General features: G+C 46.5%; 3 protein-coding genes, 1 long non-coding RNA gene and 1 pseudogene across 4 annotated transcripts in view; 1 reads left to right on the top strand and 4 right to left on the bottom strand.

Annotated features, from left to right (window-relative positions):
* Positions 1–11,069: 11,069 nt before the first annotated feature.
* LOC149363667 (uncharacterized) lies at positions 11,070–18,159 on the bottom strand. Its single transcript, XM_089568584.1, has 5 exons — positions 18,155–18,159; positions 15,261–15,606; positions 15,010–15,117; positions 14,691–14,826; positions 11,070–13,984 (listed from the first exon to the last, which is right to left on the bottom strand). Exons 1-5 carry the CDS (start codon positions 18,157–18,159, stop codon positions 13,947–13,949), a joined length of 633 nt encoding a protein of 210 aa, XP_089424710.1. The 3' UTR covers positions 11,070–13,946.
* LOC149363666 (uncharacterized) lies at positions 17,477–19,392 on the bottom strand. The gene has a single exon (XM_089573642.1). The coding sequence runs from the start codon at positions 18,815–18,817 to the stop codon at positions 18,179–18,181; it is 639 nt and encodes a 212-aa protein (XP_089429768.1). The 5' UTR covers positions 18,818–19,392; the 3' UTR covers positions 17,477–18,178.
* Positions 19,393–24,649: 5,257 nt separating this feature from the next.
* LOC149363665 (uncharacterized) lies at positions 24,650–26,284 on the bottom strand (annotated as a pseudogene).
* Positions 26,285–29,041: 2,757 nt separating this feature from the next.
* BCAS2 (BCAS2 pre-mRNA processing factor) lies at positions 29,042–37,807 on the bottom strand. Its single transcript, XM_089573636.1, has 6 exons — positions 37,679–37,807; positions 37,411–37,503; positions 37,253–37,323; positions 36,585–36,797; positions 32,625–32,705; positions 29,042–29,360 (listed from the first exon to the last, which is right to left on the bottom strand). The coding sequence occupies exons 1-6, from the start codon at positions 37,751–37,753 to the stop codon at positions 29,105–29,107; spliced, it is 789 nt and encodes a 262-aa protein (XP_089429762.1). The 5' UTR covers positions 37,754–37,807; the 3' UTR covers positions 29,042–29,104.
* A 15,518-nt stretch (positions 37,808–53,325) lies between these two features.
* Positions 53,326–69,917, top strand: part of LOC149363662 (uncharacterized) — a 123,677-nt gene continuing 107,085 nt past the window's right edge. Inside the window, exon 1 of the long non-coding RNA XR_016288580.1 lies at positions 53,326–53,714. This is a non-coding gene — a long non-coding RNA (uncharacterized LOC149363662). The remainder of the gene's footprint in view (positions 53,715–69,917) is intronic.

Below are 69,917 nucleotides of genomic sequence, written 5' to 3'. Positions count from 1 at the left end.
TTGATATTCATATATCCCAGGGTTTGCTATGAACGTGAACAAACAATACTGTCGAGTTCTTCGGATGCCGGTGGTCGGCACGAAGACTGGCGCAGGCCGCCCGGCTCCAAGGAGTGCGCCCTATTTCATCATGACGCTGCCGCTCTCCGGGCTCGCATTGGTTGCCGCTTCCCGTCGTTGCGTTTGTCGCGAGCGGCTCGCCGTTGACATCTAGCAGGCCGGACGCAGGCGACGAGCTGCAATCGGACGCTGCGACGCTGTTCGCAACGGCGCGCCGCAAACCGAGCGAGTGGCGGTTAGCAGCAAATGCGGCTCGCTGGTGCGTCGACTGCGCTCACGCGGCTGTGCCCCGCTCATCATACGTCACTGTATTTTGGAATGACGTCACTAAAACTTTAATTTGTTTACCCCCTTGTGACGTCAGCGTTGATGGCGCTAGCGATGGGGTCTAGATCGTGAGAGTGAGCATTTAGGTAATCTTTGGAACCGAATTAAAATATTTTTGAAACATTTGTTGCGTCCAACACCTGGCTGTGAGTGCCCTTGCATACATAGGAATCCCATAGCAGGCTTTTTATAGCTTCAAAATTTGGTGTCTCCACCCCTTTAAAGTGGGACAGTCAACATGCGACGCGAGGGACGAACACAAAGATAAAGAATCGGTATAATGACTGCCACTGCAGAAATAGAAGGATCAAGCTTGCGCAGAGCAAGAACTACTGCCAGAAACTCAGCTTGAAAAATAGGGGTGTAATCCGGAAGGCGCAGCGAAAAGGACCAGTCTAAACTCGGACAGTAAATTCCCACCCCTGCCTTTTCGTTGCACTGAGAGGCATCGGTTGCTATTGCAATTTTTGTAGGTAGAGACCTTAAATGATCCTCTAATAGACCATTTAAAATACGGGGTGGTAAAAGTTTCGCGTTTTGAGGAAAAATGTTGTCGAAAACAATGTGGACAGAGGACCCACTGCTTAATGCTTGAAGGATGTTGTAAATCTGCACGTTTAAAGGCTCAAGCAGCCTTTGCACGAACACAACCTGTGGGGTATGAAAACGAGGCCAGTGGACACCAAAAAAGGAGGTCGGCTGGCAACAGAAAATGCTTTGCGAGCGGTGAAAATGGGATTCAAAGATTTTGAGGAAAGTCTGCACAGTTAGAAAGTGAAATCGGGTTAACAGAGGAGGAATGCAGGCCTCAAGGTACAGCACATTGGTAGCCACGAATTTGGGGACGCCAAGGCACATCCGAAGCACCTCCCTCTCCAAAAGGATGAGAGGACGAAGTTTGTATGAAGCCGAGCCTGAAAACAACACAGAGCCTAAAATTGGCCTAACATACAGTACGTAAATCATTAGGAGCGTATCCCTGCGCATGCCGTACCTGTGACTACATAACCTCCGTAACATGCCTGCGGCACGAGTCCCTTTTACAGCAACATGGTCAATGTGAGGCCGCCAGGTGAGTTTGTCATCATAAATGACGCCCAGGTATTTTAGGGATTGAACTTGAGGAATTGGTTGAAATTTGCATGAAAGAGAGAGCACGACAGGATCCTGTAGAGGAAAAACAAGGACGGCACACTTGTTAACATTTAATGAGAGGTGTAAACTGCTCAACCAGAGCTCAAGAGAACTCAAATATGACTGCAACTGATCATAGAGGGAATGTATATCAGGCGCAGCCGCAAAAAATGCTATGTCGTCCGCATAGACGTAAGTGCGAACATGGTGGTGGAGAGGAATGGAGCTCATGAGAATATTGAACAGCACAGGCGAAAGGACAGCTCCCTGCGGAACACCTCTCGTCTGTTTGTACCTCTCGGATTTTACCCCATTATGGACGCAGAAGAATTCCCTGTTATAGAGAAACGCAGATATCCAAGCAACTAGATATTCCGGAAACTGGAGGGACTGTAGCCTGTGTATTAGGATGGAATGCTCTACACTGTCATAAGCTTTAGAGACGTCGAGCGTAACCAAAGCAGCATACAGGCGTTGACGACGAACTAGAAGAATACGACTCTCAAGATCTACATGTGCATGCCATATCGAACATCGCGGCCGGAAGCCGAGTTGACACGGGCTGAGAATAGTTCTGCGGTCCACAAAAGCAGAAACCCGCATAAGTAACACCCTTTCTATTAATTTTACCACGTTTGATGTTAGAGAAATAGGCCTAATATTTTCCAGTTCATAGCCTCCGCCCTGGTTTTTAAGTAAAGGGATCACCTTGGCCAGCTTCCACTCAGAAGGGATCCAAGCGAGTTTGATAGAATAGTTGACCAGGTGTAACAAAGAGTTCGGAGACGCCTCAAATAGAATCTTGAGCATCTTTGAAGTAACACCATCAGGACCGGGAGCAGAAGCTGGTAATCTTTGAACAACTTGAGAAAGCTCCGAAAGAGTGACTTTAGTGAAATAATTATCTGGCGTCCTGTGCGCAAACAACACGGGACGCAAAGGAAATAGAGACGAGAACCGCTTATGCAAGCCCGCGGCAATTGATTCAACCACCTCGATAGCTTCCTTTGGAGACATAACTAATGACTGTAAATCACGAGAAGGCAGGACCTGTTTCCTGGACCGTAAAAGCCAAATAATGCCCGTCGGTTGCCTGACTTTGAAAGAAAATCAAAATGTTCAGAGTCATATTTCTCTTTCGCACGAGAAACTGTGCGTTTAAAGGTGGCTGCTATGAATTTATAATCTTTCCAGTTATTTGGGCATTGGTTATAAAGAAGCTTTTTCCATGCTGCCTTCCTCCGCCTGTAATCCCTCGTACAGTCCGCGTTCCACCAATGATTAGAGGAATTCCCATTTGAGGGCCGCACCAGGAACTCCGACTTTTTCCGGCAATCCTCTAAAGCCAGGCATATGCTTGTTGACTGGTGATCTTCGGCGATGTTAGAAACTGATGCGAGGGCAGAGCGCAACATCGTCTCAAATTTGTCATAATTTACATGCGTCCGCAACGGACGAGCCGCAGGAGTTACACGACATAAGATATCAAAACGAACAGGTATGTGGTCACTTGAGGAGCCGCAATCAACAGTCGACCAATTCATTATGCCAATTCCAGGACTGGTGAATGTAAGATCTAAAACAGATTTAGACTGAGCGCAAAGGAAAGTGGCTGATCCAGAATTTGAACACGTAAGGCTGTTATCAGAAACCCAGTCCCAAAGGCGCTTCCCACATAGATTTGTGCGGTAGCCCCAAGACACATGGTGTGAATTGAAATCGCCAGCCATGAGAATTGGGTTTCCACAGCTAGCGAGAAGCGAATCTAGAGGTCTAGTATCCTGGACTCCATAGGGGAAATAAACATTTACTAAGGAAAATGGGGAGCACCCAGGAAGAAGAAAGTCTAATGCCAAAATCTCACAGTCAGGGGACATTAGCTGAAAAGATACCTTAGCCTTGTGGCAAAGTTTTGAAGAAACTAACGTAAGCAAACCCCCTCCTCGTGACTGGCGATCTAGACGAAATGAACGATAATTTTTAAAGTGAAAATGTTTGTCGGCTGAAAGCCACGTTTCTTGAAGAATAATGATATCCGGATTAACCTGGGAAGAAATACAGTGTAAATCTGTTGAAGCTGTAAGAATAGAGCGACAGTTCCACTGTAAAACTCGCAACGACGCTATGGTTTCGAAAGCAGAGCAGCAGCAACTGCCTGCTCTAAAATGGTGTCCTTCGGCATATTGCCAAGCTGCTTCTTCTGTGATTTGGATTGTGAACGAGAAGAAGATGAAGGAGATATCGGGGACCCGCTACGCTTTAGGACCCGCACGTCAGGCTCCATCATCTCGGAATCAGAGATGACTCCAGCGTCACTGGAAGTACCCGAGGTAAGAACAATGTTGGGTGCAGAAGTTTGTTCCTGGGGCTGAGATGTTGCAGATAGAGAAGAACGTACAAGAGCAGGGGTAATTACATTCGATAGAGAAGCCAAACTGGTCTGCATAGCATTAGTGAGCTGGGAAGCGAGGACGTTGGTGAGGCATTCCGAAACACTTGCTGCAATTTTCTCTACCATTTTTGTCATGGACGCTTCCACAGCAGACGCAATTGCCTGAGTCAGCGATGAGTCTAAAGTCATGCCCTGACGAGCGGTCACCCCTGCATACCCATAGGCCCGTTCTTAATTTCCTGTATAGCTTCTCGGCGCGAACATCGTTTCCGGTCTATAACCTCCAGGATCTGAATTTCCTGCGAACGAGAGGGGCAGTTGGAAGAATTAGCAGCGTGGGCGCCACCGCAAAGGCAGCACTTCTCGTTGTGCTCAGAGCAAGTGCTCGTAGCATGATCTTCTCCACAGTGACAGCAGCGCAAGGTGGATTTACAATAACCGCCGGCGCTATGGCCATAGCGCCAGCAGTTGGAGCACTGCAAAGGCCGACGACAACTGGTCAACCCGAAAAATTAGAGGCCAGGCCTTTATTTCACTGGGGCAAGACGTGCCGGCAAAGGTGGCAATTACCGACTCAGTGGGCACCCGCATGTTGCCAACATCACGGTTACAGCGGTGCACAGCAACAACACCTGCGGCGGACAGCAGATCAAGGGTCTCAACTGGAGACAGCGAAGAGTCGACGCCTCGGACAATGCCCTTCGTGCAAGCCAGATGGGGCGGAATAAAAGAGCTTACCCGGAGAGATGCGAAAGACGAGGTAGCTAGAAGATCTCTGACGCAGGCAAGGTCTGAGGACCTGCAGAGAATACAACCGCGTCCAAACTGGCGGACCTCACTGATGGCTTCATAATGAGAAGTGGCTGACTGGAGCGCAGCCCGAACAATTCCAGGATTAGTCATCTTGATGGCGCCACCATCCTTAGGCACCAGCGCAACCGGGATGCTGCCGACGCCACTGCGCAAAAAAGCCTCCAAGGGCAAGACATCAGGGGAAAGGGATGCCGACCAGGAGGAGCTCCCCTGGCCGGGAGACTGGGTAGACATACCCCGGGCTTACGGCCTCACCGTGTGCTTGATGCCCACAAAACGACAAAGGCAAAGGCTCAGGGAGAAAAACAAAACCTCAACCAACCACCCGAAACTCAACCGATCGTTCCCCAGTGTAATTCATTTCTTCCTCCATGATGGCCCCCTTGTGGCGTCGGTAAGCGTGGACTACTTTACTACCAGTTTCGCGAACACTTTCTTCTTTCTTGTTTCGTATCAGTGCACCAGCGGTTGCTGCACAGAGAGAGAGAGAGACTCTCCCCCAGGTCCCCAGGTGTACCCCACGTGACCTCCTCTGCGGTAACTCTTTCTTCTTTTATTCCTTCCCTTACAACGCGGTTCAGGTGTCCACCGAGATGTTTGACAGATACTGCGCCATTTCCTTTCCTAACAAAGAAAAAAAAAACAATTTCACAACTTTTCATACAGTGTAATTCATTTCTTCCTCCATGATGGCCCCCTTGTGGCGTCGGTAAGCGTGGACTACTTTACTACCAGTTTCGCGAACACTTTCTTCTTTCTTGTTTCGTATCAGTGCACCAGCGGTTGCTGCACAGAGAGAGAGAGAGACTCTTTAATGAAGAGCAGAGAATTTAGCCGGCGCTTAAAAATCGCTAGCATGCTACTCTGCGTAGGGAGGGGAATTTGGGAGATAAAGACAGAAGGAGAGCAGAGTGGAAGAGGTAAAAAAAAACGAAGATAAAATGTGGCCATGAAATGGGTACTAAGGATGCAATGGCGAGAATTGATGTAACCTATGGAGTGATGGAGTGCATAGTCCGTCAAATGGGCTGACGAAGTTCACTGCATGAAGAATGCATGAAGGTGACGTGCAAGTGAGTTTAAAGCTTATCAAGATGTCCAATGTCTTTTAAATATGTGAATAGAAAAGTCATTGCAAGTCTCTGTTGCCTAAGGCAGGCTAAGGGACCTAAAACTTTGTCCATTGTAAGGGGCACTGAGCAGAGCTTCTGCATGCAATGTTCATAGTACGCACGCTCGTTGGCATATGCAGGGCACTCAAGCAAGATATGCTCCACAGTTTCTATCGCGGCACAGTTGTCACAGTGCGGTCTGTCCATTTGTCTAAAACGGTATTGTAAGCCGTTTGTATATGCAGCATTAAGACGAAGTCGATGATAAAGTGTTTCCAGATGTCGAGGAATTCTGGGTGAGAGTCTTGATCTAAGATGTGGGTCGATTGAGTGAAGAAATTGGTACTGATATGTCGGCAAACTCCAAAGCCGATACATTTCTTCGGAAGCAAAACTTTTGGCCACCTGGGACGCATCAGATTTCGTAAAAAAAGTTCTAATGTATCTCCGATGTTGGTGGCCCTTACGGGCCGCTTCATCTGCTTTTTCATTAGCCTGAATGCCACAGTGAGCAGGTACCCACTGAAATGTTATGCAGTGGCCTGCGGCAATAGCTAAATGATGTAGATATCCGATGTCCAGGGAAACTGGCTGGTGATTCGTTTTCTTCAGCAGGTTGGCCAGGATCTGAAGAGATGCTTTCGAATCGGTGAAGATAACCCAACGGTCGGCGGTTCGGCGCAGGATGTAAGAAACAGTCAACAGTTGCTGCACAAAACTTACCATAACGTCCGGGAACGTGTACTACATACATACATGACTACTTTGATTTAAATCGCGTCGGACACCAGCGCGGAAGCCGCGGTTTAGATGCAGTAGCGCGTTCAAAAATTGTTACGGTAGCATGCAGCACAATAAAATGAAGCTAAATGAATGTGAAATTTTATAATGTGCATTTCTGAGACCATGGTCAGCAATGTGAAATTTTGCTTGTCTAATCATGACGCAATGGTCTAATACAAACTGCGATGCAAATTATGGTAAATATACAAGGGTGTCTGGAGGTGGAACAGACATATATATAAAAAGACGTTTATGCTTTCTTTTCGCAAAACCTTGTGGAATCTGGTGCAAAATGTCAGCACACTGCACTTCTGCATTAGTAAGCTTCAGCACAGGAAGAACCTGCCATCCTTATCTTTTTTTACCTTAACATTCATTAGAAAATCGAAACATGGCTACTGCAGCTGGGATTGGACCTACCAGCTCATGCAGACAAGTGCTAAATCCACTGAACCTTTACAGTGGGTGCAGCTCACTTAGAGAAGCAGTGACACATACGATGGCGTACACGTGATGTCGGGGGTTTTGTGATGGTGCACCACACATAGCTTCGATTCCGTCAAGCATCCACACGACTGGTGGGAATAAGCAGATCAGACAAATGAACAGGCTTCTGCTGTGCTCCTGGCCCCACAACAAGGCAACCAGAGTGAGATTAATGGAATTCGTCTATTACACAAGGCTAGTCCTGTTAATAAACAGCAGCTCGAACGTGTTAAAGTGGGAAATGTGCTGGGTCAAGAATGTCAGCTTCCAAGAGGGCTGCTTGAAAAGAAGCAACAAATTTCCCTTGGTTGTTTGCTTTCTGTAAAACACATTTTATGAAGAGGCCTTATTTAAGTGGAAATTAACAGTTTGGTGCAATAAACACGTTTATTTCACAACAGTGGTATTTGAAAGTTTCCTGCAAGTTTGTTCTCTTAAAGCTTACCTAAAAAGCACTCAGCTTATAGCAGACACCCAGAAGCTCCATTTGACGAGTGCAGCAGTCGTCAGAAATTTTTATTCTCCCCATTTATAGCAAAATTAATGCCTTGATTGCTTTAGTTTTCCAGGCTTTTTTCAAAGCCATATTGCATTACATCACAAGCGTAAATATTGAATGTCACAAGGTATAGCAGGTTTTTCAGTGAACATCCAAGTCCTGCTTGTTTACAGCAAGACTTTCACTATTAATAGACATCGAAAGCCAGACTGTACATAGAAATACACTGTTCACACTCACCACTATGCTATGGTTTTCTGTTGCTCACCCAACTTTGAGGGCTTCATCAAGGATGCAGCAGTTGCATTTCGAACAAGGCAAATGCAAGAAAATGGTAGCGAATAGAGGTCAGGATGCACATTAAAGAACATCACTAGGTGACTTAAATTATCCGAAGCGCTGCATTATGGCAAACCTCACATCTGACTGTGGCTTAGGTGCTCGAAGGTTTATTACTGCTTATAATTAAACACTTTTTGATAAATACTCTTAGTTACGCAATTCTGTGTGTGGTCAACTTCCATCGTCTCATCAGCTTGCTCTGCCTTGGAGTTGTGAAGTCAAGATGAGATGGGCTAGGTGCTGCCTGCACTTTCTTGTACAATCACTGAGCAATCATTGTTAAGGCAAAAACTATAGTTGAGTAAGTGCACTTCCATCCCCCCCCCAATATCTCAGGCCAGTAAAATCACCAAAGTGAAATTTGCTCGAAAAAAAAAAAAGAAGCCAGCCATCATACTCACTGAAGTCTTGTGAGCACAGAAACGGACCAACTGCAGCAGAGATCAGTTCAATTATCCATGCTTAGCTATTCTAACCTTCTTAGTTCAAACAGAATTACATGTGTCCTTCAGCTTCAACTGCAAGTGCTCAATGCTGGATATACGGATCCAGATTATCAGGTTTTTACAGTGTGCCAAGCTTTGAACATGCATTCACTGCTTTTGAAAATTGACTTTGTGAGCATATGTGCATGTCTGCTGCCAACAATCTTGACACCTTAGCTATTAAATAGCACTGCCATCACAAGAGTCCTGAGGTAAGTAAAGAAATGAAAAGGCCAAACATGCATCTTTATTCGACAATCTTAGACATTTTAGAATCATTCCAGCTCTAACTATCAATAACCAAAAAACTGGGACTGACCCGATACCGAGAGTAGTGTCATATCGGGTTTAGTGAACACTAGAGAATACTATCCATATTCACTTCGACCATGAATGCTTGCATGGTTCTTAATTAGAAAAACAAATGGAACTTGCCAGCAGACTGTTTTTATTTCACCATAATGCTATAATTTGTCGACACTGATTTTCAGTAGGGGTGTGCGAATATCAAATTTTTCGAATAAGAATCGAATACGAATACTTGATCCCGAATATTGAATCGAATATCGAATAATCAAGGAGAGACGCATTTAACCACTACAAAACATTTATTTGAGCACCCAAGAACATCACAGTTCAACTATCGATGATTAAATGAACACAAAAGGCGTGTGTGGCTGCACAAAAAGTACCAAAGTCTCAAACATTATCCTTAGAAGAGTGGAAATATCAGAGAGGATGACTAGTACACAGCACTGATTAAGGCTAGCTTGCCATCAGCACAAAAGCGCGTTGCTGGGATGAACATAAAAGGTTGTCGTGAAGGAAAACCAGCTGCTCCAAATGGTCAGGCAGAAATAGTTCCCTTCTAGCTGAAACGACTCTTCCAGCCACAGAAAATGCCCTCTCACTTGGCACTGACCTGGCACGTATTGCGAGGTACTTCGTGCACAGCTCTGACTACAGCAGCTTCGCAGGTATACGCACAAAAAAGCTCACCAGCGCAGTCAGCTACGGCATGGCCCTTGGAGGAAGGAAAAATTTTCCTCCATCCATGCGCACTGCTCTGGGTGCCGCCATGTTGTTATATCTCAGTCGATAAAGCTTGCGGACCGAAATGAACGCCGGTGTTCACAATGAATATTCGCGTCGGGTCGAATATTCGAAAGAACACGAATACTTGAATTTCGAATATTCGAAAGAACACGAATACTTGAATTTCGAATCGAATACTAAAAATATAATATTCGAAATATATTCAAAAATTTAGAATATTTGCACACCCCTAATTTTAAGACTTCAACAAAGACATTTTGATAACTTCTTTTTCATACAGTAATCCTCAGTTGCAAGGTGCTTCACACGCGGTTTAAGCAGCACAAGCCGTGGCACAAAGCCATAGAAAACTTGGCGAAGTTATTCGCACTCTTACGCTGTTACCAAGAATGTCACAGCATTTGCTACAGGTGGTTTCAGCAGCAGCCAGTACTATCATGACAAACACATCCAGCAATGCAATGAAGTGCCTCCACAGCCACATGTTTGTGCCCACAGTGAAGAAGTGCATTTACAAAATTCTTCATTTAATTTTGTGTAGGTGAAGCTAGAAACGATGTCAGAAACAACTATTTGCCCTATTACAATGCCAATAATCAAAGAAAGCAACATTCAACATTTATTTGATTTATTATATATGTGCTGCTGACCCTAGTAAGGCTATACCAAGTGTATGAAATAAGAGTGGAATGCACACAACAGGATGCAATGTAGGTAACAAAGATAACACAATAATATAATACACACAATACAACACAAGGCGCAATAAAATCAAATATAAAATGACACGATAAATACAGCACAACTCTCTACATCACACATCATGGGGCATCAATTGTCCATAAATATATACACAATGATAGCAGATTATTCTGGGAATTCAGTTTCCAGTGCTTAACTGCGCATGAAAAAGTGATGTATTACCAAACCCTAGCTCTAAAAGAATACTGGATAATAATGACATATTGCCACATTCCTGGACATTCTCGTGGCGCCGTCTCTTGGCCGAACTGTTTCAACCGCCAGCCTGGCTAGCCTTAGCCATGGTGGCGGGCGGGGCTTCTTCGTCGTCTCTCCTTCGGGTTCCGCTCGGGAGTTCGCTGCTACCTGGCGCTGTTCAGTCAAACGTGACCTGGCTGTCCCGACTGTATAGCCGTGACAATATATTCTCCTTCAACTTTCATAGGCTATAAGACTAGGAAATTAAACTGCAAGTTCCTGGAAAAGTTACGTGAGGAGTTAACTTTGCCAACCGACAGACAGCCAGGCAGAGGTGCTCAAAAGACTGTGCGGTCACCTTGGGCACTACAGCTTCTGCCCCTCACTATGTTGGTCACCATATCCACAACCTAACCTTGCTGCTTGTCCTATTTGTCATCACTATGCAGCACCCATAAATGCTTCCAATATACCTTTACCTAATACCCTGTAAAGTGGCCCTACGGCTTCAACAAATGGTGGTGACTTAGACACATGAAAACATGCCAGAAAATCTGTGTCATAACCACATCAGGTTAGCGCTTGTCCCTACACTGTTCCATGTAAATGTTGGCTAGAGATGTCAGCATTTTTTTTTCGGGGGGGGGGGGGGGGGTTTCTTCTCATATCATCATACATTTTGCTGCAGTTAAAATTTTGTCTTTTCTCCTTGACTAAAGTATAATAAGCCAGTTTATTCATACTCCTTGGTTTCGGTGACTTCCGTCATTTATGTCATAACGAGCACCTCTTTCCATTTCCTTTTCTACTGAATAGGACCCGTAGCTCACTTATATTGCACCTGAATTTGAAAGGCCCAGAAAGACCCAGCTGAATTTATATTTCCTCAATATCAGTTACAAAAACTAGTTTCAAGAACACTGAACACACCAGCGTGGCTGCGTAACTTTAAACAGTTCACTTTCCTTATTCATGATTGTTATAAACAGAGATTTAGGTAAGCGAAAAATGGCAGGTTATCTGCTATGTTGACAGCAGGGAGATGTGCACCTTCAGATAATAAAAACCTAAGCTCACTTAAGCTCTGCTTTAAAGGTATGATGTGATAGCGTTAACGAACAAATGCCAAATGTGAAATAAGTTATTCTCTACTTTAAATGGAGGCTGTTAAAAATACAGCTACCTGTAAGACTTGTGAGACCCAGGTTGCTCTTCCCTAGCAACCTCTCATGACCAATCATTAACTGCCACCTACCACAGTGGGCAGTTCACTCATAATTCCGCGGGCAGGTTGTGATGTCATGAGGTTCCATGACTGATGTGGCAGGTACGCCACCTACTTCTCTGAGGAGTTCCTGCTCACGCTGCCACAGCTGCTGACGCTGGGTTTTCTGCTGAATGGAACCCTTAAAGGGACACTGAGGAGGAATTGAAGTTGGCTTGTATCTACAGAATAGCAGATCCTGATTACAAAAACGCCACTCATACTGACAACAAAGCTCTTGTAATGTAGAAAAGAGCAAGAACCAAAATACAGGTATCGCCGCCACAGGCCAAACTCGCAAGTACGAGCGTGATGACGTCATAGGACAAAACAGTGTTGCTAGAACCAATGGTTCTAGCAACACTAGGACGCGAGAAGCCACGAATCACTGAGGCGCAGCCATGCATGCGCAAATTTCCTTGACGTCGCCAGATGGCGCCACGTACCCGGCAGCTACGCGCGCGCCTGCAGCAATGGGACCAATCACCGCCTGCTCACCGGCAGTAGGCAGGCTCCCGGTATTCCTCTAACGGTTACAAGGTGCAAGGTATGCTAGAGGTGTCTATTTGCGAGAACTTTGTTGACGACTTCGAGAACAACATCCATCGTAACGCTGGCAAAACATTGGTGCAAACGTAAACGAAGCGACGGTAGCGACGGCCGCCATAACCGATAGATGCCTTCAACGTGCGGCCGGCGGTTGCCTTTTTTTCGGCTGCTGCTAGGACGCACTGCAGGCCACTAGTAATCATGGAGTCTGCATTATGTCATGTGCACGTCATGTTTCACGTCACTTAGTCCTGTGTCATCATAAGGGAATCCGAACTTTGACTCAGAGCGGCGGGAAAAGCTTTTTCAACTTCGAATCCAAATTTCTTAGAAATAAATGCATCTTTCGCTGCCGGCCAAGTGGCAACAAAGCCATGAAATGCCGAACTATCGGATGTTGCTTTAAAAAAAATATTAGTAGAGCTCTTTTCACTGTCCCTTTAACACTATTGCTTTAAAACCCAATGGCTTTAATTTTCATCGTCTACACCAACCTGAGAGTTTTTCAAGAGATGACATCACAAAAACCAGGGCAGATGCACTGATGAGTTTTGGCTTCCTTCAAACCAGAATGGCTAGCTTGATCAGGTACCCAAGTGACCATTGGAGCATCCAGTTCATGTAGATATGCTTTCCCCACAGCCAACTTGCTTCACATGGCAGGAGCAGAAGAGACATCAGGTGTACTTTGAGCAGCAACATGAGGTAGGCACGAAGACAAGGCGGCAGCTGCTGTTCTCAGTGTATCCTTTAACAATGCTATCCCTGCAAATATAATGCTCTTTGTCGAGCCAAAAACGTAATGACACAATGGCGCACCCTGTTGAACTGCTCCTTTATGCGAGGTGACATACACCGATCAATAGCGTAAACAAAGATGAACAAACTGCCCACAGTGTGTCAACAGTACCACGTGCTACCATTATTGTTTTGAAAGCTTCTTGGGAACTTGTCCTTGCCTTTAGTAGAGCTGTCTGGACGTCACACCTACTGGCATTATCACAAGCAGCCATAGAGGAACATCTGCGACAGGCACACAGGTTAAACAGCTGTCTTTTTAGCCAGACAACAGCTGAACCCGCATAGGTGTCTAAAACAATGTCTTGGTCAAATGTTTAGGGGAATCCCCAAGGTGGAGTCGATTTGTAATAAGGGAGTAATTACTCATTGGCATCCACCCAAGCGCAGCCATACGGCTACAAAGGAAAGCTATACAGCTTTCTCAGAAACTTCGTAGTTAAAGAAAAATTCGTCCTGGTCCGGGGTTCGAACCCGGAACCACCGCCACACCGGAGCAGTCGCTCTACCAATTGAGCTAACCGGGACGGCAAGCGTATGGTAGGGCGAGAGCGAATTGATCAGTAACTCGAAGTGGGAAGAGTGTTGGTCAAATGTTTAGGGGAATCCCCCAAGGTGGAGTCGATTTGTAATAAGGGAGTAATTACTCATTGGCATCCACCCAAGCGCAGCCATGTCTTCCTTTTGGACAATGTCTTCCTTTTGGACAGCTTACTGTACTTACCAATCATCCAGAGCCCAACATGAGTCATTTGGAGCACACATAAGGGTACAGTCATTACTTCGTCAATGTGCAGGCAAGACATAAGGTGGCACCAAATATAGCTACACTCCTCCTGAATATGAAGGGCATGGGCTTGACAGGTGTTGATGTGAGTTGCACCTCTTGAACAGCAGCTCGCACAGTCTAACTTGTGTCCTTCAGCAAAAGGTTTGCCTGTGCTCCTGAAATATAAAAATGATTAAGAAAGATTACCAGAGCCACACAAAAGACACTGTCAGGCCGGAATGAAATGCGAACAGAGCATGTCAAGAAAACAAAATATTTTACCTGCCTACTTTCAGCTGAAGTGTACAACTAGCCTGATTCATGTGTCTGGGTAAAGGGCCTACTGAAATGCATAATCGAAAATAGGTTGTAAAGGAATATCTCGCTGCAAAGCAGAAATGTATGACATATGCGTGTTCGCGTTTCATTCCGGCCTGACTGTACATGATTAGCAAATGCCATTATGCGGTGTGGTAGTTCATATTGCTAGTGAAGAATAGACTAGACTACAGTGATATTACACACCCACAACCAATTATAACTTTGCTAGTATACGATTTACTTCAGCCTGTGAGTATGCATGTAATGGACTGCAAACTAAAACGTGTGGGCACTTGCATGCATTTATCCCACATCACCCGCCTTAACCATTCGCTCTTCATTCATTCAATTTTTAGGTCATTCTTAAATGGAACCTCCGGGTTCCATTTAAAAATGGTGGAGTATGCTTTGTACAGTAAAGGTGTTCTGCTCGGTGCATTAACCTCACAGCTGTCCACTCTACATCTGTAACAATGTAAACATAAAATAATAAGCATACATAGCAAAAACCCAGCTTGTATCTAATAACGTCATTTTGCTGTTATAACCACCCGAGCTTACCCGCGCTCCGGCCACGAAGAGAGACTTGCACTGATACATCACGCCGGAGGCTAAGAACGGATGTCTGTACTGCAGCCTCACGTGGAACATCAACCTCTGTCTGTGTTCCAAAGCTTTGCACAGCAGTTGTGGGCACCTGTAGGAGGTAACAAAACCTTGTGATATTCCAGTTCCGCTTCATTTTCGTTAAGCACGATTTTTAAACGCAGAATGCACGACTTGGCAGAAGCAACCACCGAATGGCAATGCCTGGTAATGCTCGCGCAGTATACTTTGCATCATGAGAAGTTTGATTAATGACACAGCACCTAGTACATACCATGCACACCTCTACAAGGCTTGCAATAGATATAGCGGCTTCATCTGTTTCGTCAACGTTTTCCTGGACTGAACAGGCGCTGTCTTGTACAGCCGAAGGAGCCACGTCCTACGAGAGCAAACAAAATTCACATCATAAGTTTCACGAATGAGATTGATACACGAGCAGTGGAAAAAAGACCAGCAGCGCCAGTCGGATCCACGCCGTTGGTCTGTTCTTTATAGCCGAAGAAATAGCAGTACAGCACTCACAGGACTGCTGCTTTCTTGCTGCAGAGACAGCTGTGGCTCACTCGTCCCTATTGCCGGCAGTATGGACGGCACGGCATCGCGGGATAACTTGCGACGCTTCCAGGAAATGCCGAACGACTCGGACAAGGATGGATTTGTCACGTAGTCGCCAGGATGAAAGTGGAGCGAGCACACTTGTGCGTACTGAAATATCCTGCCTTTCGCTTTTCGCAGGGGCACAGCACTCAGCCAAGCTGTCCGCCGGGGCTCATCTGCCGGAACTTTGTGATACAATGCCCTAGCAGCAGCAGCACTGCCGTCCCGAGACTCCGCTCGGCTGTTAGGACAGCCCAGGACATCGCATAGTCTTGTAAATTTTTTGCATTAACTGCAGTAGCTGCAGTGTCGACGCGTGTCGCCGCCCGCTTCGGGCTCGGGGACCGCCGTCCCATCGAACAAACTAGCAACCAAGACCAGAGGAGTCAGTGATGCTAAAGGAGTCGATGCCAGCGGTGTCTCAACCTTTGTTGGAGCTGCGGGGCTGAACCGTTTTCGCCGCTGTCTACATCGAGGAGATCGGACTGATCGGATAAGGCAGTAGGTCTGAGTACCACGGCTGTGAGAGGCGCACATTGAGGCTGAATGTAGCAAACAGCGTCGTCAAACTTCACCCGGAAGTCATATTAACTTGAATATCCTATTCTGCTCCGCACAAAAAATACAGAGCACATCAAGGAACGAAAGTACTCGCGCTCGATAAGCTGTACGGCTGCACAACACAGCCTTGATGATGATGATGATCCAAACAACATATGGCGCATACCGTGTAACTGCCGCGGCGGCTCAGTGGTTAAGGCGCTCGTCTACTGAGTCGGAGTACATGGGTTTGAACAGGACCGCAGCGGCTGCGTTTCGATGGAGGCGAAACGCGAAAGGCGCCCGTGTGCTGTGCGATGTCAGTGCGCGTTGAAGATCCCCAGGTGTACCCCAGGTGACTCCTCTGCGGTAACTCTTTCTTCTTTTATCCCTTCCCTTACGGCGCGGTTCAGGTGTCCACCGAGATGTTTGACAGATACTGCGCCATTTCCTTTCCTAACAAAGAAAAAAACCAATTTCACAAATTTTCATACCGTGCAACTCATTTCTTCCTCCATGATGGCCCCCTTGTGGTGTCGGCAAGCGTGGACTACTTTACTTCCAGTTTCGCGAACACTTTGTTCTTTCTTTTTTCGTATCAGTTATCAGTGCACCAGCGGTTGCTACACAAAACTTACCATAACGTCCGGGAACGTGTACTACGTACTACATACATACATGACTAACAACATTATGTACAGCGCGAAAAACTAAGACAGGGGAAGAAACACACAAACAAACAAGCGCTGACTATCAACTGAAATTTTATTAGGAAACTCTAAGGAAACTTAGAAGAATGGACGAGTCGAGGCCCATTGCAGGAGCATGCGCTGTCAGACACGCCAACAGATACGTGCCGTGCAACATGGGCGTTGTGTACAGAATACCCGTATCATGTGGGAAAATTTATTATGGGCAGACTGGAAGGTGCCTCAACGTCCGCCTGAGAGAGCACGAGAGGTCGCTGGGGACGTCTGCCGCTTCTAATCTCGCTCTGCACTGCCGTGACTGCTGCAAGGAAAATGACAGCGTGTGTACCCCTGACTTGGGGCGTGCTGACGTTGTCTTCAGGCACAGGGATCAGAAGTGCCGGGAAATAGTAGAGGCGTATCTGATCGCCACATCGCGCATTCCATGCGTTGCAAAACCTTCGGTGGCGTTACACCAGGTAGAACTGGAATATCTTGATAGTACTCGGAGGTCGTGGGTTCGGATCCCACCGGCGGCATGTGGTTGTTTTTTCTTCTGTTTTTCTAATCAATTAGCTTTAAGCGATAACATATTCACTAATATTCTAAATTGATCAACACCACAAAATAAATAAATTAAAAAAAAAAAAGATCCCCTGTGCCCCTTGGTTTCTGTGGCTGTTGGCTTCTCTCATATTTATAACGAGCCCCTCATTCCCCTTCCCTTGTTTGCTTAATTGATAGTACTGCGGCAGTGCAATGAGGCTAATGCGCACGTGTGGTTTGTTTTGCTGTTTTTGTTGTTTCATGCTTTGTGCGCCTGCGCGTGCTGGGTTGAAGCCTTTATAACCACGAGTTTCCTAATAAAATTTTAGTTGATAGTCAGCGCTTGTTTGTTTGCGTGTTTCTTCCCCTGTCTTAGTTTTTCGCGCTGTACATAATGTTGAACGTTTACCAACTCGCCCAGTTTTCGGTTCTGCATACATGACTACTTTGAATTAAATCGTGTTGGACACCAGCGCGGAAACCGCGGTTTAGATGCAGTAGCGCGTTCAAAAATTGTTACGGTAGCATGCAGCACAATAAAATGAAGCTAAATGAATGAAATTTTATAATGTGCATTTCTGAGACCATGGTCAGCAATGTGAAATTTTACTTGTCTAATCATGAGGCAATGGTCTAATACAAACTGCGATGCAAATTATGGTAAATATACAAGGGCGTCCGCAGAATTTTTTCCAGGGGGGGGGAGGGCACCCGATGTCCGCGGGGATGGGGGAGGCGGTAGGTTTGTAGTTGTTAACTACTAGGGCATAAATAATATCCGCAATTCCAGGGAAGGGGGGGTGGGGGGGCAACCAACCCCCTTGCCCCCCTTCCATGTAATCATACTGATAAGCTCATAGCATGAAAAGACAATGTTTTTAAAAATTTGAAATGCAACAAAAAAATGGCTGTGGCTTAAGCCCGGTAATTGCGAAAGCAATATCCGTAGCTACGCCATGGTTAAGGTGGTAGTGTAGCTGGTGGTGGTGCTTGTGGTTAGACTTGTGGTGATGCATCGGTTACACAGTGCTTCAATCTGGATACGGCATGGTGTTTTAATTAAAGGTGTTACCTGGTTCTTACCGGAGTAAGTGTATCCTGGTGCGACAATTGGCCCCATACGGAACATGTGTAGCCAAACGGGTTATTCGTGAAACGTCTGTGGAATTCCCTCGTGGCTGACTCAAACTCAGACAGTCGTCGTTGATACTCTTCTCGGCGTTCTTGTTCAACATCACCATTAGCTTGCATCAGGCCAGTATCGATCAAAGACTTCTCTCTTTTCTTCATCAGACGTTCTTCTCGCTGTTCAGCAGTTTCTTGTGCACGTCGTTTTCTTCGCTTTTCCTTTTCCCTGGCCCGATATGCGCGTTCCTTATCGAGCCGCTGCTGTCGCTGTTCCGGAGTTTCTTGGGCACGTCTCTGCCGTTTAGTCGCGTTCCGGCGTTCTGCACTGGAGAGAGATACGCTACTCATTGCAGTATCGCTATCCATGGCGTTTAGCGTACTGATAAAGTCAGGACGCTCTTCCATAGCTTCTTCCACAGAGGCTGTAGTACGTTGTCGCCGAGCTGCATACTGGGCACGGCGCTTAGAAAGTCTTTGTTCACGCTCTTCTGCGGTCTCTGTAGCTCGCTGTTGCTTCCTCTTTGCATTCTGCCGAGCGGCTCTCGCGGTAGACGGCATTGCAACGTCTGTATAAACCATATAGTAAGAAACTCTATGGTTGGAAACTCTATGGTATCCACCATAACATCTGTATCTGGCCGCCGACCAGTGTTTCCACCTCTACTGCCAAGTATTCCGCCAAAACAGGGTCAAAATTCGCTAAAAAACCGCAAAAAATTTTAGAAAACCACCAAAATAACCACTAATATGTACCGCGGTGCTGGATGTGAGAATACTTGCGCTATACTTTCTGCATGGTTTACAAATGGAAGGAAATGTAATGATTCAGTGTCACAGCCTTGAGCAAAACACGTGAAGCAAAAACGAAACCAGCACCGTCGGAAGTAACGTCTGCTCGCGCGCGCATTACAAGCAGCCCCGAGGCGAAAATCTGGCAAATTGTAGCATATAGCTGAGGCTGATTGAGAAGAACGGTTTCTTCGAGCATTCATTTGCACTATTTTGAGCGCATCATTCACTGCCAGCGTCCAGGGCAGCTCGCACTACACAGTACTACTGTTTGTGCCGGAGGCCTAGCCAGAACGAGGGGTGAGCGAAAAGAAATCCGAAAGCAAGGGAGGACGCAATGGTCAGAAATTTTCGCGTGGTGTTCTGACACCGAAACCAGACCCCTCCCCCCTTACCCCTAACTCATGGCAATGCCCTGATTCGTGGCTTTCAACGATAGTTGAAAGTTGAGAGTTGAAGAGTTCTCATGCAAGGAAAACTTGCATAAGTAGGCCGTGAGGCAATTCTGCTGTTGTTGAGCGTAGTGCGCAGTAAATTGCTTAAACTTTTGAGCGTGTTTCACTTTCGGCGTTTTCGGCATGATATCCCACACACGCATGCGCACCGGGCAACGAAACTAGGACTTCGGCCAAGCAACAGAGACAACGCAAGTTCTGCATCGAACACATGGCAGCCAGAAGAAAGAGAAGGAGCAAAAACAGAGTGGGAGTCCTAAAAGTGCAAAGTGTTTGAGGATCATTACGCCAGGACAAGACGCGCTTTTACCATGCGGCGAAGCAGCCCAGAAAACCAAAAACCTCTTAGAGACGTCTAGCTAGACGTCTCTGAGAGGTTTTTAGTTTGCTGGGAGGGTACGTGTCTCAAGTAACCGAGGTACCAACTGTAACCAGCCGGAGGGACGACGCTTACAGCAGCATGGTCAGTGCAAGAATGAACCACTGTTTATTGAAGGCACAGCTTTTATAGGCACCAGCAAGAGCGCTGTACCGGAGGGACGCGCTTGCCGGCGTTCTGGGCCAGCCGAGTGGGACGCGCGCCGGCGTTCTGGGCGAGCCGAGCGGGACGCGTGCCGGCGTTCTGGGCAAGCCGAGCGGGACGCGCGCCGGCGTTCTGGGCGAGCCGAGCGGGACGCTGTAACACGACACTACACGAACACGAACACGACACGTGTCCGTTACATCCTCCCTCGGGAAAGAACAAAATGAGACACTTCAATATAACAGTCACAGTTAGGGCACTTGATTAAAATGTTCGTCATAGCGTAGCCTCTGTGGGGGCCGGGAGGTCCGAGTTGATCTTCTCCCGGTGGGCGACGATGGGATGCTCGACGGAGAATTGTATCCACTTGCTGGTCGAGAAGATTCCTCACCGTTTGTAGCAGAGGCCACTCTAGAGGATTGTGCACCTGATTCAGCTGGTGTCGTAGGTTGCTGTGTACGGGGCTGAGAACCCGAACAAGTGTCGTCGTCGCTTTCACTGGTGTACTGCTCCGCCGTCCTAAGCAGATGCCGGCGGTTCCGCCGCAGCATACGTTGATGTTTGGTTTGTACCAAGTAGGATCTTGGAGCGCTTTCAGCAACGACCTTCGCTTTACGCGACCAACCAGCAGCATCCTGAAGTCGCACCGTTGAGCCTCTGTGTAGTGCTGCCAAAGGCTGTCCAGCCCTGGCTTGGTGGCGTTTCCTTACTGTAGTACGAGTCACCCTGCCGAAGTCGGGAAGGTTAGAACGAAGTCGCCTTCGCTGAAGAAGCTCACCCGGAGAATGCCCATCTTCCAGCGGTGTAGAGCGATATGCAAGAAGACCAAGCCAGAAGTCCTCCCGGGCGTCGAGGGTCTTTTTCAGGATCCTCTTCACGATCTGCACTCCTTTTTCCGCCAAGCCGTTCGACTGCGGATAACGGGGGCTCGATGTTATATGATGAAAGTCATATGCTCTGGCAAACGTGGCAAATTCATGGCTCGAGAACTGGGGTCCGTTATCCGTGCATACTTCCACTGGTATACCATACCGGGCGAACATGGCGCTAAGGGCTGCGATCGTGGTTTCCGCAGTTGTGTTGTCGAGCGTGGCGACCTCGGGAAAATTTGAAAATGCATCATACGCAACCACGTACGACTTGCCCGCATAGGAAAAGATATCTACTCCAACCCTGTACCAAGCACATTTTGGAACGGGTCGCATTAGCAAGGGTTCTTCTGGCTGCCTGTACGCGTATTTTCTGCACGTTGCACAGCTTTCCACACGGGCAGTGATGTCGCCATTCAGACCAGGCCAAAAAATAAGTTTCCGAGCCCTCTCCTTACATTTTTGCATCCCAAGGTGGCCCGCATGAATTCTTTCCAACATGGTTCGTCGCATACTTTTCGGTATGACGACTTTAGTGCCTTTCAGCACTACTCCATTAACGACAGAGAGTTCGTGCGAAAATGGCTTGAGTTCACCTGTCACTGGCTGCCCGTCCACCAAGCATGCTATCACAGTCTGGAGGTAGCAGTCCCGTGCAGTTTCCAGCTGTAGCGACCGCAGCGTTTCGGAGGTGACCATGTAGCCCAAGGACTGGACGGCGTGAACCTCAACGTCGTGTGTTGTGCCACCTTTTGCTTCGACCTGATCCTTTGTTGACCGTGACAACATGTCAGCGAGAACGAGATGTTTCCCTGGAATGTACTGCAAGACAAAGTCGTACTTTAGCAAACGCAAAAAGAATCGTTGCACTCGAGGTGGCATGTCAGCAATTTCTTTTCGTGCTATCGCTACCAGCGGTTTGTGGTCCGTTTCGATAAGCACGTTTCTACCGTACACGAACTCGTGAAACCTTTCGCAGCCAAAACATATCCCAAGTGCTTCTTTCTCAATTTGGGCATAATTCTTCTCGGCTTGCGTTAAAACACGAGATGCGTATGCTACGGGCCTCCACTCACCACTGTAGTCTTGCAGTAATGCTGCACCAACGCCGTCTTTTGATGCGTCACAGGTAATCTTGGTTTTTCGCTGCGGATCAAAGATTGCGAGAAGGGGGGCGGTGGTCAGGATTTGTGTTAGTTTTTTCCACTCCTGCGCATGGTTTTCCGTCCATTGAAATTCTGAGCGCGTTTTGATAAGCTCACGTAGAAGCGTTGTTCGCTCGGACAGTCGTGGGACAAATTTACCAAAGTAATTAAGTACACCCAGCATTCGCTGAACGTCACTCTTGGACGTTGGTGTTGGTATATTCACCAAGTTTTTGATCAGCTTGGGGTCAGGCGATATGCCCGTTCGGCCTATGATATCGCCAAGGAATCTGACTTCTTTCACCCTAAACTTGCACTTCTGGATGTTGAAAGTCAAGCCGGCTTTCTCGGCGGCTTTTAGCGCTGCTATCAACCGCTCATCGTGTTCTTGTCTACTGGAACCCCATACTAAAATATCGTCAATATATACCAGTACGCCGGGTAGGCCATCAAAGACTTGGCTCATACTCTGTTGAAATACCTCTGGTGCGGAAGAAATGCCAAAGGGCAGCCGGAGAAAACGGTATCTCCCGAACGGCGAAGAAAAAGTGCATATCCTCGAAGTCCGCTCATCAAGCGGTATCTGATGATAGCCCGAATTCGCATCAAGGCAGCTGAAGTACTGGGCATTTGTTAAACGGGCTTCCAAATCTTCTCGCCTAGGAAGCGGGAAATGCTGCCTCTTTATGTACTTGTTTATAGCCCTGGGATCCATACACACCCTTAGCGTGCCATCTTTCTTCTTTGCCAAAACTAGGGGGCTGACCCAGTCGGTAGGTTCGTTCACCCTCACAATGATGCCAGCACGTACCATTCGGTCAAGTTCTTTTTTAAGGGGTTCTTCTAGCGCCACCGGAACTCGTCGCGCTGGTTGCACTACTGGTATCGCTTCAGGTGACAAGACCATACTGTACGCCTGCTGCAAACACCCGAGGCCCTGGAATATGTGCCCGAAATTTTTCAGAAGGTCATCAGTTGCGGTCTTGTCTACGGCACATACCCTACGCTGGACTAGCCCCAGAGCTTCACTCGCTTCTAGCCCAAGTATGGCTTGACGCCCATTTTTCACCACAAAGAACTTCACTGTGGCAGAAGTGTTCCCAAGACGGACTTCAAGCGTACACGTTCCAAAACACGTTATGATGCCTCCGTTATACGCCCGCAGGATCGAATTAGTCGGCTTCAGTTCTTCTGCTCCCCGCAGTTTTTGGTAAATCGACATAGGAAACAAGCTTGCTTGCGATCCGGTGTCCACTTTAAAACGGATCGCACAGTTACGAACTTGAGCCTTGACCATCCAATCCCTCTCGCGCTTTGCCGTGGTGACTTCTAGGATGTCAAAGTCCGCGTCTTGCTGTTCTCGCACTTCACTGACCCCGGCTGACGCGCAGCAATTTGCGAAATGGTTCAGCTTGTGACACAAACGACACTTCTTTCCAAAAGCTGGGCATTGCTTAGGTTTGTGCCAGCGGTTGCACTTACGACAACGAAACTGTTTTTTTGCTTCTTTCCCCTCTTTCGAGGGAGCCGCGCGCCTCGAAATCGCGTCGACACTGTCGTCCCCTCTGTGCCAAACTTCATTCCGCTGTGCTAGCGTCTCTGCTGCTCTGCACATTTCCTCTGCTTTTTTCAACGTCAGCTGGTTGTCCCGCAGCATCTTCTCACGTAGTCGAGGATTACACGTGCCAAATACAATCTGGTCCCTTATCATCGATTCTTGCAGCGTGCCAAAGTTGCACTGTGCCGCTTGCTTTTTCAAGTCACGAACAAATTTTTCAAAAGGTTCTCCCTCCGCTTGCTTTCTTGAACGGAATACGTATCTTTCATGCACTTCATTGCTAACTTCGGCACAATAAGCATCAAACTTGCTCACCAAGGTGCTGTAGTTCGTCTTGTCTTCATTGTCGCCAAACTGGAAGTTGTTGAAGACGTCCAAAGCGTCGTCGCCAGCGATGCTCAACAGGAGTGCCGCCTTGGATGCATCCGATCTGGGCTGGTCCTTAGTCTCCGTCGCCTGCAGAAATAACTCGAATTTCTGCTTAAAACGCTTCCAATTTTCTGTTACGTTACCAGTCAGCCGCAATGGCTCTGGTGTCTTCAGCAGGTCCATAGCACGCCGGACGCAGGGTCGATTTCCATAGGCCTCAAAGGGCCACTTCTGACACCATGTAACCAGCCGGAGGGACGACGCTTACAGCAGCATGGTCAGTGCAAGAATGAACCACTGTTTATTGAAGGCACAGCTTTTATAGGCACCAGCAAGAGCGCTGTACCGGAGGGACGCGCTTGCCGGCGTTCTGGGCCAGCCGAGTGGGACGCGCGCCGGCGTTCTGGGCGAGCCGAGCGGGACGCGTGCCGGCGTTCTGGGCAAGCCGAGCGGGACGCGCGCCGGCGTTCTGGGCGAGCCGAGCGGGACGCTGTAACACGACACTACACGAACACGAACACGACACGTGTCCGTTACACCAACCAGCGTCGGGGCCAGGCGAAAATCGTAACTGGTCAAAGTGGTTTAAGGAACAATTTCCCAGTTGATTCCAGTTGGCTCCCAGCTGAATTCCATTTGCATCCAAGTGGTATCCATCTGGAATCAACTGGGAAATTGTTCCTTAAACCACTTTGACCAATTACGATTGCAAACCTTTATTATATACACTGACATATTTCGGAGATCGCGGCTGGGTCCGTAGTCCAGAACTCTACTGTCTCCGGCAGCCTTCTCTACAGCTGTGATCTATCGCCGCACGCATCGCAGGACCTACGCGCGGAGCAATGCATGGGATCATTTGACAGCCTAGAGCAGCCTCGTGCAAATGGCTGCCGCTGTTTGAAATCACTCCTACATAACCGGCAGGCATCTTTTATACCTAGACTTACGACAGAAGTTTATATTTTGTTCAGATCCTCTAAAAATACACTGAAAAAACCTGTAATCCACCAAAACAATGAGACCCGCCAAATAAAGATTTAGAATCCGCTGAAAAATCCGCCAACCGCTAAATGCAAATTTTTCCCGCTGAGGACGCCGAAAAATCGCTAAATTTAGCAGGAAATCCGCTAAAACGGCAACACTGCCGCCGGCGCGCTGCGCGCCCGGTTTTGCGGCACATGTTGCGGCAGATGGCATTATAGAGTTTCTTACTAATACTTAGTACACTATAGTATTGCTTTCGCAATAAAAATTGGCAGAGGCTTAGCTTGGTTAAGCCTAGTGGATTGCAAAAGCAAGTCGCTAACGTTTGCTCATCCCACTCTGGGTAAGCCCTCCTCAAAGTAGCTACATAAGTTCGCTTACCGCGGTGTAAGTTTGTCCTTATGCCCCAACCGTTCACACACAGCCAAAGGGATTGTTTGTAAAGCGTTTGTGAAATTCACGAGTTGCGGGCTCACACTCCTTGACTCTTCTCGCGCATGCTCTTCACGTCGTTGAAGTGCAATGTCCCCCTCCGGTTGAACCACACCAGCCTTGGCAAGAGATTTCTCTCGTCGCTTCTTCAATCGTTGAGCTTTCGCTTCGGGTGATTCTTCCGCTTGGCGCTTTCTCCTCGACTCGTTATATGCTTCGCTTTCCTAGCAGCATCTCGCTCTCTTTCCTTGGCAAGGCGTTGCTCTCTCTGTTCAGGCGTTTCTTCAGCACGTCATTGTCTTCTGTTCAAGTTGTAGAGTTCCATACTGCTCATCGAACGTGTAGATGCAGTTTCGTCGCCATTTAAAGCATCCATAAGGCTTGCTGTCGAACGATCAGGTGTCGCCAGTCTCGTCAGCATTGAGAGCATCCATGATACTTGACGCTGAACTTGTAGATGCACCCAGATCAAGAGATGTTGAACGCATTCGCCTGTCTGCATAATATGCACGCCGTTTAGCTAAACGTTGTTCTCGCTCTTCATCCGTTTCTTCCGCACGCCGCCGCTTCTTAGCTGCAGCACATCGTTGCAGCTTCCCGTTATACACATCATCCGACATATCGTGGAGGATTCGCTGGGACGACTGCGACGAGCCGCTGTTGTGACTGAGAGAAGGATGAAAAGGAAATTGCATGGGTCTGCCAACTGGCTCAAGCCGAGCCACCACCGCTGCCACGTGCAGGTAGAGGAAAGTATCAGAAGAAAGAGAAAAAGGGAAGAAAAGACGCGCGTCGCAGCAACAAACGCATCCGCCGAAGCGGACGCTGAGCCGAGTTGGGGGGCCGCTTTTCAACAGCTGGTATGACGTCACACATATACTCCGTTTCATACATAGCAGTCAACGCTGCCTAAGGTACGAAAGTAGTTCGCTGCAAAAAACAAGCGAAATGTATCCGTCCGCCTCGCGTCGTGGCCGAGTGGTACGAAGCGCGCGCCTGTCTGTTCATTTTATAGGGGTCAAGGTTTGACTCCCGGTTTGGCTGGTTTTTTTGTTTATTTTTTCATTTTTCTTAAAAGATTCATTAGGTAGAAACTCGAAACTGTCAAACTCTAATACCCACTTTGAAAAACACAGCGCTGTTTACTTGTTTCGAAGGAAAAAGGCAGTGTAGTGTACGGCATACATACGATGTAACTTGAGTCGGATGGCGTTGAGTGCAAAGCTGTCATATTTAACACTGCGAGAGCTAGATATTGTCACCTTGCTAGGTCGTTTTTGCGGTGATCTTATTCCAGTAGAGAGACCTTCTTTCTTGAACCTCGCAACTGTCCGAGGGCTCACCCCGGTCATCTCGCCCACAGTTTCGAGAACTTCACGCGCAGTCTTCTCCGGGAAGTGCTTCCTTACGCTAGAGTATACGTTGACAATCACCTTCTTGCAGTCTTTCGAAATTTTCGGAGACTTCGGCTTGGAGAATAGGCAAGCAGATGTTTTTGAAGCTGCAGTGGGCGAAGAAAATAAGCGAGTAGGAGATAGCGATCCATTTTCGCAGACTCAAAAACCGAAAGACGAAAGCACATGACATCACCGGCTGGCCTAGGGGCGAAAACCTGATACAGGAGGAGCCAAAAAAAAGCCAGAAAACTAAGGCACTCTGTTTTGAAGAACATAAAAGAAAAAGCAATCTTTTTGGAAAATAAAACACTTTCATTATTATACTACAATATTGACCAACATTTACTTTAATTTTTAAGTTCATTACTCTTTTCACTTTCGACGCACTACATTAGAATGCGGATGAGGAGCGAAAACAGGCGCCGCAGCCTTTGCTGCGTTGACTGCTATGTATGAAACGGAGTATACGAGGGGGTACCCAAAAGAAACCGGACTTATTTTTGTTTGAACTTATTTGTTCACATTTTAAGCACAGACCTTTAATATCCTTCAAAGCACTCTCCACTTACAATAATACGTTTGTCGAATCTTTCATTCCATTTTTCAAAACATTGTTTAAATTCAACTTTTGTGATGCTTGACAGTCCCTACGTCGTTTTTTTCTTCACCCCAGCAACATCAGCGAAACGCTTTTCATTCACCTGTCTTTTCATTCTTCTAAACAAAGAAAGTACCACGTGGCAAGGTCGGGTGAGTATGAGGGTTGAGGAACAGAGGTCATGCCATTTTTGGTCCGAATTTGTCGTAGAGACAGGGCTGTGTGAGTAGGGGCATTGCCATGGTGGAAAAACCAGTCACCCGTCTGCCACAAATCAGGCCGCTTCCACCGAACACTGTTGCCCAATCTTTTCAAAACATCCAAGCAGAAAGCCTGGTTAACTGTCTGACCCTGCGGAACAAATTCTGAATGGACGACTCCTCTCACGTCGAAAAAACAAATCAGCATTGTTTCGAGGTTTGGTTTCACCTGACGAGCTTTCTTGAGGCGAGGTGAATTTGAAGTTTTCGATTGGCATGACTGTTGCTTTGTTCAGGATTTAATTCAGGAACACTTAAGTTGTCCCCATAGCATCGTCCTTGAACGTCTTTCTGAATATTTCAAGAGTTTCCGTTCCACTTTTTCCGAGAAAAAAATCAGAATTTCACCGGCGCACGCTGTTCACGAACATCAGCCATTGCAAAAACGACGCTCACACAAAACAGTCGTCACTCTAAAACTCTGCCTAAACTAATCTGACCTCCTTCAGCGACGGCACTCGCCTTACTGACTCTGAAATGTTCGTTCTATGCGCTCCTAGCGGCAAAACGCGGTACCACAGAAGCTTTGCCGATTCAAAAAATTATTCCGGTTTCTTTTGGGTACCCCCTCGTAGGTCACGCTAAAGGTCAATGGTGGATTCTCCGGGACGACGGCCAAGAGCGGAAACCTCGAGCAGTATTGCTTTCGCAATAAAAACTTGCTTGGATAAAGCACCTCAAAACTGTAGTGCAACCGCCGACCAATGCTTCTAATACTTCGAGCTATAAAAATCCTTTCCTGTCTGATAAAAGAAAGGAGCTGCTCCATGGAAGTGTTACAAAGGTAATTTTTTCTCCACATCTTTACTGGAAAATGCCAGGAAGTACAAAGACAACTATTAACATAATGTTCGTCTGAATGATACAGATATGAAGCAAGCCTTAATGAGCCCCTCATTTTTCTTCCCTTGTCTTCTGAATGACAGACATTTAAACAGTAAATACAGTATTATAGTTCACAAGGAAATTTTACACTACAAAGATTCAGTGAAGATAACAGCAAAACTTCAAATACTACGACAGTTGATGTTTTGGGTTGGTTTTTGAGGTCTTCATTGTCAAAACTAAAACCAGACTATTCGACATCCTCCAAAGGCACACAGCCACCTCTATCAATAAGAAATAATTATCTCAAAGGCAAAAAAAAAAAAGAAATGACAAAACAAAGGTTCTTTGCGAGACCATCTGGATATCAAATATTTCCATGCTCAGAAAAGTTGTGCATTGCATTCTTCAGCTCTACACCAAAATTCACTGCTACATAGATAACAAAAAGATTATTTCAACTCTGAATGTTTACTTCTTGGACGATATAACTAACATCGTAACAAGTCGGAAAGTGCATTGGTAGCTTTGAAATGGCATGCCAGGAAAACTAAATCGTCCATTAAAAGTTGGCGACATAAACAGGGCACACTCGATGACACATTGTGAAGAGATGTGTTTATTACAGAGTCTGATGCCAGGGAAGCAATAAAATCAATTCAGTCAACATCTGCTACATCTTGCTGCGTCTCTCCATTCACTTGCTGTTGGTCAGCATCGTCCATCCGCTCCTCTTCAGGCTGTTCTTTATCCTTACGATCTTGCGTGCGGGCAGCCTCACTCTGTTCTTGTGCCTGCTGGTTCTGAAGTGCTTTCCTCTTCAAGTCGTAGTCGGATTCCAAGACCGCTATCTCTTTCTCCAGCTCCACACAAGCACGTTCGATTTCGAAGTTTTTACTCACCAAACTGACCCAGCTGAAAGACACAAAATATTGTGCTTTTGTCATGATTGTACACTGTGCACAGTGGTTTAAATGATGCAGAAAACATGCCGTTGCAGGTACCTTAATGAGACAACTGACATTTTTGAAGACTCATTTAAGGGGGGATGTGGGGATCAGATTGCAAAAATCACGAAAAAAGTTGATTTTTGAAAAGTACACTTTTTGGCATCTCCAACACTGTTTCTATGTTCTACTGAAATATTTTGCCCAAAAATAAACTTTAAGCACTGTGCAAATAAATATGTTTGTTGGCATCTACACATAGACAGTGTGTGCTAGCTTAGAACTTTTCAGGCTTGTTTTCTCGAAACTTTGTTTTGAGCTTAATACCTTGTTCGTGGAAAGCATAGCAAAGCACTGGGTGCATGGATTTTTATCCCGTTTGTTTTGTTGTGATCACTGAAATGTGGCCTATGTCAAGATGGTCTCAGATTTACCATTTAGGCTCGCATATTTTTATTACATGTTAATGAGAGCATGATACATTCTAAACATAGAAGAAGGTGCATATTGTGTCCTTTATAAAAAAGAGCAGAGAAATTTAAAAAAAAACTAAGAGAGTCTTGATTTACACCACACTTCTTAAAATATTAAAAGCGTTTATAGACCTGTAGCCTGTCCTTTTGTCATGCTAGGCTTTCCACAAGCAAGCAACATGGGGACAACATATAAACAATGATAAAAGGGAAACTACTAAAGCTGTCATTGTGAAACTTTATATCTGATTGTTTGATGCTGTTTTAAGACAGTCTGCCAAATTTCATCACTCTAAGTTGAAAAATAGAAAAGTCACCTTAGATCCCCTCATCCCCCCTTAAAACCCCACATTTTGCAGCACACTGCACTCTAAACGGTTTCTCATGTGAAATTTCTAACGACTCCTTTAAAACTGCAGACTTAAAGCTTCTCATGTGTTGAATACCTTGTGTGCAGTAGTAAGTGGGGTTCAACATCACAATGGAGCACATGAGCTTTGAAAGACGCCATAGTGGATGACTCCGAATTTCAACCACCTGGCGTTCTTTAACACGCACCGATACCACCGAGTACATGGGCATCTTGTGCTTTGCCTCCACTGAAACAAGACTATCACGACCAAAACTGAACACGCGTCCTTGGCCTCAGCAGCCGAGTGCCCAAACAGCTGAGCTGCTGCAGCAGGTATCGCTGATGGGTCACAGTTCAAGGATTATTGAAAATGACACTTAAAAGTTGCAGCTCGCAAACTTATGTTCTCTTTTACTATGACCGAAACAATCCAAATATCATTGTTCAGGACAGAAAAGTACACAAAAGTGTTAAAACTTTAATAGGGAGACTGAAGACAAAGTGAAGTTGGCCTGCAACAAAAGATGGTTTGGTTTGGTTTATGGGGTTTAACGTCTCAAAGCGACTAAGGCTATGAGAGACGCCGTAGTGGAGGGCTCCGGAAATTTCGACCACCTGGGGTTCTTTAATGTGCACTGACATCGCACAGTACACGGGCCTCTAGAATTTCTCCTCTAAAGAAATTCAGCCGCCGTGGCCGGGATCGAACCCGCGTCTTTCGGGCCAGCAGCCGAGCACCATAACCACTGAGCCACCGCGGCGGGTCCTGCAACAAAAGACTACAGCACTCTAATCACTAAAAGATGATTTTACCAAAAATGGAGCTTTCATAAGCTAGAAAAGACCAAAAAATGAAATGCAGGTGTCAATATCACCAGCTAATTTTGCAAGTACACTGTGTATGCCGACACTGAATTTTTCACGCAAGTCCCAGATGCTATGCTACACCAACACTCACTTTAAAATGGCACCAATCAGCCCTTCTCAGTGTGGACACCATGATTTCGAATCAACTGGTGAAAGGATATTTAAGCCCATTTTTCTTCGCTATAAATAGGTTTCTTGCTGACAGGCAAATGTTAACGTACCCAGAAAGAGTCAAGAGAATCACGTTTTAATGAGGACTATAATTAGATTAAGTTATTCTCAGTGTCCCTTTAATAGTAAAAGTGTCCGATGCGATGGCTCACTGGTTACGGTGCTCGACTACTGACACGAAAGACACGGGTTTAATCTCGACTGCGGCAGTCGAATTTCGATTGAGGCGAAATTATAGAGGCCCGTGTACTGTGCGATGTCAGTGCACATTAACGAACCTCAGGTGGTCGAAATTTCCGGAGCCCTTCACTACGGCGTCTCTCATAGCCTCAGTTGCTTTGGGATGTTAAACCCTATAAACCAAAACCAAACCAGTAGTAAAAGTCTCCACAGTCTACCCATTAAAACAAGCTAGCATGGCCTATTAACTGCCCACGCACTTACAAAAAAACTTCTCTTGAACACTCCATAGCATATTAGCAGAAAAAAAAAAAAATTAAACAGCCGAGCAAGCATGACAGGACACTCCTGTATTAGATTCAAAATTTATATCGTGCATAATGAGATGCAAAACTTCCCGTGCGATACGCAATAATCTCACAAACTCTTCATATACATTTTTTGCATTATCTGTCACAAAACTTCCTAGGCAATTGTGCCTATGATTGACAAAGCAATAGTCACTGCCACTCACTGCTAACAATCCAGTCAGTGCGCTCGAGCCTGCCCACACCAACTGATGCACCTACCATACAGACTCGAGTAAAGGGCGTACTTTTTAAAAAATTTGGGTGTGAATGTTGATGGTTTGGTTTGGTTTATGGGGTTTAACTTCCCAAAGCGACTAAGGCTATGAGAGACGCCGTAGTGGAGGGCTCCGGATATTTCGACCACCTGGGGTTCTTTAACGTGCACCGACATCGCACAGTACACGGGCCTCTAGAATTTCTCCTCCAAAGAAATTCAGCCGCCGCGGCCGGGATCGAACCCGCGTCTTTCGGGCCAGCAGCCGAGCACCATAACCGCTCAGCCACCGCGGCGGGAGTGAATGTTGAAGGTGTGGCCCATACACCAATTAAAAAAATAATGTATAACTATATATTCTTTTTCTCAACCATCTAGTCCAAAACAGGGGGTGCCGCCCATACATGGGTGCGACCCATAAACGGGTGCGGCCCTGACATGAGATTATATGGTATTTTGCCAACATACATGTGCACACCTGCTATAGCCACAGGCACGCTGACTGGTGAACATTCATGACAGATCGAAACCCTACAATGAGAATATGAACCGGAGAGTTTCGCACCCCTCCCAACTTTCATTTAGGTGATGAGGAACTTCTTTTTCCTCAATCAAAGTTATTTACCTCGCCTCCAGGTGCTTTAGCTTCTCGCCAGCCTCTGTCTGGGTTGTCTTGCGCTGCCAGTTCACTTCCTGAATTTCCTTTCTGAAAGACACACAAGCAAAATGAGGAAAAACATGACACCACACTAACGATGATGGCATTTCCTGAAACAAAAGCAGCCACATCAATGCACGCCAAAGAAAACAGCAATCAAAGATAACAGACTCTATTCTGGTTGGATAATGGAAAGCAAAATTACAAGCACAGAGCTCAGCCCAGGCAACCTGCAGTGAAGTTCGCCCCTGTAACGCGAAACCCTGCGAGAGGACGAAGCATACAGTGTTTCAGGTGCACACACAGTGCTTCCACCATGCTGCTGCCTACACCTATCCCTTTTAGACACCACTCATTGCTTCAATTCAAAATAAGTTACAAAAATATTATATTCAGGCAGGGAGCCAATTCATTAGTTTTGTAACACAGAACAACGACGTTTTTTTTTTAAGGCATGTATAAAATTTCGCACCCAAAGTCACAATGGTTCGAAAGGGTAACATCAAAATATGAGGATTCATGAAGTAAATACCTAAAGGATCATGAAATAATTCAGTTTCAAAGATGCAAATCATGGTAGAAATTCAGAGGAAAAAAAATGGTAATTTTATTGGTAGCAATATTTGTTTGCAAGAGAATGACGGAGGTGAGATGCCACCAAATTAACTGTTTTGAAAAACAATTTTCACAGCATTTGTTAGCTGGCATAAGAAAACATCCTATTCGTAATATAATGAACGCTCAGTTTGCCTGAAACAAACCACAGCTAGGTGTAGCACACTCGCAGAAAAAAACTACAAGTTCTTTCTGTAAACACCCGAGTACACACTTCCTAAACGGGTTTTGCACATGCATGAGCTTTCTACACGCTCTGGCGAAGCCAAACTTGGTGTGCACAAGCAACATCGAGAGCCCCCAGGCAAGGTATGTGCCCCTCAATGTTTAGAATGGTGTAGAGTTCGTTGAGACCCACACGACTGAGAGCAGCAGTTTTCAGAAGCACGGTGGAACAAACAAAGCACCACCTGAACACTGCAGGCTGCTGGTTGATCATTAGCGCTGACCACTGTCAAACTTATTTATTGCGAGTCAAAAGCAATGCCCATTGGCCAACGATACTTGATAAGGCAATGGTGCTAGGCTTTGTGTGATAACAATGGTCGAGTTGCGCCCACATGCCCCCCACTCCCTACGGAACTGCCAGCTACACAGCCCCCATCGGCCAAATCCACCAGGATCACTGAACACACAAGGTAGCTTTTCCAGGGTGTCCCATCCCTGGCCGGCCGGAACAACAAGGAAGCACTCGGTAATGCCATGGTACGATGCTAACCCTGCTTACACCACAGAAAGTTATTCCAGACTTCTCACCCTTCAGCTGGAGAGAAGAAATGACAATTGTAGACAACCAAACCTGCCCCACTCAACATCATGACTGTGCCTACTCCAAGATCCCTGTTGGCCAATCACACCTCGACTGCATGACCCCAGAGGGCACTCGCTCAACGGTGCTCACATTTCAGCACCACTAGATAACCGTCTAATTGACAAGTTGTGAACATCAATAGATGAATGTGGCATTGTTGACCAAATGTTTACGGGAAACCCCCAAGGTGGATGCCAATGAGTAATTACTCCCTTATTACAAATCTACTCCACCTTGGGGGTTTCCCCTAAACATTTGGTCAACACTGTTTCCACTTCGAGTTATTGATCAATTCGCTCTCATCTTAACATAAGCTTGCTGTCCCAGTTAGCTCAATTGGTAGAGCGACTGCACTGGTGAAGCGGTGGTCCCGGGTTCGAACCCCGGACCAGGACTAATTTTTCTTTAACTACGAAGCTTCTCAGAAAGCTGTATAGCTTTCCTTTGTAGCCGTATGGCTGCGCTCGGGTGGATGTGAATGAGTAATTACTCCCTTATTATGAATGTGGCATCCACAGTCATTCAGCTTCAAGAAAGGTGGAACTTCACTACAAAACGAATCTTAGAGACACTGAGGACAAACTGAAGTTGGCTTGTATCAATAGATTACCATGCTCTAATGACAAAAACGACAACTTTCACTGAAAACGGAGTTTTCATAAGCCAGTAAAGAGCAAATAACGACATACAGGTGTGGCTGCCAGTGGATATTTTCACAAGTGAACTGCGGTGACGTCTCGGAGGTCAGTCGACACCGCCGTTCACTTCCAAATGGTGATCATGGAGTTCTTTCCATATTGACAGCAGTTTCAATTGTCGGCCAAGAAATTTTCTCTTCCTGAACATAATTTTCTGCACAATAAGTGAGCCTTTTGCTGTCCAACAAGCACGGACACAGCCACAAAGAATCACACAAGCAATTTTTACCAAAACAAATACTGGATAGAGTAGCTGTGTTCCTCTAAAAAGGATTTAGTTTCTCTTGATCGTGGCTTTATGTTGAGAACCAAAATGTATGAGACATTATTTTCTCTTTGCAGCAAAGCGCCAATGAATCCATTCCTTTCAAACAATAGGAGCCTGCATGCAGTTAATTTGGTGGGTTAAATACTGTTGCTGCTGCCCGCTTTAACTGAAAATTCCCTCGTTCATCGGCAGGCCAATGCGAGTGCTGTTCAGGCATGGATGAGCTAATAGCCAGGAAGTCGTGGTGCTGAGAATGCACCATCTACGGTCATGCAATACAGGCGGGCCTTGCCACAAGGGCCATGTATGTTGGACAGCCAATCCCCTTTAAGGGGAGGAGGCTGTGGTACACCTATGACCATCACTCCTTCGAACCCAGAGCTCTTTGATCATAATGGTTGTGAAACTACTAATTGGGTCCCCGTATTTAAACCTTGCGGTCCGACTGGGCCACATCTCGAAGGAGACCCGACTGTCGCAACAACTGTGAGCAGTAAGCTGTGTGCATATTACAGACTCTGAGGTTATTGATAACTGTGGTGCTAGCTACTGCCCCCAGTCACCCCTGAAGAAGGAACCAAACCGGCTCCGAAACGTTGGGTTTCAAATTAAAGTTTTTGGTTAGAGATGTGTTAGAGTTTATTACAGGCCTATTTCTGCATCAAGAAAAAGGAGGGATGCACTTTTCTGCAGTGTTTTCTTCCTTTTTTAGCACAACTCACTGACAGTGTGATCTTTGAAATTGACTAATTACTAATTAGTGTAGTACCATGCATCTCTGGCTGCGCTCTTGTTGCTGTTTTTAGCAAAGGACACCACACAGCGAGCAAGTGAAGAGATTTGTTTTTGGGCTTGTTTTAGCATCAAGCCCCAGGCAGTTCAGTGTTTGTGCACGTCAGTGGTTGTTAAACTCAAGAATAAGAGCGCTTGCTTGCTCATCCGCATAACAGCCTCTCGCACCACACATTAAAAAAAAATTTTGACAAGTGAACAGCCGATAAGACACGGACCATTCTCCAGCGGTACTTGCCCACTGCCATCAAGATAGCGCTGTATAAGAAAGCGATAAACTGTGGCCGGCGGATAATGAACTGGGCCATGAGCAGTTGCAGGAGTCCGCAAGTGGTGGCACCGCGTGTATTTCACTTTTGCGCGTTTTTACACCCAACTTTCTTACTTATCAGTGATCTGTTTTCAGTGACAATTACATATTTGCTATCACACGACGCTAGCCTATCAATACAGCTAGACTTAATATTCCACTTTAGCGTTCCATTAATCGCGCAAGGGAAGCTTGGCTGAAGAGCGCCATGGCACAACATATTTTCGTCTCCCCAACGTGGGGTCAAACACCCATTTTTGAAGTGTTTCACCCGAGAGAGGATGAGCACCAGGACAGGTAAACGCTTGTAACCAAAGGAAACTGCTGGGTACCTGGCGACACTGGAGATTGAGGTCCCACACCTCCAGCATACGAGCACTACGAAACTCTCTGGTTTCCTTAAAATGTTATCTGCATCAGTAATTATGCTCACCGCAAGTCCTGCAGCTGCCGCTGGAGTTGGTGCAGCATACGAACGAGTGCTGCATTATAGGCTTTCCAAGCCTCTGCGCCGTATCGGGCCATGAGCTCTAGGTTTGCGATACGAGTGGCCTGATGTTCCAACTGCGCTGATGAGTTGTCAACACATTCAGCCCAAGAGGCAACATCCGTTGTTTTGCCAGCAGGAGGCTGTGGAAGCTCGTACCTAATAAATAATGTAAATAGAAAAGAAATGCAAGTTAATAGTACATTCTCGACAGTAGTGTTTTCTGTCTAGTCATTCTCAAGACAGGGCACCATTTCGCTTCAAACACGGCGGTCATTTTTAAATGACAAGTTATCAAGACGACAGAGATCAAAAGTGTTGCCAAATCGCAACGAATAAACCTGACTCCTGATGAAAATATTTGACATTTCAACTGGCTTATGAAACAATTCCTAGTTGATTACAGTTCGAACCAAATGGGAATTCATATGGCCTTGGCTGTAACTAACTGCAAAAAACTGGGAATTGTTCCTTAAACCGGTTGGACAGGGAAAGATTTTCACCAGACCTCAGTTTGGTCTGGTCGTAGTAAGCTAGAAATTAAACGTCACGGTAGCCTTTAGGGTGGGCGTAGAAATTAGGATTAAACAAGATATGCAGACGACGCAACTCACCGCTTCATGCTCATCATTTCCATAGGCAATCTTGACTGAAGGCGTTCGAACTCTGTCTTCATGATTTCCGACTGCAAATAAAAGACATATACACGATCAGTCTTCATACAATGCACAACACCGGTAGGGCAGACCCGAAACAAAGGCGTCATTCTCACCTCGAACTGATGAAGTGAAAGCTGTGGCAAATGTTCCAAGTAGTTCTTAGTTGGTCTGTATCTCCTTGTTTCTTCTTCAACCATAGCCATGACCTGAAACGGAGAAACTTAATTACGTTAATGTCAAACAAAACATCGGCGTCGGCGCCTCGGAGGCAATCCGCAATGACGACGTTATCGGTAAGACACAAGCACAACTCGTAGTGAGCTGAAGTAAAGTTAATGCACAGTGCTGGCTTATTCTTAAAGACAAGGGCTAGTAACTTACGGCTTCACGAATTCCGGGCTCATCATAGCCTTGATCAATGTACGGCAAAGCGTCAACAAGAACTTCGCCAGCCATGTCGCTGTCTGTTTCGCGTGTGTTCTAGAAACTCGACTAGTTTGCGACGTGAAGGATCTCTATGGATTCAGCGAAGCCAAAAACACTCCTTGAGCCGAAACAAAAATATGCTACAAAAACTCTCTTTATTTTAAAATAATAGTCTAACCTACAAGGTTTTTTAATAAAGTTTATTAACAAAATGTTTTAGTTTATTTTCAACACTATGTAAAAAGAACAGATGACTCGTATTTCCTGCCAACGCCGCTTCGAGGCAGCACTAACAAAAAATGGCGGCAAATTTGAACGCTAGCCGTGCAACAATTCGGCGCCGTCTTCAAACACGCTCCCTTCTCAATCCGGCACTGCTTGCCCTCATGTACCCTTGCCAGTACGATCCAAACTGCCATAAATGTGCTGAAAGGGCCACCTACGACCACATTCTGTGGAATTGCGCAGATAATCCGCCTCCGGCGGAGTTGATACAGCTCCCTTCTCCCGAGCGGTGGGTCAGCTCGGACCCCAAGATCCAAGTGCGGGCAATCGAGCGGGCCAACGAGGTCGCCGCTAGCCATAGGCTAGCGGCCATCTAGTACGTGTTTCCGCAACCTGCTCTCGACGCAATAAATGTTTTACAATCCAATCCAAATTGTCCGACCCGGCCTGTACCCGACCATTTCGTCTGGCCAGAGCCCTTCTCTTTCTATGCATTTAGAGAGCCTTTTATGCATTACCTTCTCCATCAGCTTCCACAAGCAGCACATCACACAGGACGCCATGCTTCAGCTGAGACACGACGTCCTAGATAAGGGAGAACAGGCCGGCACAAGAGTGATTCTTGGGCTGGACCTCATGCATGCTTTCGATAACGTGGAACACAGGGCAATACTCGAAGGCCTAAACGACTCCAGCGTAGGAGTCAAATGCTTCAGGTACGCTAAGAACTTTCTCGGACAGGCACTACCATAAAATTCTTATATCTCAAGTCCGAACCTTTTTGCGATGGGGGATAGAGGAACGCCGCAGGTATCTGTCCTCTCCCCCATGTTGTTCAACTGCACTCTGAGGAAACTCTCCCCTCTCCTAAGGCAAATTGAGGGGATCCAACATAGCGTATATGCTGACGATATCACTATTTGGGCGTGCGGGGGCTCGAATGCCGATATTTCGCATGGACTTCAGATAGCGGCGGAGACGGTAGAAGAATACGTTCTTGCCAGAGGACTGTCCTGCTCTCCGCGTATTTCTGAAATGTTCATACTGTCATCGAAGGAACAGAAAAGGAAAGAAAGACGCCTTCCAAGACTCTACCCGCCCGTGGAGGTGCTAGTAGGGGGTAAAAGCGTACCTAGGGTGCAAGTAATCAAAGTTCTAGGCTTCCTTCACCAAGAGAATTGAAAAAACAAAATAGATATAAACAAGTTAGCCCATTATGTGGCTCAGGTAACTGGGATCTTCCGTAGAATCTCACTCAAAGATAAGGGTGTGCGGGAGCACTGCATCTTGCGCCCAACACACGCGTTTATTATTAGCAGGATCGCGTATGCAACCCCGTTCCTGGATCTGAGCCAGAGCGAGGAACAGAAACTAGACACTCTGATTAGAAGGGCATATAAAAAAAGCATTAGGCATTCCCACCAGCGTCTCAACTGAGAAGCTGTTGAAAGCGGGGATACACAATACGTGGCGTGAAATCGCTACAGCGGTGAGGGAGGCGCAACTCTGGATGGCCAGCATAGGGGAGAACCAGAAGAAGCGGTCATACGTGGCAGTGGAAATGGCTCTTCAGGTTCGAAAGAGACTGAAGATCACTCCAATTTCGAAGAATATGCACCCGACGCACAACAAGCAGTGCAGGGAGCCTAGAGTCAAAGTTATAAGCGAAAAACTACGAGGGCCAAACTCTAGTCAAATTGCGTACTGCTACGTGGCCTGCGGCCTAGAAGGGGCGGCGGTAATGGCAGTAATCGATGGGAACAACGAAACGGTGGTCACTGGATCACTCAACACAAGAGACTCGCCCATAGCGGAAGAGGCCGCTCTGGCGTTAGCCTGCAGGAACACCAAAGCAAAATTCATACTTTGCGACATCAAGATAGCAGTAAGAAACTTTAATAAGGGGATTGCATCGAAACAAGCGGTTAAGATTCTTGGACAATCGGTATTGGATAGAGAGATTTCCATCATATGGGTCCCGGCTCACGAGGGGATTCCAGGCAATGGAGCTGCTAACAGTCTCGCCCGAGATATCTACACCAGGGTGGCCGTGGAATCACCCTTACCCGGGTAGAAAGATCCGCTGATCACGTACACGGAAATCACGGCTAAATACAGGGATGACAGACTAGACCTCTCACCTCTATCCAAATCGGTCTCTCACACTTAAGGAGTGCAGAGACTGGAGAAGATTATGAAGATTATTATCTACACGGGGAGGGAGGGGAACCTCCAAAGTTCTGCACCAAATGAGGGACAGCAGCTAATCACGATAATCTCATTTGGAAATTCCCCGATTCTTTCGGGCATATTGATGGAATCACAGAGAAATAAACCTGGGATGCTCTCCTCCGGAGCCGGTATCCAGAGCAGCAAGCTCGAGCAGTCCGTCTGGCACGGGACGCTTTGTGACGCTGCGGGGCTCCATCTCCATTGGAGGACCCCTAGGGCCTGACTCAGGGAGCGGAGGGGCCTCTACATCGACGGCAATAAAGTTATCTTGAACTTAAACTTGATTCTCTCCTCGCGCACATTTATCCTGGTCTATACAACCGGAACTGTAAACACTGGGGCCAACGAGCCAACTACGGTCATATCCTATGGGATAGCAAAATAGAGCCACCTCCGGGTGATCTAGTTACCGCTCCGTCTCTCGAGCGGTGGGAGACCGTGCTGGCTAGCTCTGACCCCAGAAAGCAAGTTCTGGCGATGGACTGGGCTGACAAAGTCGTCGAGGCCTATATGTACTCTCGGCCACTTAACGCGACCTCTTAGCATCAAACTCTTCCCTACGAATAAAATGTGTTACAGTCAATAAATTCTTGGCCGATCTCCCAATTGGAGTATGTGTCATTTTTTGTAAAGCCAACAGCAGCAAGAGTCAGAGAGAAATGATTACACCCCAGCGTGTGGCCGCAAAGTATGACCACATTACTGATCATATATCAGGCGCGGAGGTGTGAAATGAGACTACTGCGTATATGAGAGCAGTGGCGGGGTAGTAGTATTTGAATGTCATTTCCCAGCTTCACTTCTGCATGCGGTTAGTTTTTAGGTTACACTTTTGTCATGAATACGGACGATGGGATAGAGAGGTTCAATAAGACGCAGAAGTATAAAACAAATGCGGTAAGGGCATCAGGAAATCTGCTGTAAATATTTTCCTGTGCCTCTGTGTAACTAGTCAGAGGAACCTCAACCTGATTGTAATGCGGCAATAAGCTTGCTGGTTGCTTTTCTTTGGCTGGCGGGAGCGTTGTAGAAGCGGTGCACCAGAGGTATATTTCACGGTACGTGGGGTTTAGGGTACCGAAGCTGCACATAAGGTGTGAGAAAAGCCATAGTGGAGGCTTCCGGATCAATTTTGGCTTACGCAGGTTGGAAATCATTCAAGTCCCGGTGCTGAGGATACGGGTAAGGTTGCAAAAATGAACCTCTGTCCCCTGCCCAATAGAGTAAAATCGCGTCTGCCCTGTATATACCTATTTATCGCGCAAACCATTTCGAGTGTATTTGCGCCTGCTGACTCGACACCGCCGTTATTCACTGTTGATGCGATAAACTTTCGAGCACTTTTTCAAAAGCTGTCCGACGCCTTGAATACTATATACCATAATGTTTGTCTCTACCGAATCATAACATCAAGCCACAGTGAATGATGGCTAATCATGGCTAAAACTTTGGTGAGCTTGCATGTTCCTGGCATACAAAAAAAAAAAAAAACCGGCGGTACTAGTCACTAGAATAAAGCAGTTTACACTGGGTACATGTCGTCATGATGTAGGAAATATGTCCTCGATTATGCCGACGGATCTGTGACAGGGGTATGATTTCAGGGCGTAATAGCACATAGGCGAACTGTAGGCCGTTAACATCCAAGGCTAGCCCATTTTTTAATTTTTTCGAACCGACATTGTGGTTCGAAATATCGAGCGTCGAAAATACGCTCGTAAAAGCTCGCTGATTTGGCTTTCCTGCATTTCTCATTTACAAAATGGCGTCGCTTCGCGCATGGTATCATCTCCAAAATCCTGTTAACTTCCTACGTGTGTCATAAAATAAACAAACTGCGTCTGTATTTGCGGCATTATAAATTCGAGGGACGCCATTTATGAATGTGCTTTGCGGCAAAGCCAATTTAACTAGCTCTGAAAGACGCATTTCCGCGTTCAATATTTCGAACCACGATCTCGATATTCAGGAACCGTGGACGTCTGGACATGGGGCACCTTATAATCAACGAAAACATAATTTTTTCTCCGTGTGTGTGTGTGTATTTCATTCCTAGGAGTGACATTATCGGCGATTAAAAATTCCCCAGAGGCTGGGTCGAAGCCGTCTTTCGAAGCCGTTTTTGTCAGTTGTTAGTGAGCACTTGTGTTGTTGTCACTCTGTCTCTGTCCCTGTCCCTGTGGTGCCACACCAGTATGATTTCACTGCTACCCGCCAGAGAACAGGCCAGCAGCGTAGCCATTCGCGGCTTTGAAAGGGAACAATTTCAAACCCTCGATCGCTAACAGAGCGAAGCTCGATCCATCACTGCCGTGACAATGAAACGTATCATCAGGCCTTCTGGATAATGGCTGGTTTGTGGCTTATCGGGTTTAACGTCCCAAAGCGACTCCAGGCCATTAAAGACGCCGTAGTGGAGAGCCCAGGGTAATTTCGACCATTGGGGTGCACTGACATCGCACAGTACGCGAGTCTCTAGCATTCGGGTCCATATAAGTGTGACTGCAGTGGCAAAGATCGAGCAAGCAGCCGAGCATGATAACCACTCAGCCACCGCGGCGGCGTTTCTAGATAATGCGTCTGCAGCGGTTATTAACGAAGTCGGTTACGGATGTCAGATGCACTTCGCCTCCCGAAGTGTGAGTTTGGCGGCATGTTGCTGCGCGGTTAAAGAAAATGTAATTCGGAATGGAACTTTTACAGCATATGCTCCTTGCCTCCTCGTCACTGTTCTCGCAAGACGAAGCCGCCGCATCTGTTCTTTCACGACAGACGTTTCCTCGAGCAACGGAACGACTAACTTCGGGACGATATATCAGGTGATGTGCAGGGCAAACATCTTCTAGGTTCACACAGATGTACGCGTAGTCTCCGCACCAACTTCAATCGAGAAAAAAATAAGTGTGATTCGACAGACTGCTCGAGTGGGAAAAAAGCGGATCAAGTGGCACTCTGTGCACGTGGACAGCATTAGAGGACTATAGACATCTAATTTTAATTGCCTGTTTCCTTCTTTCAAAAATAGCAGGCGTCACGGCTGTCGCGGCCGATCGCAGCCGGCAGCCGCCGGAGGCACTGCGTGGACGGGGCTGCAGGCGAACATTTTCGCGAATTAAAGACGTTTGCACGTAGTTTTGGCCTGTTTGTGCAAGCTATTCGTGTTCGAAGGCAAAAAATACAACGAATGGCAGTTCTAACTCAATTTTTTTAGAACTCTTCAGAACCCCTGTAAAGCCGCTGGCGCTATGATTTATCGCCTAGTTTGAGATGTAGGATGACTCCAGATTTAGCTGCGTGTTTGCAGCCTCTCGAAACTGCTTCTACGCTGTTCGAGGTTCTAGTAAGTAATTTTCGCGCGTTATCGCGAAAGTTATTCGTCAGCTTTAACTTGAGCCTGGCCGATGATTCGGTGATTGAGAGCAGCGGTGATTCTGTTCTTCGATGACCGCCGAGCACGTCTGTTGCTATCGCCAACGCCGAGTCGTCCGCTCGTCCATTCTCTATGGCGTTGTCACCAGCACGTGACAAAAGTTACGGTGTGTACTTAATGCCCTTATGTGCTGTGAATGCGAAAGCATTATTTGACCTAAATGCCTTTACACAAAAGGCATTTCACCTAAAGGCATTTGACCTAAAGGCCTTTACCCGGAAGGTATTCTGTGAAGGTCTTCACCATGAAGGCCTTTACCATAACGCTTTACCCTAAGGGCCTTTACCACGAACATCTTCAGCCTAAACACCTTTACCTTAAAGGCATTCATACTAAATGCCATTACCATAAGGCCTTCAAACTAAAGGCCTTTATCACTGTCATTGTCATTAATGATCCTGGTCATTATTTAAAACGTCTTTTGTCATTTCAAAACTACCACTATCATAACCATCACTATCCCTAACTACTCCTGTCTCATCTAACTTTGCTTCATTGCTGATCACCCTTCACTACCTTATGATCTACTGCTTACAGCACTCGAGACCATGGTGACGTCATGAGGTTCTGGTACCACTTTTCTTGGTCAACACCGCTGGCTTTCGTTGCTGATGAGTCATAAAATGCTTTCGCATTAATATACAAACTTAAAATTACGCAACATTTGCAGCATACGGTACGCATATCAACACGTTCGCAGCAGACAGACACCACCTCTTAATTTTAACAACGGATAACTTCGCAACCTAATGAGAAAAGCTTGGAATTTGATAATCCCCGCAAAATTAAACCCCCTACTTACTTGATTATACTTAATACGACGTAGGTATTCTAGCACAATACTTATGGACATTTCGCGCAGGTTATTTATGACGGTTTTATAGACAGTTTAAGCGGCAGCTGGCGCGACGCGGTTTATGCTTTTCCATTCGGCTACAGCTGCCGCGAAACCGGTTTGCCTCCTTTCCATTCGGCTGCACCTGCCGCGAAACCGGTTTGCCTCCTTTCCATGAGGCTGCAACAGTCGCGGTACCCTCCGTTCCACTTGCCTGGAGCTGGCGTAGCCGGGTTTTGTCCTTTCCACGTAGCTGCAGCCAACGTTACTAGATTACGTTGGCTGCAGCTGCCTCGGAACCGCTTTTCCTCCTTCACCAGGGCTCCACCAGGCTTCATAACGGCTTTTTTTCGCTAGTGGTCATAACGGTTTTCTCGCTAGTGACCAAACAAGTGCTAGCGCACAAAAGGAAAGAGGAATTTCCCTCTTTCCATTTTGCCTCCCGCAAGCTGTCATCTGTCACCCTCTCTTCGTCTTCCCGAGATTTCCCTCCCTCCACTTGGCTACCTGCTGACTGCGGCAGGTGGAACATGGAGGCTTCACCAGGACACATAACGGCTTTTAGTGCGTTAGCACCATAGAGCTTCCACCCAGCCGCTTAGCCGTTGTCTTCGAGGTCCCTCTGTGTGCCCACCGGATTGAATGCAACCTGACTTAGGTGGCTCACCTGCCATTTAGGTGCCGCCCCTCATAGGCGGCAGATGGGCCACCAAGGTCACGTGACCGTGTGACGTCTTCACAAACTGCCCATCGGATTGGGAGCAAACTGGTCCACCGTGGCAGGTAAATTAGTGATTTTTCGCGAGAGCCTCCGCGGCAAGAGCAACCTCTCGCGAAAGCAACTGAGGTGTTGAGAGGCGAAAGCCGAGGACACTATGCCGTGACGACTTCCGGTGGATGTGACGTCACACCGTTCCCGTGGTTACACCGATACCCAAATTATATATCTTTCGGGGATCTTGTGTTAATTACTCTTAATTACACATTTTCCCATCTAATTTGACATGAATCCGACGTTTTTCCGACCATTCTGTGACAATTTTCAGTATGCCGTGACGACTTCTGGTGGATGTGACGTCACACCGTTCCCGTGGCTATTTCGACGTCAGCTCTATTTCGACGCAATTTCGACATTTTAGACTGTAATTAATTAACTAATTAATTTGCAGTCATCAAACTTGGCTTCTAGGTTCATTTTTTCCTCCTCTATCTGAAGCAAGCATTGAGTTTCTTCTATCTTGTTTAGTTCCCTAGCTAAACGCGTGGGATACGCTTTGTTAACTGACGGCAGTATGAGTCATTAAAGGCTTTCGCCTTAATAATTTTAACGCGACAGCGTTAAGGCTCCCGTTCTGCTTAACATCCGATGTCGTCGGCGTTGTGAGCGAAATATCACCGGAGAAGCAGCCTAGGTGGGCCACCCAGGTCACGTGACCTTGTGGCGTCATCCCAGCCTGCCCACCGGATTGTGAGCAAACTTACTAGGTAATTTAAAGAATGGTCACTCGAGAAGAGTAACCTGTGTCTCACAAGGCCCACCGGTGGCAGCATCTGCCATCGCAGGGTAGCGGCGCTCCGCTTAACCGCTGCACCACTGCGCCGGGAGTGGTGTGAGGACACGCAGGGATTTATGGGCGTAAAGTCGAGAATGACCAATTCCGCATATGCGGACATTAGAGAGTTTTAGTATTGCGGGCTTTGCGTAATTGCGTGCATAGCGGAATAGCGGGTCCAGACTGCGCATGCGCAGAACGCTAACGGAGAAATAGCGTTAGCGTACGAACGCAATTTTCATAAGTTACCGTTACGGCAGTTGCGGCTTTAGCGTGAAAACATGGCGGCGTCCTTCCAAGCGAGAGCCGCCCGCTTCAGCCGATTCAGCAGTCCTTGCGATTCCGGTCGGCATGTTTACCGGCAACTACTGGTGCAGTTACTTTTCGCTATGACTTACCTTGCTTCGACGATAAAGTATAAGCTGCCATTCAGCCCAGTTTTTGAGCTACGCTCTCGATTCTGGAGCGCGCAAGCCTAATGGGACCTCCAGCTGCACTGCTACCGTCTGCAACTGCCCGAAACGCAGCCGAAACCTAGCACAAACGTCCGGAACGAAACAAAATAGATTTTGAGCGTTTTCGCGGTGTTTTATGGACTTAAATGATGTAAAGCGGGTTTATATTGAATTTTCAATAGTTTTTTTGACATTACACATTATCCTTGCTCGAACGGCTTGAAGTTAGCATTGCCTTGACTAGATGGCGCCACTGTTTTACGTTTTTATTTCATTTTATTTAAATTTTGGGTAATTTTGCAGACGAAAATAAGCACTACAGTAATAATTCGTTTAAAAAAGTCGGAAATATTATACTTTGGCTAGTTAGCGGCAGTGTCGAGCATTTTAGAAGGACCGTTCGCATCCATGTCGAGCAGGTAAGCGTTTAACGTTTTCAGAACGCTACACTAAAACTGTCTGTGGAGATAAGTTGCTTGCGGTACGCTAACGTAATTTCCCTTAGGTCCGCTATCACGCTAACGCTATACTAAAACTCTCTATTAATTAACCCATTACGCTATCGCGCCATACCCTTAAGACAGAGCTTGACTGTCCCCTCCAATTTTTTTTTATTCAGTACAACGGGAATTGCCTTGTCGTCCTACTACAAGTAGGCGTGGAATGGGCAGGATGGACGGGAACTCGTACCAAATGGCGCTGTTCTCGGTAAAATCTCTGTACATTGAGAAATATGCAGATGTTTATTCGAGTTACATTGAATTCGTTCCCCTGTTATTAAAGAATGATGCCAACGCTAATTAATCCGCTCATTGCCTCGCTTACAAGTTTGAAGCCTGGCTCCGAGAGGTTAGCATTCTTAGTAGGAACCAGGACACTGTGCCGAAAGAGCTTTTGGAAGTTTATTGCGTCAAGGAAATAAGCAAGAACTGCGTAAGTTATGCGCCTGTTCCGATCTTATGAAACTGATAACTGTTTCCTTTGTTTTATCTGGCGCGCACGTTGATGTGCTTCGTTATGCGCTGAAAACATCACTTCGGAAATGAATAGGACTCTGGCCAATACCCCGTCGTTGGTATGCGCCATTTAAACTGAGGCCAACAATAACAATAACAAACAAATCGGAAGGATAGCAGTTCCCGTCGATACCGCCCATTTAATTTCTAGTTCACACCATGGTAATAACGTTAAGGTTGCCGCATCACCAGCACAAAATGTGCCCCCAGAGCTTGTCTATAGAAAGCAATCACTTTGTGAATCATTGATCATTGATTGAGTGATTGATATTTGATTTTAATGGCGCAAAGACAGCATGTGTAAAGAGAGCCGCGGCCGTCTAACGAGTTTGGTCTGCACCACTGTTTTCCCAGGAATTTCACCGGGCACGTAGCTAGGAATTTTTTTCGGGGGGGGGGGGGGGGGGGGGGGGGGGGGGATAGCAGGCAGTTGGATGAGTACAGCCAAATGAAAAAAGGCCCCCCCCCCCCCCCCCCCCCCCCCCCCGCCTTTTCCTTTTCCTGGATAAGTGCTTGCGTTACACCAAAGAGAAGTATGAGTCCGCTCGAGGGACGGCTTGCAGCCCATTTGAAACTTGGCGTACCCGGTACCACTGTGGATCGACCCCGCAGCTCTTGAGTACGATGCGGGTGCTCAAAACACTATAAGCCACTACTGTTGTCCTTATTTATTTATTTATTTTGATGTGCCAAATCCACACTTCGAGCTTTGAGGGAAGCCGTATTGGAGTATACCGGATTACCTTCGACCCCCTGCGGTTTTTCAGCTGCACCGAAATTTCAGCACACTGATGTTCCTGCATTACACTAGCAAACAATCATCATTACACTGTAGCACCAAACAATGATCTTCATTACGCACTTTCAGGATAGAACTGTTTACTTTCCTGATTGGATTATAATAGTTTTTTTTCTCCTTACGGCTATGTGATGCTGCTTATGTATGTTGTACTGCTTATGTATGTGGTACTGCTTATGGATGTTATCTAAACTGGTTATGTTTCTCTATGTGTTCACTGACAGGAGGTCCCCCTTTAGCTTTATGCTCTGGGACCTCCTTCTGCATTATATATTTGTGTATAACAACCCAACTGTTGAATAAAAACACGAAAAAAAAAAACATGCGCAGCCACCATGTTTACGATGGAACAGATTTTAAATAAATGCCACCTCACAATAGAGAAATTACGTGCACTTTCTAAACTTGACTTGTATTCTCTTTTTGTATAATGCTGGTTAATATTTCGCTGTTTATTCCAGTTTTTTATGTAATAGGGTTATTTGCCCTTGATGCCTATTGTTTACTAACTAGCATCGCAGTTGTGATATTTGTTGTGGGAATCTGTGCTCTCATCTCTATCAAAGCGTCCGCTGTCAGTTAGTGGGAGGCGGGGCTAGTCAAGTTACTTATGTGTAGCTTTTTCCCACCTTCCCTACCACATCTCATGTATCAATCTTGCTTTGCGGTAAAAATAAACCTCAAACTTCAATCCCGAGACTTTGGTATAAGCAGCCGAACGCCATATCGAGGCAGTTACTTCGTGAATCAGGTGCCTGTGTAATGCTGCTTGTTATAGGATTCACTGTGTGGAAGAACCTCGAGAGTGCGTCCTTTTCAACGGCCGTCTCCATATCACTTGCGCGGCACGGACTCTTCTTCCAAGCAGCCAAGCAACAAAGCCCGGGTAGTCACTGCCGTAGCAGTGCTCCTTCCTGAATGGTCCCTGTGCGCTATTATATATGCATCGTAACGCCTTTATGTACCGATACGACACTCAAGATCGAAGCTTTATGCCGGACGGCAACAATAGCTGCTACACTGGAACTACTGTAACGACCCCGATGTAAAGAGGAGAAAGAGAACAAAAAGGAAAACTAGCTCCCGATTATTTCGCCTTCCTACCTCTGTGCGAAGAAATAATGGCGATAGCTAACCCTCCTTTCGGCCCCCCCCCCCCCCCCCCCCGCCCCCGAGAGTTTTCAGTTTGTTTCTATCTGTGCCATACAACTTACCAAACACCGTTTGGACCCGTACCTAGAGGCTGGTGAGCGCCAAAAATAAGATACATATGGCAATGGCCCAGAACTTACGTGAAGTGAAAAAAAAAAAAAAGCAAAAATACTGGCACATGGCGAAAAGACAACACTGGGAAAAATGTAAAAGCAAAGGGTATGCCTGCTGTAGTGCAGACAAATGTATAAAATTTAATCAAACAAATATAGCGCAAGAAATACAAAAAGTGGAAACTGCAGTCACATTAGTGATATGAAGTTCATAAAGTATGTCTTCGGTACATTAGAGGTGTCATGGGACTGTTCTATCCCTGGCGGTAAACTATTCCAAATCTTAGTTCCCGCATATAGCGTCAACCACTCTCGATAATTATTATTTTATGGTAGATTAAAACTACCGCATGTGAGCTTCCTCATGAGCCGAGAATAAGAGCGAAATACAGACATATTAAACTCAGGTAGCAACTAACATTGGAATAATGTTATAAAACAGTTGCTAAGTTCAAGTAACGTGCGTCACATGTCACACTGGAACAATATGATAATGTCAAAAATTATCAAATAACGTTACACGTTGCAGTGTAAGCATTAATCTAACGCTAAATGTAGACATTATGCTAACGATGTGACCAAAATGTTATTTTAGTGTTCACGTAATTACAAAACAAAAATAAAGTTCTACTGTTATTAATTCAGTGACGTCACTAGAGAGTACCGGAGGTGCGGTCCGCACCGAGTGCAGCCCTGGTGGAGTGCAGGTGCGGTGTATGGTGGGTTGGGGGCACGCAGTGACCGTGGCGTTGAAACTGCACTTGTCGAAGAGCCGTAAATAAATCGGAATGAGTTCAGTGTTTTAATTTAGAAATTCGCAGCCTTCTATAGCCAGTTGTCTGAAAGCGCATTTTATTTATCTATTTATTAGTTACCTGCATCACCCCGCAGGGCATTACAGCAGGGGGGGTACAGACTTCATTACAGGTATAAAACAATTATTGTAGTGCATAGAAAAATGCATCATTAGATGTGATACATACAATTCTCGATGGCAAACTGTTCCAGTCTCGAACAGTTCTAACAAAAAAATAATAACGCAAGACGTCACCCTTGCAAGAAAATTCCCTGACCTTCAAGCAGTGGTCCAGTCGCTTTGAGATATAATGAGGCGCCTGGATATATTGTTCGCGGTTTATGCCAGTTTTCGAATAATAAATCTCATGGAAAAATTTCAGTCTGATGTACCTTCTACGGTCCTTCAACTCTTGCCATTTAAGTTTTAGTTTGCTTTCCGTCATACTAACTTGCCGATTATAATTACCAAGAAGAAAATTTAACGGCTCTATTTTGAATTTTCTATAACTTGCCTACACACTCAGAACTTTGTATAGAAGCACCTCAAAGCCACAGGCATTTACCTCGAACCGGCAAAGAATATTGGTCCGCATTAGACTGTCACATTCGTTACGCATCAGGATTACGCATCTGCCCCTTCAGATGTTCCTGAGGATATACAGGGTGTTTCACCTAAGACTTTCTGCAATTTTTAAAAATAAGCTATTTGAATTAGATGCGCGCTTTTTCTGGCATAACATTGTCAGTGATGTAGTACATCATAATGCAGCTAAGACGTGCTAACTAGCACGCTTGTTAACCAATATTTAATAGTTGACTTTTAAACTATTACCGTTGGGCTCCTTAATTATTGAGAGGCATGTAGCCCACCGTAAGTAATGTCCATATCCGTTTTTAGAAGTTCGAGAACGCGATTATCCTCGGCGCTGTGGCCCAACAAATTTTGGCTATCTCGACGAGTTAGGTTAACTGGAGAGGTTGCTTTGCCTGCAAGCTTCTCAAACCGCATGTATTTTGGCGAAATTTGTTGGGCCACAGCGCCGAGGATAATCGCGTTCTCGAAATTCTAAAAACGGATATGGACATTACTTATGGTGGGCTACATGCCTCTCAATAATTAAGGAGCCCAACGGTAATAGTTTAAAAGTTAGCTATTAAATATTGGTTAATAAGCCTGCTAGTTAGCACGTCTTAGCTGCATTATGATGTACTACATCACTGACAATGCTATGCCAGAAAAAGCGCGCATCTAACACAAATAGCTTATTTTTAAAAATTGCAGAAAGTCTTAGGTGAAACACCCTGTATATCTCTGTTTGTGGTGCCACAATAGTTGGGATTTGGGGGAGAGGTTCTACTTTGAAGCCTGTCAAAAACTTTTTGGCATCTAGAACGGGAACTTATAGGTGTTCAGTCCTTGCACTAGCATATGTTGAAACCGAACTGACAATAAGCATCCCCTCACTAAAAAATTTTTGATTACATGGCTCTTTTCATGCTCTATGGGCACTCCGAGTGATTGAATGTGTTCACCAAGTGCTTCCAAAATGTGCACATCTGTTAGTTCCTGACAAGGGTAATGCGAGAGGTGTTAAATTAGTTGTCTACCTTAAAAATAAAACGAAAATTTTGGAGAGAATTTAACTTATCCATTTCACAGTATCAAAGCATTAATTCATCTATGCTTCCTATGATTGCCCTCATAAGTGGAGGCTTCTTAATTGCTACTGCAGGGGACATGCTAAAGCTCCTTTGATTGCAGGGAATCATTGTCCGCGCAGACTTTTTTTTTTAGTTACGGAAAATAAAGTAGTCCTCGTGGCCCAGGTCTGAACTGCAGGGAGAATATTTAAACTTCATAAAGTCGCATTCCCAAAGCAGCTTGTGATTTTCGAGACTTGTGAGTGTGCGCTCTGTCGCGAAGCAGCAGCAAATTTGTCGGCGAATTCCCTACGACGTTTCGCTTTCAATTACTGCGTAATACTTTCGTTACTGAAGATTGTCGCCAGTCATCGCCTTGGGTAGCATGAATTTATAAACAGAACTCCTCTTGTAGCCTAAAAAGCCGTTCCGCCAATCTTTAAAAGTAATATTTAACCACTAAATTTATATGCATTTGGCGACCTTTGCGCTTCTATTGCAAGAATTCTTGTTTGGACAGCGGATTATGGTTTCCTCGCCAGTGAAAATTTGACATTAGAAGTCTTGTATATTTTGGTCTAAACATGGCTAAATTCTCTTGGCTATATTCACACGAGATTAACTAGGACAAAGTAAGGATAGTAGCAACAGAAAAGAATTCGTTAGCCCGCCGAAACCTTGAGCCACTTGAGACAGCGCCTATCACACTAAGCAAGAACGATGGCACCCTGCATCCTATCTATGATCATTAAAAGCACTACTACGTGCTACAAAAACCAGGGCGTCCACCCGGTTGCCTCATTGTGAACAATGGAGTCGCAGCGCTCCCGAAACGCCATTTGTTTTTGACCATGGTCAGTGACCAGTTAACTTAATCCGCCTCATGATTCCCGACCAGACGTTATGCCTTGAAACCATTGACAAGATACATGGTTTGCTTAATGACGGGCATCAGTGAACAAAAACAATAGTGTCCTCAACGAGGAACCACTGAAACGTGTCATGCGCCTCACCGAAGCGAGGATTTCACCACGCTTCGCCTCACAAATGATTAGAATCTGAGGGCAGTTTAATTTGGAGGCGAATCCAGACTAACTCCTACATCTCGCCCAAACTCGTCCGCATTTTTCATCCCGCATCCCGGGCGGCATGTAGCCATGTAGCCTATGCGACCTGATTTACCGGATCCGATCCGAGACTTCGTCTAGAGTGCTACTGAACTAGGAGGCCCTCCTACAGAGGACATCTTCATCCCTTTCTCTTCTCCCAAAAAAGTTAATCTCTCTCTATCCATCTCTCCTATACACCAAAGAAAACCGGTTTTCTTCTTTTCCTCCTCTCCCTCCACCGCCATCCCCTCCTCACCCCCAACTTTGCTTCCCTGACACCACGTGGCGCCAGTCGCGCTCCACATATTTCCTACCCCCGCAAACTTAGCATCGCTCCGTTTCCCGACCCGGACTCCCGATGGCGCCAGCGGCGCGCCACAGCCGCGGGCCCGGCTCAGAGCCGCGCGGTGCCGGCGCGCGCTATGTTTTTGCCTGTCCAGTGGCCGATCCCATCTCGCCCCGCGCTCGTTTCCCGTTCCCTCCTCCCTCCTCCCAGAGCGAAGACCCCGGAGCCGGTCGCTGGTGTCGGTCGGGGCGCCGCGGGTGGGAGAGACGCCGAGAAGCCGTCAATGGCAGACGCCTTCCGAGCCGCCGCCGCGACCGCCGGTCGCTCCAGACCGTCCCGACATGAAGGTGAGCGGCCCCTTTTCTTTTCACAGCTTGGATGCCTTCTTCTCCTCCGCAAACCCTACTGCGCGCGTGGCGGGTTGAACAACCGAAAGTCGAGAACCTCGACGCTAGAACAACCCTGCAGTAGCGACGGCCTCGCGTTGGGTAGGGCAGGGGAAATGCTGCTCGACGAAGCAGACGACAGCCTAAGCTCGACAGCGCGCCGACGGGGCTTGGAAACCTGTTTCGATCGCGCCGCACTTGAGAGGACCGCGCTCGCGCTGTCTCTTGCCATGCACGCACGCTAAGCGAGCTCGCTTCTGTAGCGAAGCGGCCGGCTTTTGATCCACGTTTCTCAGCTCTTTTTTTTTTCTCTGTCTTTCGTTCTTTTTCGTTTCCTTTCTTTCCTCCGTTCGCCTCGTCCGTTCTTGAGGCTTCATCTTTCACGCGCTCTGCTTCCTTCGCTCGTTCCACGCTCCCGTTAAGTCGTTGCCCGCGGATAAGCCGACCGGCCGACCGACCGACCGCACCAACCTGTGGCCGTGCCCCGGCGTGGCTTTGGCGCGCGCGGGAAGTGGGGCAGGTTTCCCGCTTTTTGTTTTTTGTATTTTTCTTCGTCGTTTCTTCGGTCTCCAGAACGCGTGAATCCTACAGCGCAAGGCCGCACTAACAATCGTCTTGTTCCTTGCAAGGCGCGCGCTTTGGAACGGACCAACAGTGAGGGGCTGTTTACGACCTTCTGTTACAGGCTTGTGCGTAACGAGATGTTCCGCGCTTTGAATTGCTTTCCCCTTCTCCCTCCAGCCACAAAAGAATCGTATGCTTTTCTCACACATACACCGTACGTTCTTCTCTGGCTTCACTCGACGGGTCTGTTTAACTTGGCGTCGAAGGCATCGTGACGAACGTTACACTTAACAATAGCAGAAGCAAGAAAAAGGTGTCAATGTACCTTTCGCTTTCCTGTTGTTTTAGTTACTCGGTTCTCACTCTATAGCAGGCCGCTCTATAGCGGCTTTATTTATAGCAGGCCGCTCGAAACAGTCGCGAGCGTGATTGTGTGCAGGCGCCAGCCTGCCGACAGCATCTCGCTGCCCCCGAAGCGCGGGGCATACAGCCTGTTGCGCGTGTCAGGCTATGCCAGGCCAGGAGAGCGGGCGGCCCAGCGTTTCGCCACGCTGCGCTAACAGGACTAACGAGACTCTCTCGGAATGAACTTTTTTTTTATTTTCTTCTCTTCTGTATTTCTTTTCTTCTTGTAAGCGGGAAGCTGCAACCAGCGCTCGCACAAACGTACGATGAACTTAGCCTTTGCAACGGTCAGTTGGTCAAGTCTGTTTCGAAATTTCGTGAGTCGTCGACGCAAGAACGCGAAACATATAGCTGGCGTTGCACCACGTCTTCTCCGAGTTCACGACACGAAAGAAGAGCGCGAGTACGGTATTCCGCATGGATGTTGACCTCGTCACAGTGAAGAGCAGAAAAAAAAGGGGGAACAGGTAATCGACGTTCGTTACCGCTTTGTTGTTCAATTCGCTACGAGCGCCATGATCATAGAGCCCTCAAAAAACCCAGTGCTTCGTATCTAATGTTGAAAGGAAACCTTGTGCAAACTATGGATGCAGATCACGTGATTGATAGCGGCGGCGTTGGTAATCTCACCCCTTTTTTCAGCTGAACACACAGATACTCTGTTGTTGAACAGCACTGCAATGCGTGTTGCCAGCTTTACAGGCGGCAAAATATGCCGCACACGCGCGTTTGACGCTCAGGTAAATGCGAATAAACGGAAAGTGTAAATGTTTCTCGCTTTCAAACAGTCCTTTACTACATTTTGCGTTTCTTTTGTTATTCAGTGCCAAACGTATATTAGCACGCGCAACCGGTGAGCGTCACGTATACGACGGGGTACGAAATCGACAGGTCGTTGAGAGAAAAGGAGCAGTTCTAATTTTGAAATTCTTGTCCAATGGAGCACAAACTTTGCTGCACATTAATGATGCAACACGTTCCATCCTCTCTTTCATGTTGTTGTGCACTTTCTTGGCGTTCGGCTGTCGTGAGAAAACAGGCAGAGATGTGTGCACTGTCACTTTGCGTTTCTGCATACGCTTTGACTGCTGAGTTTCGACGTTGCCTTTTGAGCCCTTCCTCATTGATGACTCAGCTGTAAACGTAGTTTTTATCACTTTCTGCAGCTTTTAAACTTTTTCTCCCATTCACTGCATACGCCAAAGCCCACGTAAACAAGGCATATGCGTATGCGGTGCCTGGAAGCCGGTATCTAAAAATCACGGCAAAAACGCTGGATGAACGCAACGCTAAAACTTCACCATGACATTCTTGTACACACTAAAACACCACGCCTTTACATTGGATTACTGTAAAATACACAGAGCTGCAAGAAACTCTTTGAATCAAGGCAACCAAATGTCACAAAATAACAAGCAACCAGTTGATTGAAAGCCAAAGTCGTGGCAGCGTTCGTAAAGCGATGTGATAGAGAAGTAGAATCTGTACTAATGGTTTCCCGTTGAACTTGCGATTCAGAGCGCTGCTACGCGACATAACAGAGAAAAAAAAAGAAAAGAAAAACACGCTAGCAAGCGTTAATATTGTATAAAATCACCGCGAACGGAAAGTTACCTAGAATTTCTGTTATGGCAAAATCTTGTTCAACGCACTAAATGCATCGGCTTTCCGTTTTCAGATAACTTTTCTAAATGCATCCTGCCACGCTGCAGAGTTCAAAGCAGGATACGAGAACGTGGGAGAAAAAATGGAAACAGAAACATTGCTCTTCGTAGAATGTCAATGCTGAATTATGTACTTTAAGGCACTTTTAGGTAGGTATTAGGTACATCGCACACGTGCTTTTCATTTGTATTATCATTTTTTTAATATAAACTTCGAGGCATCTACTTTTCCTGCTTTGTCTTGCGGGCACTTGCGTCAACAAGTACCAAAAGCAATAAAAGAGTGAAACAAGCAAGTTGAAGCCACCCTAAAATGTAATAATTACGATGACTTCGTAATAATGAAAACTGTCAAGCGTCATTTCCTGTCACGCACTAGCCTCCTGAGTGGTTCAGTTAAAAATAATGGATATTGAAAGCAGCCTGAAGGGGCAACCATCGCCGATTTAATTAAAGAACCTGGAGCTCCTTGGGTAACTAATGAGATATTACGCGGAAATTTCGCGATAGCCTGAAAGGGAGCGGGAACGACGGGCAGCTGGTGTGTGCGACGAATTTTGCGCGAAATTTAGAAGGCTCTCACCTCTCGCGCTACCATTCGCAAATGAGTTTTGTTGTTTTTATTCCGTGTTTTTTTTTTTCCTTTTTCCGCCTGACGTGGTCAACTAGAAAGAAAAACAGACTGTTTCTCCTTAGCGCCTTAGTGTCCTCATTTTTTTTTGATAGCAGCCTTTCCGGAGTGAGTGGAAGTTTTAGAAAGTTTTCCACGGGTTGCTGAAAAGCGATTCCCGGTGACATTGGGGTCGGTAATGCGCAATGGAAAGCTATATATAACAGCTCTGCGTCTAAGGGTATCGTACGCTTTTTTGTAATGCAAATGACGATGCGTAAAAGGGTAAAAGCTTTGAAATCCAAAGTTCAGCGAAATTTTATCTGATAGGGTAGTAAGTTCATTTCAACAACATCAACAACAACACAAAGAAAGCAACACTGACCATTGGTTTGGGTTGAAGACGTTTTGGGTCAAAAGAAGACGTTCCAGTGAACAAGGTTCCGTATGGAAGCAGAGACGTCTGGTTTTAACACAACTCACTGGTCGACGTTGCCCCTTTTTTTCTGTTGAAAAGGGAGAAGGTTTGCTCGCGAGCGAAGGGCAAATATGCTCAGTTTCGTGAACCTATTTGGTGACGTAAGCAACAATTCATGGCATGCAGTTCACCAGCTCAAGTCCTTTCAACACACATTGTAAGGATGATAAAGTAGTCAGGTTTTGAAAAAAAAAGAAAATACTCATAAAACCGACTGTTTTACTTTGCACAAAGATCTTAGTGCTGAGATGAGATAATAGATGAGATAAGATAATACTGAGATGAGATAATAATGCACTTTGTCCCAGCGCAACACAGCGGTATGAGCCTCACCAAACCCGTGCGAAACGATCGATGTTTTCCGTATGTTGCGCCGGACTTCCTGGGACTATAAAGGTAAACAGTTTGCTTTCTGCACCGGTACAGATGCAAGGGCTTTTGTGTAACCCCATAAACCAACCAACCAACCAGTATAGTAAAAACACAGCAAACTCATGTTACATAACAATCGACAACTCGCACACATTATTCGGATGCGGTGATGCTATTGTGCACCAGTCAGACCTCAGGCACGAACAAACGTGTGCAAATGTACAGAGGTGCGTATTTTACCGTTATTTCTCAAATGTATAAACCTGCCAGGAGCAATGGGCGCGGCTTTAGACAGTTCTCAGACCATTTCGCAAATTATAATCTTTTAAGCCGCGCAGTGCCCAAATATGGATATAAATCGCGCTTTACTCACTGTCTTGCAGTGTCACACGGAAGTATTTCAACGCACTCCCTGTGAAAACTGAGAATAGAAGAGCATGTCACTGTTTAAGTATCCTGTAATACAACCGCGGAGTTTTTAGTTTGTAGAAAGGCACACTGGCCACTAAGTTATAAGCATACTTCTTTTTCTAATGCTGAAAAAACAACAACGCAGAACCATGAGTTTCGCTTGCAAGTCCATATGGTGCTTACAGTCTGTTCACAACAAAACCTGACAGTGAATGCACACTTCGATCAAGAATATGAGCTCAGTCGGTGAGATGACTTTGCGCCATATGCATGTTACAAGCCAAAGCGCGTTGGTGGTCAGGAAAATGAGGCTGCACGAATCTTGGACGCTTTACGTATCGATATATCATGCGGCTCTTCCAAAATCTGAAGCGTCCACTATACGTATAGAAGTCACACGACATACTAGACCAGAGTTTTCCTTCAATGGGAGGAACCACACGCGGCGAGGTGAGACATCCATACGACTTTTATTTGTACTTCGCTGCAAAATGTTTCTAAAGATACATCTTCACAACAAAACAAAAAGTAGTAGTGAAGAGACTTGGCCTGATTGCACAAACGTCCGTTCACAGACCACGGCACCAACATTTCCTATACAGACACGGAAGCAAGTTGCAACAGACAAGATCGATGTACGTAATCTTACCAAATCGGCAAACACCAATAGGAAGAGGTCTTGATGCGGGTTTCTGCATTATACACGTCGAAGGAAGCAGACGACACTCGGACTTCGATGTGGGAAAGAGACAGAAGACAAAACTAGTATTTCCAGCATAAATTAACATATCTGATGATGATCACTTTGTCGAGAGAAAGGTTGAAAAAAGATGACAGGTAGCCCGCAGTTTTTCCACTCGGACCTATTCTGCTCCCAATTATGAGGCAGGCTCTAACTTTCCCTATTTCTTTCCGTTTACTGCACGGCGTAGTCAGCGGGAGCAACATTTGTAGCGCGCGGTTCGGAGGATGCATTTAAATAAGAAGTGGTCAGTACTGGTTATCCCCGAACAAGTTTACTGTTTAGGCGCGCTGCACGCAGGTAATTTCTTCAATCTATAAGGTGAAGCAGGCTAGAAACAGGCCGTTCAGTACAAGTGCAGCCGCATGACCTTTCAGTCGTTCAGAGCGGCGGGCAGTCTTCTGTCACTTTTCACGAAGTGGAAGTCGATTTGAAGAAATTTGAAGAGGAAGATTGAACAAGTTAACCTTCTGCATAAACTCCACTCACACAAATTATACACTACTGCTGGGCACAGAGTGAGTCGCAGAGACCCATTGAAATGTGGCTTACTTATTTAAAACTTCAACGCAGCGACAAAACACTTATATAACCAAAGGCATGCTTGGCATCGGCAGTAGAGGGTGTATACACAGTTCTGGGTGCTTATTCAGTTTGTGCATGAACAAACGACCCCCCCCCCCCCCCCCCATAGAAGAGAGAACAGACGGGAATTCCCAAATTTGATAACGCAAGAAGAGCTGCGCAGAGATGGCGTTGGACCAGCAACTATAATGGTTATTTTGTAACGAGTCTTCCGGAAACGATCAAACTCTCGTCACGCTCGTGCTTCCTTTGATGTTGTTACCGTGTTTCGAAATCGAACGTTCTGACGTTAGTACGGCGCTCTCTTAAACATACCCATTAATACTTCCATTGTGCGACCTAAAAAAAAACAACAAAAAACGAGGGCATGAGCGCAGATAAATTCTGTTTTGGCGTATTTATTATTTTTTTTTTTTTCCAATAGTACGGCCATTCGCCGCTTGAACTCAACGCAGCAGCGAATCAGCGACGCAAAACCCGCACGACAGGGCTTCCCACGAAACATTCTCGGCAGGTAAAAAAAAAAAAAACAACAAAAAACGATACTGACTGAGCATAAGCATACATACGTAACACGAAACTGTTTTGGAGCACGCGAAAAGGCTGCGAAGTTTCAAAATTTCTCCAGAACTGGGCGAACGTATGTACGCGCATTTTCAGCGTATAGCCTGGCCCTGTGCAAATTGAAACAACTTCGACGTGGATGTGGGACGCGTTCTTTGAAAGCGCGCAGCTATTATTTTCCTACTTTTTTTTTTTGTCATTTCTGGCAGCGTCAAGAAAGCGTCAGGCTGGCGTTCGAAGTCTAAAACTCTTTACTTCCCTTTTTCGTTCTCATTTCTCTTCCTTGCGGCATAAGGACCCTCAAAAAGACGTACAATTTGTGCAAATTCTGAGGCGCTCTATTCCCGTCGCGTACGGGACAAGAGTTTCGACATCGACGTATGGTACATATTTTTTTTTCGAGGCGCCTCTTTCTCGGATCCTGAAGCGAGCTTTCGCGCGAGTAATCTGCATGTTCGCGAAAGGAGTTGAACGGGCGCTTTCGGACCTGACGCATATTTATGAACAGACAGAAGGCGAAGCTTTTCTGCCGGTATTATATTTCGGGAACTCCGAGTAACGCAGGACGAAACATTCGCAAAAAAGCAGTCGTCAATTTTGCGTGATTGAAAGCTTTAAAACCTTCCGCTCAAGATTTTATTCTTCGCGTATTAAAAAAAAAGCATTAGATTTTCCTGCGTATGGCACGATAAGCCTCGGGTTTTAGGAATGTCGTGGCATACGGTGAGAATTAATTTCGAAAACACGGTGTTCTTTAGTGCGGAACAATATCTCAGTACGCAGGCTTTTTTTTTTTTCACATTGCGCCTCCATGAAGATCGTTTGCCATTTCTAGATTCGAATTCACACCCTTTTGCACAGCACAAGTACACCATAAAGAATTCATAACCACTGCGAACCGTTTGACTGCCCTAAATGTATCGCTTGCGAGTGTTGATTATCAAACGAAGTACCTGAAATTATTGAACTACATTCTTAGCCTACGCGTTCACAAATACGTTAAAAGATGAAGTCACCTCAGCTTGCGTCTGCGTAGGATTAAACGCGCTTTAATAGGTGCGTTTGAATCCTGTTATATCAGCGCAGGCTGATAGAGCTGTTTAACATACGATTACGGTACTCCTTCCACTCCTCGTGTTTTGGAATAGAAATTTGAATGGAGTAGCAAAGAAGAGAAAAAAATTCGGCAGATACACGTAAGACTGTTTATTTTTGGGAATGTGAAACGTTAGAGACGCTGTCGTGCTTCTTCGGCGTTCGCGTATTTGCGCGGACGACCACATTTTACTCCGGGTGGTGCCGATTTCGAGGCTGTACACGTTGGTGGTTCACTTGTTCATCGCACGAGCACACACAACCGGTCGTAATGAAATCCTGCGACGACGTATGACACCACGCACACACAAGCACACGCGTATGACACCACAGTTTTGATACGAAAGACTGGGAGGGCATACGATTGAAGGTGCGAATATCGTCCGTTCGAATCGCGGTCGCAAGCCTACCTCCAACTTGACTAGCACATGTAAGCTATAGACCTCTTCACGGCCCTCGGGAAAACCGGTTTTTTTAGGCTAAGGGCAGAATGTTTGAGAGCTTAATCCTCAACTCTTTCCTGCACTACGAGCAGAGCCAGTGCCCAATATGGCGTTGCCCATGGACACTGCCACGGAAATGCCACCTGCAACGCTGTACGACGAACGATTGCGTCACAGGTTTGGTAAGTATCGGGAAAACTGGCGCCACATGGAAGTCGGCCAGTGGCGAATATGTGTATAGACAAATGACATGTATAGAATTGTCTGAAGTGGAGGCGCTCGGCTTGCTGTGTGCGTCGTACGGCCACTTGATGACGTCACCCTATTTTTCTCGCCATCGCTTGGATTTTCTGTACCATCCGCGCGTACGCACGCACGCACGAAGACGCGCATACACACACACTCACCCGCTTTTCTCGTGATTGGTCTAGTAACGCTTTCGAAATAAAAAAAAAAAAACTCCAGTTAGATCGAAATTTGGAGCTTTTCAAGTTCTCGCGTCATCTGTCGGCGAACAGCTGAATTCAGAGAGGAAGTTTACTGAGCACTGTAGGCGACTGCACGCACCTCAAGCGCATTCTTGCGAAAATTTGATCGCAGTGTATGGCCGGATACTGAGGTGGTTGTATCCCAGCCAACGGTTTTAATTAAAACCGATCCAGCGCACAGTTCAGCCGTTCAGCGGGAAGAATTCCGCTTCCGCAAACCGAACGCATGCAGCAAGCGGAAACGGGCTCGCAATGAGGACATTTTCAGTGCGGGGTCATATGAGCTACAACACTGTGCGGGCGCCTGCGTGTATTAGGCAATCGTGCGTATCTAAGAATCCTGCGTTGAAACCTGCCATTTTTTAACGCTTTCCGTTCAGTTATTACTTCAGCAAGATTCGCCAACCGGGAGGGAATCGTGACGCTTCCGACTGCGAGCCTGGTAAGATGTTACCGAGCGTTATTCACCTGTATATTTCCACTCCGTCTCACATGTGCCCGCATACAAAGTAGCGTCACTTTGCGGATTTGGGACGGCGCAATAATTGTCTGTCCGCAACACACTGTTATATGTAGCACAGAAAGTACACTCTAAGAGGAATATGGGAGTAAAAAAATTCGCTGTGGCCTAGCTTGGTTAAGCCCGGTAATTGCGAAAGCAATATCCGTAGCTACGCCATGGTTCAGCTGGTAGTGTAGCTGGTGGTGGTGCTTGTGGTTAGACTTGTGGTGATGCATCGGTTATACCATCCAATCCAATCCAATCCAATGTAATGTAATCTAATGTAATCTGACCTCATGTAATCTAATCTAATCCAATCCAATCCAATTTAGTCCAATCTAATCTAATGTAATGTAGTCTAATCCAATCTAATCTAAGGCCGCCGGTGGTGGCACCGCCACTACTCGCAGACGGCGCGAGATGGTCGCCCAGCTCTTCGGCGTGACGTCACACAGAGGTCATGCGAAAGGTCATTTCATGTGCACCGCCATCGCACGCAAAGGCTTGAAAGTGCAAGTAGTAAAGCTTTCGCTTTAAAAAGGGAGTAAGGTGTCCTATAGCGTTATTTTTTTTTATAAAAGGGAGTGCGCTAGCGTACAGCTTACTTCCTTTTTACTCCTTTCTGTTAAGAGTGTAGAGTTCGAACTTCTCATAGAAAAATTGGCAGTGGCTTAGCTCGACTATGCCAGGATATACGTAGCGAAAGGTAAGGAATGGCTTGGTTAGCCTTGGTTAATCTTGATTGCAGGTCCAGGTTAGTCTGGTTGTCTAGCTATGTTGTTGTTTCGATCCTCCGTCATGTTATCAGGCATGCGACACAGCTGATGAAGCGAGCGGAGGCGAACGCAACGACGAGACAAGCAGTGTGACGTCATACAAAACGGCGGCGGTGGCTCTGCGGCGAGGCGCGCGGTATGACGTCATGCCAGATGGCGCGGCGATCGCGCGGCGTCCGCCAACTGCGGTGGTTCCTAGGCAACGGCTCAAGGTCGGTCTCTGTGCCTCCTCGGAGCACCGCCACAGTGAAATCTCAAGTTTGTGGCCAATGTAGCTTTCGCTACAAAATTGCGCGTATTGTTCTCGCGGTGTGTTTGTGCGCATTTAATTGCAACTCCGTTGACAGACGATAACGTGTAACGTTAAGAGACAGGAAGAGAGTAGAATGGATCAAGGAACATACGCGCGTTAATGACATGCTAGCTGAATTCAAGAAGGAAGGGGCATGTCCTGTCATGTCAGGTCAAGGCAACATAACCGATGGGCGTTAAGGATAACAAACTAGATTCCAAGATAAGGCAAGCGTATAGCATGGAGTGGCAGAAAGTGAGAAGGGCGGATGAGATTAAGAAGTTTGCGGGGATAAGGTGGCCGCTGCTGGCACAGGACTTGATTGTGAATTAGAGACGCATGGGAAAGGTTGTTAATAGGGACACATGGAAAGAAAAAAATGGCTGAGGCTTAACTTGGTTAAGCCTGGAGAATGCGAAGCATCATCGTGTCGCGTAATTTGGAGGCGCACAACCACAGCGACGGCGCGAGGTGGGCCCCCGTTTCTCCACTGTCGTGACGTCATCGTGTCACGTGGTGTGACGTCATGTATCACGTGATTTGGAGGCGCACAACCACAGCGACGGCGCGAGGTGGGCCCCCGTTTCTCCACTGTCGTGACGTCATCGTGTCACGTGGTGTGACGTCATGTATCACGTGATTTGGAGGCGCACAACCACAGCGACGGCGCGAGGTGGGCCCCCGTTTCTCCACTGTCGTGACGTCATCGTGTCACATGGTGTGACGTCGTTGTCGTGACGTCATCGTGTCACGTGGTGTGACGTCGTGTCACGTGATTTGGAGGCGCACAACCACAGCGACGGCGCAAGGTGGGCCCCCGGCCGTTTCTCCACTGTCGTGACGTCATCGTGTCACGTGGTGTGACGTCATGTATCACGTGATTTGGAGGCGCATAACCACGGTGAAGGGCTGAAGTGGTAGCTAAAGTAGTATGCTTCGCCATAAAATGATAGGTGCAACGTTAAGAGATCGAAAGCGTGCAGAGTGAGTGAGAGAACAAACGCTGGTTAATGACAGCCTTGTTGAAACCAAGAGGAAAAAATGGGCTTGGGCAGGGCATGTAATGCGAAGGCAAGATAACCGCTGGTCCTTAAGGATAACGGAGTGGATTCCGAGAGAAGGCAAGCGTAGCAGGGGACGGCAGAAAGTTAGGTGGGCGGATGAGATTAAGAAGTTTGCGGGGATACGGTCGCCGCAACTGGCAAAGGACTGGGTTAATTCGAGAGACATGGGAGAGGCCTCCGCCCTGCACTGGGAGTAGTCAGGCTGATGATGATGATGGGAAAGGTCTTTGTCTTGGAGTAGGTGTAGTGAGTTTGATGATGATTATTATTATGCGTTGCCCCTGTGAATTAAAGCCAAGTATACGCTTGACACGGAAAGCCTGATATCCGTGTCAGACCTAGGTGTATATAAAAAAGAAAACACACCAAGCTTGAACTTGGAGTCGAACCTTGCTAGAAAGAAGTCAAAGGACGCCTTATATCTTCGTTGTAACGGCTGTTTCCTCGCAGTCGTTACATATCCATATGAGCTGTGACGACCGTACACGATTTTTTCTTCGGATATCTACTATAACGTAGGTTCAGTGCCGTTATACAACGTGTGAACAGAGGTCGACACAGCAACGCGCACGATATATCTAAGGGAACGTTCGCGATAAGACTCTACCGACGCCCGGTTGTATACAGCGCACGAATACAACACGCACGGGAAGAGAGGAAAATGACAGCCATTACTTTAATAGAGCGACCTTGCCCTGATATGGCTGTTGTTCTTCGCGTCGTATTTCACCGTGACGGCGTCCGTAATCATTCTCAGCTGGCTTCTCCTCAGAGGAAAAAAACAAAAAAAAAACGAGACAATAAAACTAATTTCGCAGCGCCAGGCACTGTACTTAGTCGAGACTATTTCCTGCGTTTTTATGAGCCCCGCAGCTGCTTTCCAACAGATAGCGCACATAGTTTGTGAATTTAGAGCCTGTGACGACGCTGGCACGTCCGGCGCGGGAGTGTACGGTCGTCTCGCAGTACTGCCCCGCGTTATTTCGGGCTCTCACATTAAATGGTTTGCTGCTATTTTCTCGTTTTCCGGCTTCTCTTTAGCCCCGTGGTCACCCTGTTCACCCACTGCTCTCTTATGAAAGCAGTGACTCGAGTTGTAGTACCACACGCTGACGCTATTAAAATTATACATCGCGAAGAACCAAGCGCAGCGCCTTCGTGCGACACTATCACGAAGCGGTGAAGGGCTGACGCAATAGGTGAACCTGGTCAAATGTTTAGGGGAGACCCGCCGCGGTGGCTCAGTGGTTACGGCGCTCGGCTGCTGACCCGAAACACGCGGGTCCGATCTCGTCCGCGGCGGCCGAATTTCGATGGAGGCGAAATTCTAGAGGCCCGTGTACTGTGTGATGTCAGTGCGCGTTAAAGAACCCCAGGTGGTCGAAATTTCCGAAGCCCTTCACTACGGCGTCCCTCATAGTCTGAGTCGCTTTGGGACGTTAAACCTTTATAAACCAAACCAAACGAAATGTTAGGGGAATCCCTTAAGGTGGAGTAGATTTGTAATAGGGAAGTAATTACTCATTGACATCCACCCTTTCTCAGAAACTTCGTAGTTAAAGAAAAATTCGTCCTTGTCCAGGGTTCAAACCCGGGACCACCGCTTCACCGGAGCAGTCGCTCTACTAACTGAGCTAACCGGGGCGGCAAGGTTATGGTAGGCCGAGAGCGAATTGATCAATAACTCGAAGTGGGGACAGTGTTGGTCAAATGTTTTAGGGGAAACCCCCAAGGTGGATAGATTTGTAATAAGGGAGTAATTACTCATTGACATCCACCCGAGCGCAGCCATACGACTACAAAGGAAAGCTATACATCTTTCTTAGAAACTTGCTTGCGCACTTCAACAAAACGAACTCGGCGGCACTTACTGCACGGAGCCCGCCACACTCTTTGCTGTCGTCCGATCAAAAGAAGCGCGGTTTCTGGTCGTGCTTTATGAAACATGACGCGGAACCTTCTAGATAACACGCGTGTGTGGTAGAGAGTAGAACGGGGCTAATATTTTGAAGAAGGGCTGTTAGGATGAACGAGTTCCAATGGGCAGCGTAATATCAGTTTCGCTTTTTAGTTTACTTTTTTGACAGTCGTTTGCGCACTGTACAATCGGGTAAGGAGGGAGTTTTTGTTGTTGAGATTTATAAAGGTCAGTTTACTAAGAACGCACGTGAAGCGGTGCTGAAGAATTTTAGTATTCTTGGAAAGAATCCGGTTACGTGAAAACAGAAGACAATAGTGTTACTGCAGAGTTTCAGTCTCGAAGGACTGGTGAAAAAAGTGAAAGAAGCTGAACCCTTCGTGCTAGTGACGCTATCTTTCTAGAAAAATTAGCGTTCACCACTGTAGATAGCATATCGAGGATAACACACGTGCATTTTGAAGCGGTTTGACTGTATTTGACTGCGCACGTGTGCGCAGGTTTGGTGCATGTATATATTGACGATTAATTCCAGTAAAACTCAGTTGCAAGTTCAGCCCCATGTGCATGGCCCCTCTCGTTCTCTGTCCTGGTTCCTAAGTGCTGTTTGAAAAATCATAATATTTTGATTCCATTTCAATTCTATTCTCATTCCATTTAAGTTTCGTTCCCACCATGATTCGATCCTGCTGTTTGTATTCCCGCTTTTTTTATTGGCTGAAACAAGGACACATTCAGGAGGGACTGGCTACATCCAGTGACGCGAAAAGCAAATAGGGAGTTTTAGCGCAGCGTGTACATTCAGCGCTATTGCTTACCGCGTATCGCGAACAGCCAGTGCGCATGCGCAGACGGTCCCGACGAGGCAGCTGCCCCCGCATCTGGTCTCAACCTGGCGCATCGGTTTGGTTTGGTTTATGGGGTTTAACGTCCCAAAGCGACTAAGGCTATGAGAGACGCCGTAGTGGAGGGCTCCGGAAATTTCGACCACCTGGGGTTCTTTAACGTGCACTGACATCGCACAGTACACGGGCCTCTAGAATTTCTCCTCCAAAGAAATTCTTGCCGCCGCAGCCGGGATCGAACCCGCGTCTTTTGGGTCAGCAGCCGAGCACCATAACCGCTGAGCCACCGCGGCGGCTAAAACCTGGCGCATCGGGTCACCTACGAATGTGCATTGGCAGCTCTTGGTAAGGGGTAGCGCCGGCGGTACACACTGTGCTAAAATTCTCTAATGACGAAGGGCGGGAAAATACAAAAATTGAATGCAATCCCGCCTCCTTGCGAAAAATCTAAGCAGAGATAATTTGAATGCAATCCCGCCTCCTTGCGAACAATCTAAGCAGAGATAATTTGAATGCAATCCCGCCTCCTTGCAAACAATCTAAGCAGAGATAATTTAATGATTGCTTCAAATTTTGCCGTGATTCTTTTCGGTATTCGTCCTCAAATGAAGCGACGCCACACAACAGCTATCGTTCAGATCGGGCAGTCGGCACAACTGATGATAAAAGACAGCAATGCATCTTAAGAAAACAATGGTTGCCTTTCACGGGCTTTGGTATTCTCTTGCGAACTTCCGCAGCATGACTCACCTCGTGCGACTAACAAATAGAAAAGGATTAGTTCGAAAAATCATTGGTTCTAGAAGTAAATAAGCTTCGCAGCACAGGGTGCCACGGTCAGCGCCGTTGGCCTTGACGATTCGAAACGCGGCGCGGAATATATATACGGCGCGTCGCTTCGCTGGCTTGGCGCTTCGCCAAACTGCGCGCAAGGCGCGCGAATATTGAACTGCTGCGTCGATTGACGGCGTCTTGCATGGCCGCCGCTATTTATGGCCGAAGGTGGCACTGATGGACACTGCCAAGTTTAGGCAACACGCAGATACATTCCACGGTAGAAGGCGAGACAGGCGCCGACGCGGCTCAGTTTGTAGAGCACTTGCATGCACGCGGAAATCGAGGGTTCGGGTCCGACCGGTCATAACTGACTACCGTTTCATTTACTTTCTCTAATAATACCTCCTACTTAAAACAGTGACGCACATAATTCACTCAAATCAACACCACCGAAACAAAAATTCCAGGGATGCACTCAAGTCTGCTTAGCTGCAGTAATGCGAAATTTCTCTGACTGCTGCTGATTATGTTGCTGCGTGTTTGTTTCTTTATGCCTTTGCTGTTTCTAAATCGTGTTTTCGCTCTAACTTTGCTTTTTACCACATCCAGAGACGTGGGCCCCGTTGTTGGAGCGTCTAGTAGACACACCAAAGTAAATATTAATTAATTGACTTGATAGATTAATTTACAGAATCGGTAATTAAGTAATTCATCGATTCCGTTAAATTACCCATGAATCTGTGAAGTAATTCGCTAACTGAACGAATTTCTTCATCCGGTTAAATAATTAACCTTGAATTAAGCATTTCGGTGACAATTATTACATCCAGCTAATTACACTGTAACGGGTTACGTCATCTCCCGTCACTTGCCTGTTTTGTAGTGTCTTGCAATACTGGGCATCATTTCTTGAAACTGTCAACTTAAAGCGATCGGTTATTTCTGCATTAAGAGAAAGACGCGGTTGGTCATCACCCACTAGCGACACAATTCGCTTCTTTGAGAAATAGGTATTGAACACACGGGATTTCGATAGGAAATTGCGAAGTGAATATTTTTACCTCCGTTATAACGAACCGTTTCGTTATAGCAAGGTTCAGCCGTCACGCACTCTTCGGTCTCGGCTTCCCCGTTGCCGAGTGCATAAGAGATGCTCTTATTATTGAGTGTTCACTGGAGTGTAATGCTGCAACTCGATTTAAACTGATTTTACGAATATGATTCCCCTTTTTCCCCCCAGCTCATGGTGTGAAAAACCCACAATCGCAGAACTGCAAATGGCGCTGATCCGCAAATAAACATTTTGCGATGTTAAAATTTACGACGAATCGGACAAGATTGTATCATGCAAACGGCGCAATCTCAGCGTACGATTGTCTTTGTGTTTCGCTTCCGTAGAAATTTGTCCGTGTCGAGGCCAGGAATCGAACCCCCGACTTCGTTTTCTCCTTCAGAATGTCCATGCCAGATTTCCTGGAGTCCAGCAGCTAGCGTCCTCTGTTGGGCGCCATTAGCAGACAGCGCGTAACTGAGTGGAGAGATTCTGCGCGAACATGGTGATTATCATAG

This window comes from Amblyomma mixtum, chromosome 2 (assembly GCF_055824585.1).
Source record: "Amblyomma mixtum isolate Tamu chromosome 2, ASM5582458v1, whole genome shotgun sequence".
NCBI lineage: Eukaryota > Metazoa > Arthropoda > Arachnida > Ixodida > Ixodidae > Amblyomma > Amblyomma mixtum.
Note: the sequence above shows the minus strand (reverse complement) of the source record. Positions and strands in the feature narration are given on the sequence as shown.

Coding starts and splice junctions, on each gene's coding strand:
- LOC149363667 (XM_089568584.1), bottom strand. Junction 14,827..15,009: donor GCCTTGTAGAGGTGTGCATG/GTATGTACTAGG, acceptor TACCTCCTACAG/GTGCCCACAACTGCTGTGCA. Junction 13,985..14,690: donor TCTTCGTGGCCGGAGCGCGG/GTAAGCTCGGGT, acceptor TTTATATTTCAG/GAGCACAGGCAAACCTTTTG.
- LOC149363666 (XM_089573642.1), bottom strand. CDS start 18,817: ATGGTTTATACAGACGTTGCAATGCCGTCTACCGCGAGAGCCGCTCGG.
- BCAS2 (XM_089573636.1), bottom strand. CDS start 37,753: ATGGCTGGCGAAGTTCTTGTTGACGCTTTGCCGTACATTGATCAAGGC. Junction 37,324..37,410: donor TTTCACTTCATCAGTTCGAG/GTGAGAATGACG, acceptor TTTTATTTGCAG/TCGGAAATCATGAAGACAGA. Junction 32,706..36,584: donor CGGCAGCTGCAGGACTTGCG/GTGAGCATAATT, acceptor TGTGTCTTTCAG/AAAGGAAATTCAGGAAGTGA.